The 72,089-nt window shown below is 43.3% G+C and overlaps 1 long non-coding RNA gene across 1 annotated transcript; it reads right to left on the bottom strand.

Annotated features, from left to right (window-relative positions):
* Nucleotides 1-20,672: 20,672 nt before the first annotated feature.
* LOC149335057 (uncharacterized) lies at nucleotides 20,673-30,123 on the bottom strand. The gene is made up of 3 exons (XR_016284467.1): nucleotides 30,113-30,123; nucleotides 27,877-28,061; nucleotides 20,673-20,739 (listed from the first exon to the last, which is right to left on the bottom strand). It is a non-coding gene; the product is annotated as an uncharacterized LOC149335057 (long non-coding RNA).
* Nucleotides 30,124-72,089: the final 41,966 nt, after the last annotated feature.

Raw genomic sequence — 72,089 nt, 5'->3', positions numbered from 1 at the left:
ATCTATCGAAAAGGTGAAACAGCTTATTTGCTGCGCTCAAATTTCGCATTAGGAAGTAACGTAATCGTCGGTATTTTTTGTTTGTGAACCTTTGGCTCCGACTCATTCTCTGGCTTGCGACCGGCGAAAGCTGTGCACCAAACGACCAAAAACCGCTTGTCACTTCGTAGCTGGTCCCCACTGAGCTTGCCACGCTGAGTCGAGGGCATCTCCTTTGAGTCCGAGACCACTACCCCCCACATGCTCTAAGGGTGTCTGGTGGTGGTGGTGAAAACATTTATTTCGAATGAACTGGAGGTATGTTTGGATCAGCCCGTAAGGGACCGATCCTTACAAACACTAGGTGGAGGTCCCTAGTATGGGACCCCAGTGGCGGTTGCCGCCGCCCGGGCGCGCCCGACTAAGGCTTGTTGGGCCTGTAAGTCGTGGCAGCCGAGCAGGGTCGCCTCCCAGTCCTCCCGGGTTGGGTTGGGGATGGGGGGAATAGCGGGGTTGGAGGGGCAGGCCCACACCATGTGATAGGTGTCAGAAGACACTGCACTACAGTGTCTACGCTTAAAAGTGCGGGAAGTTGGGTGACACCTACACATGGCGCGAAGAGAAGCAAGAGCTGAGTATGTACAAAGAACACTGGCAACTAGAAACGACAGTGTCCGTAGATGTACTTGAAGCTGGGCTTGTTGCTGCATATTCGTGAAAGACATGAGAGCGCAAAACGGGACACGGTCGAGTAAGGGAACAGTACGAGAGCTGCTTTTACGTACGTAGACGGCGCTACTTACACTAAGGACAGAAACCACAAGAAAAGCAAAGTGGCAACGGTAATCAACTCGCACCTAAAAGAAATCACCAGCGCATCAATCCAGAACTGTATGGTAGTCTAGGGCAAAGAGGCAGCCGTGGCTCTAGCGGCAGCGGAGGGCTACCGATAACAGGTCCTTAACCATACTCACGACCTCACAAGCTGCATGCCGCAACTACCTAAACGGCAGAATCAGCCACAGCGCGCTCCGCGTTCTCCGCTCAAGTGACAGAACCGAAAACAACCAGGTCAAACACACGACATTTTGGGTGCCGGGACATACCGACATTACGGAAAATCAGGAGGCGGATTGGATAGCTCGAGCGTACGCAACAAACCAAGCATCCAACAATGCCGACCTCGCTGAGGAACCCAAAACGGTAGCCAAAAGCTATACGGAGATGCTAAACTACTACAGAGGTATCATACAAAAATACGCGCCCCCACAAAAAACAACTAAATAGAGAAGACGCCGTAGCATGGCGACAACTAAAAACGGGAACATTCCCGTGCTTAAACATCCTAACCAAAATCTACCCCACGCAGTACGAGAGCGAGTGCCCGTGGTGTGGAGACGCGGCGGTTGAATTTCTTTGGAGAAGAAATTCTAGAGGCTCGTGTACTGTGCGACGTCAGTGCACGTTACAGAACCCCAGGTGGTCGAAATTTCCGGAGCCCTCCACTACGGCGTCTCTTATAGCCTTAGTCGCTTTGGGACGTTAAACCCCAAACGTGCTTTAAGCGGCACGTGTCTTTCAGTGTTTTCTATTCATGTTTTTTCAGGGTTTTTATCTAGAGTATAAGTGATTTTAGATGGCACATGTAGTAGGACGTTTTGACATCTTCTGAGTCACATGTGAAAAATTTTTGTATAAAAGTCGCTTATTTTTTCCAATAAAGCTCAGTTGAAAGTCAGCGCTGTGTTTCGTTCCTTTTCTGTCCGTCCGTGTTTCGTGTGCGCTGCAAACACCTAAGCACGATAGCGTAGCTATCGGTTATGGTGGCGGCCCGCTGAAGGCGGTCCTCCATTTCCCCAAGGCTCCCTTCGGTAGTCCAAATTGTTATGTCATCCGCGTAGAGTGCGTGATGAATGCCTTCCACCCGGGCCAATTGGTGGGGAAGCTGCATCATGGCAATGTTGAAAAGAAGCGGCGACAAGAGCGCCCCTTGGGGTGTACCCCGTGTGCCCATCATGTATGGCCCGTATTCGTCGTCCTCAATCATGAGGAAGGCCTGACGCTTCGAGAGAAAGTCACTTAAATATGTGAATGCCTTGCGCCCACAATCGGTGGTACTCAGGTTAGCCAAGATGCTGACATGGCAGTGGGTCGTATTATGTAGCGGTGTAACTGGAGGAGGACGTCCTGTGCAGACATATGCGGTCGGAACCCGGACATAGTGTCTGCAAAGAGGCCCTTGGTCTCTATGTGTGGATAGAGGCGATCCCTAACCATCGTCTCCATAAGCTTGCCAACACAAGAGGTTAGTGAGATGGGCCTCAGGTTGTCGGTATTCACTGGCTTGCCTGGCTTAGGGATGAAAGTGACCAAGGAGGTCTTCCATTCGGGAGGGAGTGGACGCCCGTCCGAAATCTGGTTAATGTACACTAGCAGGTGGATGTAGGCCGAATCTGGGAGGTTGGCCAACAGATTGACTGTTATGCGATCCCGACCCGGAGCCGTACCTCGCCGCATTTTAGCTAAAGCCGCCTTAAGGTTGTGTAACTCAAAAGGAGCATCAATGTCGGGATTCGGCTTTCCCGCGTACTCGTACTCGGGCCCAACTGGGTGTTCTATGCGTCAGAGATATCTGTCGCGCAGGGTGTCCGCGAGTTAAGCCGTCGTACCTTGGTACCCGTACAAAGCCCGCCTGAGCTGTATTTGCGTCTCCCCTCTCGTTTGAGCGGGGTCGATGAGACTGCGAAAGAAGCGCCATGTTCCTCTCCAGCTCATCTGACGCGCTGCCGAAATACACTTCTCTATCCAGTTTGAATCGGTGAGCTGGGCAGCATACGCCGCAGCCTGCTCCGTGAGGTCGACAATTCGAGCCTTAAGTTTGCGATTCAGCTTTTGCTTCTTCCACCGTTTGGTAAGACTCCGGCGAGCCACCCACAAGTGCAGGAGGTGATTGTCCACTGCAGGGATCTCTTCGGTGGTTAGAAGTGTCGTGACGTGTTGTCTTTGTATTGTGTCGAATTGCTTTGCCCACTCCGCATATCCGCCGGAAAAGAGCACGGGAGGTATCTCTTGTGTTCGAAACTTATGCAAATCGGCCAATTTAGCGTGGCCCCACTTTTTGCGAGCCGCCTTCGCCACAAGAGTAACCCGGAGAAGGCAGTGATCGCTACCAAGAGTCTCTCCCAGGTTCTCCCAGTTAGCGTCTCTGGTGTTCGTAACGAGAGTCAGGTTTGAAGTGTCGTGACGTGTTGTCTTTGTATTCCGTCTCATTGCTTTGCCCTCCGCATATCCGCCGGAAAAGAGCACGGGAGTTATCTCTTGTGTTCGAAACTTATGCTAATCGGTCAATTTAGCCTGGCCCCACTTTTTGCGAGCCGCCTTAGCCAGAAGAGTAACCCGGAGAAGGCAGTGATCGCTACCAAGAGTCTCTCCCAGGTTCTCCCAGGTAGCGTCTCTGGTGTTCGTAACGAGAGTCAGCGCGGCCCCTTTCCCTTCTTGAGCGGACTTAAAAAATTCCAGGGGTGCACTTAAGTCTGCTTACGTGCAGTAATGCGAAATCATTTCTCTTACTACTGCCGGTTATGATGCTGCGTGTTCGCTTGTTAATGCGTTTCTAAATCGTGTTTTCACTCTAGCTTCGGTTCTGCCAAAACCGAAGACATGGTCCCGTTGGTTGAACGTCTAGTAAGCTCAGCAAAGCATGAAATAATTAATTGGTTTATTGGGGTTTAACGTCCCAAAGCGACTCAGGCTATGAGAGACGCCGTAGTGAAGGGCTCCGGAAATTTCAACCACCTGGGCTTCTTTAACGTGCACTGACATCGCACAGTACACGGGCCTCTATAGAATTTCTCCTCCAAAGAAGTTCAACCGCCGCGGCCGGGATCGAACCCGCGTCTTTCGCGCCAGCAGCCGAGCGCCATAACCACTGAGCCACCGCGGCGGGGCATGAAATAATTAATTATGAATTAATTATTGTGCTTCAAGAATGAATGAATTCAGTAACAAAGTAACTCATCCATCCGACTATACTGTCCATGCATGTGTGCGGTAATTCACTAACTGAACTAAGAAATTACTCTCGTCAATTAATGAATTATGAAATAAATATTATGGTGACAATTCAATGTAACTAAATTTAATCGTTTATTTTATTCATTTATTAACTCATCAATTTGATTATTTGCTAATTAATTTTGCTTTTTGACTAATTCGCCTAAATAATTATTAAAATAATTAGTTCTTTCGGTGACTGATTTGTTCATGCTAATTACATATTTTAATATTCTAATTATTTCGTTAATTAATTAATTTATTAGATAAGTAATTCGTCCATTCTGGGAGTTACCGACGAACCTGCGAATTGGTCAATTGAATTGATCAATTAATTGGGCAAATGTTTAAAACCAATTAGTTTGGTGACCTAGGTAAATGTAATTCAATTTCATTGCTTATAAACGCACTCAATAATTAGCTATTTAATCTCTGATTATGTGTAAATAGTATGAATGAAGAATTAACGAAATTATCAATAGAATGGGTAAATAAAAAATTGCACAAAATATTTAAACTAGTTGAATGATTCAATTACTTTTGAAATTAATAGGTCGCTTGGTTTGGTTTCTTTTGGTTGAACGTCCCAAAGCGACTATATTCACGACTGCATATTTACATCAGGTAGATTCCTCAGCTAGAATAAGAATTCACTGCTTTTTATTTTACGTTTTTCTTGGTTTTTGTACAAATTCTAGTCTAGGGCCCAAAATCATCCAAATACTCCACATCCTGTACATGAGTGCGTTTGTATCCGCTATGCACCCTGGCTATCCCTCAAGAGAAAAGTATACAACAGCAGCATCTTACCGGTATTCACCTATGGGGCAGAAACGTGGAGGCTAACAAAGAGGGTTCAGCTTAAGTTAAGGAGAACGCAGCGAGCTATGTAAAAAAAAATGATAGGTGTAACGTTAAGAGATCGGAAGCGGGCGGAGTGGGTTGAGAGAACAAACGCGGGTTAATGGCATCCTAGTTGAAATCAAGCGGAAGAAATGGGCTTGGGCAGGGCATGTCATGCGAAGGCAAGATAACCTCTGATCCTTGAGGGTAACGGAGTGGATTCCAAGAGAAGGCAAACGTAGCAGGGGACGGCAGAAAGTTAGGTGGCCGGATGAGATTAAGAAGTTTGCGGGGATACAGTGGCCGCAACTGGCAAAGGACAGTGTTAATTGGAGAGACATGGGAGAGGCCTTTGCCCTGCAGTGGGTGTAGTCAGGCTGATGATGATGATGAATCCCCCGCCGTGGGTATTCATGAAATTTTATTCATGAAAATTTAGACAACACAGTGCCTTGGTGCAGAGGGCAAAAGGCGAAGATCAATCCGCCTGACTGGGCCCTAAGCACCACTCGAACACAACAGCAAGGGGCACATATATACACATACATAAACAATATAATGATCACAGTGCAAATGTTTGTGCAACACAACTTCCTAATAGAAACATACATTATATTCTTATTAGCAGAGACAACGTCTAAAAAAAATCACAGGAAAGGACAGTGCAAGAGCATAAATCAAAAATATGTATGGAAACTAATAGTATACCTAGAAAAACAAAATAGAGAAAAAAAACATAAAACAGAGCAGTGCAAGAGCAGATACAGATCCCACATATATATAGAAACTAACTGTGTACACAAAAAATAAAACAAAAGTGCGATCAATAGAAAGGTGTAAGCAGAAAAAAAGAATTATAGTGCATTTTCCTGAAAATAAATTTTCGCCCGCTTACGAAAAGCAAAGAGAGAGGAAGATTTCTCCATAATATCAATTAAGTCGGGATGGGAGATCAAAAGGTTTGGGATTTGCCAGTTTAAAGACTGCCTACCATAGTTTGTTCTGTTTCTTGGTTTCTGTATTTTTGTGTGCCTGAATTCATATCGTGTTTGATCGGTCATGTATTTCGAAAAAAATTGTTGACGATTGGCAATGAGTTCCAAGAATGCCACCTGGGACAGTCGCTCATAATATAATGTTTGTATAGGTAGTATTTGGTTTTTGCTGAAGTAGGAGGATGTGGAGTCATATCTTGATAAATTTTCGATAAAGCGAATAGATTTCTTTTGCAATAAAAAAAGGCTTTCAAGATTTGCTTTTCCAGTGACTCCCCAGATAAGCAAACAATAACGCAACCTTGAATGAACTGCACTGAAATAAAGCTGGCGCCTTAGCCGCAGCGGTAGAAATGGGCGAAGCCTGTTGAACATTCCAATGCATTGTGCTATGGTACGCTTAATGCGCTGAATATGTGGTGTCCAGAGGAGATTTTCGTGGAATTGTACGCCTAAGAATTTCACTTGCGTAACGCGCTCTAAAGGTCGAGACTGGAAAATTATCGGATTAGCGAGGTGAATTGGTCTGTTGCTAGAAGAGAATACAATATATTTGGTTTTATTAACATTGAGTGCTAGTCGGTTGGCTGCAAGCCACTGTGACAAATTGGTCAGCCATATATTTATAGTAGCAGCTGCAGTTGATAAGTTAGGTGTAGAAAAGAAAACGCTGGTGTCGTCTGCATAGAGAATGATTTCTGGCGTGCCTGGTATTGATACAATGTCGTTAATATAGAGAAGGAATAACATAGGACCCAGTATGGAGCCTTGCGGTACACCATATATTATGTTTCTAAGTTCAGATTTAACGTTATTGGCAACGACATATTGGGAACGATTTGAGAGATAACTTTCTAGTAGTGTAAGGGAAATGCCTCGTATTCCATAAAACGGGAGTTTTTTAATAAGTATGTCATGTTTAATGGAGTCGAACGCTTTGCTAAAGTCTAAGAATATGCCCAGGGTATAGATATGAGTTTCTATGTTCTGAATAAGTGTTTCCTTTATACTAAGTAAGGCAGATTCAGTTGACTTATGTTTCTGAAACCCATATTGACTGCTACATATCAAGTTGTGTTTCTGTAGATGGCTAGTAATCCGAGAATTAATAACCTTTTCAAAGATTTTTGAGAACAGAGGAAGTACTGAAATTGGCCTGTAATTTCCAAGATCGTTCACCGTGCCGCCTTTGTAAAGGACCGCCACCCTCGCTATCTTCATTTTCTCTGGAAAAATGCCTGTTGTTAAAGTAAGATTTGCTATATGGCAGAGCACAACACATATTAAGTCAGAAATTGCTTTTATTGGTGCTGCTTTGATACCATCATAACCAGAGGAACAGTTGTTTTTTAAGCTATATATTAGGCTGCAGATTTCTGCAGGGCTAGTTGGAGATAAAAACATCGTATCTGCTAGCCTATGCTCTAAGTATTTCTCAAAATGTCCAGAGAAAGCCCCATCAAAATTTCCAGAAGTTAAAAAGTGTTTGTTCATTGCATTGGCAAGAGCTTCACCTCTTAGGACCTGCCCCCCTATTTCCATTTCAAGCGGGATTTGTGTTTGCGATCTTTGCAGAAGTTCCTTGACAGTACGCCACGTTTTCTGCGGATCATAGTAAATTTCTGAAAACCTTCCACTGTAGTAACGAATTCGAGATTTCTTTAGGTCCGAGCCTAATTTATTCCTAACTTTTTTATACTGTTCTAGAGTTGACAAATCTTTCGTTTTTATAAATCTACCAAACAGATGGTTTCGGGCTCTAATGCGCTTTACTAAATCAGAAGTAATCCAAGGTTTTCGTGCTTTTTTGCACTTGGTTAAGATTGCTATAGGAAATGCGCAATTGTACAACTCTATTATTGTTTCTATAAACGTATTGTATGCTACATTGGGGTCGATTTCGCGAAGACAGTCGTTCCAACTTATAGAGGAAACCAAGTTTCGGAAGTGTTGAATTTTTTCCTGTGTTAATGGCTGAACCGTAATTTCCGAGGATTTAAGTGCAGTGATTTGTGCACGCGATCTTGGAATAAAGCAAAAGGTTGACAGGTGGTCACTAAAATCGCTTAACAAGACACCTGACGTCGGGTCCTGTTCGTCGTAATTAGTCAGGCATAAATCAATTAGGGTCTCACTGGAGCTAGTAACACGTGTAGGCACATTAATAATGTTAGAGAAGCCATATAAAGATATGATGTCGAGAAAGTAACTTGTTGCCGGTGATTCTTCCAACACATTTATGTTAAAATCACCCATAATTACAATTGGTTTCTTATCAGAAGACAGCATATCTAATGTATTATCAAGAAAAGAAAAAAACTCTTGCATAGACGCAGAAGGGGGTCGATACACAACACCAAACACAAAACCACTTGTTTTGATAAAAAACGTTTCATAGTGCAGAGTTGAGAAACTGTACTCGGGCATAGCTTGATACGAAAAATTATTTTTAATGTACAGTGCAACTCCACCGCCTTTCTTATTTTTTCTAGACATGGTTTCGCACCTGTATCCTTCGAAGTGGACAATGTCGGCAGCATCTACATACCATGTTTCACTGAATGCCAATACTTCAAAACTATGGTTTAAAGAAGATAAAAAAATGTTGACCTCCTCATCCTTATTTTTTAAGCTACGCACGTTTGCGTGATAAAAGTAAAATATGGACCGGGCTTTTGCGGCCGATTTTAGAACATCAAAAGAAGTAGAATCATGATAAACACAGTCGCGCGTTACGAATGGCATTTCGTGAACAGTTCGCGCCAAGAGTGATACATCAATGCTATCACTCTATTTTACTCAGGTCATTTTCATCTCGGATGCGAATGGCGTTCATGCCTGCAGCCTTTCGCACAAGGACGTGCCCGTTTTTCTGCCACACAAATTCATAGCCTTTTGCTTTACCTTTTTCACGTGCCAACCACAGTAGCCGCTTATTCATGGGTGTGAGATTATCAAGGAAGCTTATCTCTGGGGCGTCAGTTTGCAGGCGTGATCGGCAATTCATCCACGTTTCTTTCAAATGTGTTGAAACAAATCGGACAAGTACCCTAGGTTCTTTCCCTTTTTGTTGCGGAAGACGATGCAGAGCGTCAAGATCACTGTTCGCTAACTGCGGAAGCTCAAGCTTGCTGGCCAGGCCATTCATTTTGTCAAGCAGGTTTTCATTTGCCTCCACCTTGAAGCCATGAACCTCCATATTCTGCCTTCGACTGTACTGCTGTAGCTCATTGAGCTGTTGCTTAAGTTCTGTTGTATCTGGTGCATTTCCTTGCTCAATAGACTCAACTTTCTTCTGCAAAACCGCAACGTCGGAGGCCTGCTTGTCAAGCATACTTAGGATGGTATCATACTTGTCGGACATCATTTGTACTGCTTCCTCAATGCCATTGACTTTATCAACTAGCTGTGCAAGGGCGTCAACCTTAGCCACAAGAGGAAGCAATAAAGCGAACTTTTCATTCAACTCAGCAAGCCTGAGCTCAACGTTAGATCCTTGCGATTGTTCGGACACATTTCCTTGCCGCTTTTGAGCTGACTCACAGGTTGGGCAATTCCAAGTAGATATGAGCGCTTCGCTTTTGCTTTTGAAATTCCTCGCCGATATACCAGAACATTTCCCGAGGTGGTACGGGTAATCACATGAGACACAAGTTAAAAAAACAGCGTCATCAGGTACCGGGTTGTGACATGCCATACAATCTATCACAAAGCAAAATTCTGAACCGCAGCAGCAGCAGTGGGCGTAAAGACGTTACTAGCTATACAAAAGAAGTGAAACGCCACCAACCTGCGAAGGATAGTAGACCGAGTTTAAGCGTGTTGACCAGTGTCGTCCACTGCTGCTGCGTGCGAGTGCCAGCGGATCGCTGTCGTGCTCCTTTTAAATGCTGCGCTTGGGGGCCTGGCCTGCGCAGACCACTCGATGCGCAGAAATCCCTGGGAGATGATCAGGCCGGCGCACTTGTCATTCGGCTTGGAAATACTTCGGAAAGCTTCTAGGTGCAGCCTGCGAAGGATAGTAGACCGAGTTTAAGCGTGTTGACCAGTGTCGTCCACTGCTGCTGCGTGCGTGCGTATGTACCATTAAGCCTGAGGTCATCATCATCATCATGTGCCACTCCAACAGAGGACACCAAAAACATGGCCACGTAGTCCTTTTACTCAGCTGCCGCGGTGGGTCAATGGTTAGAGCGCTCGGCTACTGAGCCGGAGTCCGCGGTTCGAACCCGGCCGCGGCGGCCGCGTTTCGATGGAGGCGAAACGCAAAGGCGCCCGTGTGCAGTGCGATGCCAGTGCACGTTGAAGGTGGAGCTGTGTTCAAAGTCGCTTTAAAGAGCCAGTACCGGTTCGCTCGGCTAAAGCCTGCTTTTAGAGAAACTGAGTGCGCGATATCTTGCGAAAGGCAACGATTTGCGAAACCCTGCACTTCGCGTGAACATTGCGCAAATTTGTGCTGCTTTCACTCGCTGTGCCTAATGCTTTCACAGATTATAAAACTCTCGGTAAGCTAAAGGCGACGATTAGGGCTAACTCCACCTCCACAGCACCATCAACGGAAAAGGCTAACAAAGCCACTGTGTCGGTCTGAAATTTCTTATTCACGGGCTGTGAATGATATTTTATTCTCCTTTCTCGCTACATATACTGTTTTCGTACTCTCTTCTTCCTGAGTATTCGTTCTCACGCACAAATTCCTTGCTGCGCTGTGACCTCCCATTCCTCTTTTTTTTTTCTTTCGCTTCCCAACTAATCGTACCGAAGAGCATCAGGACTTTAAAATCTCGCAAAAAGCTAGCTAGAACAAAAATGCTTTTCAATCTGTATCACCGCTGGCTTCGCCTCAACCCTCCTTCAACTTTCAGTCATGATCGACCAGGATCACAAGAACCGCCATCCGCAATCCACACCAGCGTCTTGGCCGTGCGCCACCGTTACTACTTTGCAGTAAACCTCACCTGGTACGAACCAGGGATGCGTATTTAAAGGAGGCGAACCATTTCCGGCGAAAGAAAACAATGCAAGGCGTTTTAGATGCATTTGACTGCAGCAGTTACTTTCGCTTTGTTTGCGCGCGCGAAAAAGTACTTTAAAAAAAAAAACCAGTCAACTCGCGCTTTCTTAAACCGAGCCGCATAATATCATTCGGACATACCCTCGCACTCCACTACAAACATGTACATATATGAAAATTCAGGGGGCGCACGCACACGTCAGTAAGCGAGTAACCAGTCAGGAGATTCTTCCTTCGCCTTATTTACTGCTTGAAATAAAGCGCACGGCTTTTGGACCGGAGCCTTCATCGAGCAGGGTATATATGTATCTGCTTTAAATACACATTTCCATTTTCTTAATAACGTGCAGTTTAAGAACCCTGCGCTTGAATTCAGCAGTGGAAGACAGCGATACATTCAATGTGGTGCTAAACAAGTAAAAGGAATGAATAAAACTTGAGCAAAGAGTGAACATGCAGCTTTCTCCGGTCAACGCATGAAAATCAATGAAAATCAATCAAGAACAGAGCACGATCTGTCAGCCATGTACAGATATAATACCAATGATCAATATTTTGTCCATTTTGACAATCATATAAAAGTTTGATAAATAAAAACAACCACGCAGCAATAACACCAGCTGGCGCATAGCTAAATTTTACAATACTCGCAAAAAGCTGGTGTTCCTTAATGCTCAGATCACATTTCTAACGGCGCGCCGTGTCCGTCAGTCACACGCCTCTACTACAAACTCAAGACTCCCATCAACGAAAAAAGATCACAAAGAAGAACTCTTTCTATCAGCAACCAGAAAATTTGTACATCTAGGCTTACTGGCTGACCACATGAATCAGCGAAAATAGTTACACGTTTTGGTATAACAATGCAGCCCGGCATTTTTCAGCTGAACGAAGTGGCGGTTGCGCATTCATCCGTTCTATAACCTCCATCTTCCAAGATAGCCATCGGTCCCCTTCTACCCTCAAAATATGCTCAATCCTCCTCTTCCCTAAAGGAGGACAGAGGGATGTCCTTTTCTTCATTTTGCCGCCTTCCAGAAGTGGCAATTTGATTTAATTATATTGAAGCGATAGCTTAAATGTTAAGCAAAGCCGGGTATCGCCGTGTGTGCTAGAAGCACAGCCTGCCGACCAGATAATTAGCAAACTGGATACCGTGGCAGGTGGAAGCTAAATTAATGACTGGTCGCCCTGGAACAGCAACCTGGGTCGCACAAGGCCCACCGCTGTGCGCACCTGCAATCGTAGTGCAGTGGCGCATCGATCGCTTAACCACTCCACCACTGCGCCTGGAAGGGTATTACGACTCCCAAGGATTTATATGAATGCAAAGTAGAGAATGACCTTCAGCATGTATGGGAATTAGCCCATAACGCTATTGCGTCATACCCTTAAGTAGGAGCTTAAGTGTGCCCACTATTTTAAATGCCATTATTTCGGGTAAACTAATTTGTTTCACTACTGAAGGTGTTGCTGCTCGTGCTGTAGATTGTACGGCAGTATGGAGCGATATATGACTAAAGCAAAGTTACATAACAGCTTTCGTTGTGAAACTCTGTACTATACGGTGGGATCGAAATCTTTAACAGTTGGCTGTAATATGTCTCAGAATAACACAGCATCATGAAAGTGAATCAAATTAAAGAAAACACATCACGGAAAAATTTTGCTGCAGCGCGCGCCGAGATGTTTTATCTCGGCCACCGCGATCTCGGCTTAGGTTCCGCGCCCTGCAGCGCCCTCGCCGGTGATCGGTTGCGATCGCGGCTGCGGGCCAGCGGGACGATCAAGATAAAAGCAGTGTCATCAGTGTCGTGACGCATGCTCTCATAAAAGCTATCTCAAGCCAGGCGTTATCGGTAGGTGGCGCGAATGCAGCCAAAAGCTGGCTTTCGAGCGCTCTAGACATACGTGCTGAAGACTATGCCTTGACCGCGAGATGTTGGAAATAAACCGACGCCAGTTGCAGCTTTCACAACTCCGGTTACCTGGAACCGGAGCTGTCCCGGTACCTGGAACAGCTTAATGACAGCAGCTATTGCCCTATCATGAGTGCCAAACTACTGCCGCAGGAAGCATATCCGCCAGAATTTTGAAGCCATTTACATGCACTGACACCTTGATACAAGTGGAATATCTCGTGAAAGAAATATTCTGCAATTATTGCAGTGATCGAACGTTACTGCTTCCATACGTTCCCAATCTTTCGTCGATATCGACTCAAACACCTCAATTAGCCTCAATAACTTTCCTTTCGGTTTTCTTCTTCCAGTAATTTCAGGAAATCGCGTTTAATTAATCAAAAATCAGACAAATTGCAGTAGACTTACCTATGCTCGCTTGCTCTTCATTGCTGGCCCTCGGCACATCGGCGATTTAGCAGGTGTCGCGAACGGGAACAACGTAGGCACAGCATCCGACTTCAACCACTGCCTACTACGCGCGAAACAAAGCTCCTCTATCAGAAGCATCTTGTCTTGGCAGCAGTCCCACGTGATATGTTCCGAGTGCACACTTGTTCGCGAATTCTGGGATTGAGGAGCCGGATGGCATGATTCCATTTGTCGCGTACCTTTTTGTCATTGGGAATTTTGAGTAAATCCCTGTCCTGTTATTCGCTTACTGCTTCGTGCATCCTACAACATAGCCCGAGCTACCATCCATTGACGCAAGGACACCGATGCACTAAGCGCGAACTAAAAATACGAAGTGAACCCATGATGCCGCTCGCAAGCAGGCCGCCACCCCTCTGAGCATTGAAAGGCTGTTCCAAGCAGCGCCGCCAGCCCCCAGCCCCGTGCCAGGCAGTGCCAAGCATGAGCCCGAAGCGCTAGTCTACAGGCGAGCCCAAATCTATATCTCGGAATTGTGCTGACTTGAGTCTTACCGGTATACAAGCCATGCCGAGTAGGGCCACTGCATTGTCACCGTCGTCTGCTCCACGATACATGCCAACCTGTGACGCGCACCATGGAAGGAGAGCGGCCGTACTGAGTCACGGTAGCAGCACAGGCTGCGTGAAATTGGGCCTTCCGATCCAGAAGTCGTCGCATGGTACAAGGCCGGCCGACAGCGTGAAAACGAGGCGAGAAAGGCTAAGCGGGCTCTCGAGACGCCCGAAGAACGAGAGGAACGTCTCGCGAAGAGACACCACCAAGCGGCTGAGCAACAGCGACGGCGTGTCGCTACGGGATTATCCGTAGACGAAACTGCTTTCGCTACGTACGTACAGGCGCGGACAGAAGTAAACGGAGCACGCAACTGTTTTCGAATATTTTTCACGCGTCACCTAATTGAGATTTCCAGCAGTGGTGCGCGCATGCTGGTAGCGGAGGTTGGTGGGTTTTCTTGTAGACAGGCAACGCTTCTTCATTGCCGATGGAGAAAGCGTGATTGCACTTCGAACGCAATAGCGTGCTCCGCTTACTTGAGGCCGCGCCTGTACAGTCTTTGTCAAAAGTAACCAGGCTGCATGGTTTGCTCCTTGTTCGTATAGTAGTGCCCTCCCGGCTTCCCTAAAGATCGAAAAGTTCTTTGAAGGTGAAGACAGGGGTTCTCCTTACCATACAAAGATTTGGAGTTTGAGGGCTGGCATAATAGCTTTAATATACGACTGGGAAGCAAACCGTGCAGCCTGGCTACTTTTGGCAAAGACTGTACATCCTGTCCTAGCTTAGTGAAGCTACTGCCATTTTTTTTTTTAATCTTTCGTTCGGAGTTTACAACTTCTCGTATCCAGGCTGCCACCATGGCCGTGCACACATAAGGCGGTTGAGTCAAGTGGAGGAAAGGGCCGCCTATATCGCCAGCCACAGCTTCACGTGGCCACAAAAGAAGCTGATAACCACGCCTAAAGCGTCGCCAAAACCGATAAAGAACGGGCGAGCGCTAAGGTGTGTTCAACAACGAAATCTGCGAGGGAGCCTGAACGCTCTGCTCAGCCCGAAAATCAGAACAGGCTGAACGCGACAAACGTAGGCAAGCGGCTGTAGAGCTGAAAAAAAAAAAAAAGCAGTCGATCGGGGAGGCTTTTCAAAACACGAAAGCAGGCAGGGAGACCATGTGCTCAGCCTTTAAAGCCTGAATAACGGATGGGGAAGAAGACTGACCCCGTTCATCAGCCATTAATCTGCGCCGATAACACTTGAGGTAACATCATCTATAGGCCGTCTACAAATGCGCTAGATTTCCAGCATTGAATTCAAGGCCTACACTAACTATTGATGACAGGATACACAGTGATTTTTTATAGTTAATTAAATTATTACTGCAACTGGAGCTTTGCTTTTTGTTTAATCAGTGTTGCATGTTCTCATTTGATGGGCAGCTCTTTAAGGAATGAGGATGATGGAAAATAGCTGCAGCTCCTTTGCGGAACACAACGCCATAGGCCCCATTAAGTGTTAAACGTTTTTCCACTAAGCGTTTAGCTTATGCTATTTGCATAATAAATGTTAGCCCTCCGGCGCCCGCTGACATTCAAGGACTCTTTGTTAAAACTGTGCTAACTTCTAATCACACATTTTTCGATCTTGTGACAGGCACGACAAGAAGGTAGAAGTGAGAGAAAGCCTTCTCGCGTGAATGCGTTGCGTTGTAAATCAGAAAAGGAAAAAAAAAAGTATTTGTTCATTCCATATTTTTTTTTTTTAATTCGCTGCTAATCCATACTTTCGGAAACATTAAGCGTACATTCCGAGCTAGTAACCGCACAGCACAGGTTCTCTATCGCATAAAACACTTGCGATAAAGAAGGCTTAGGAAGACATTATAGTCACACGAACAAAATGACCCCGAATCTTCATCCAAGTAGCTGTGAACCTCGGCAATTAGCAATACTCTCAGGGATTACGCCACAGTAGAGACCTGCACAAGTGCTTACACGGGCTTAAAAAGTACACACTTCCACAGTACAAACATCTTAAACCGACGCGAGAGCAGGGTATATTATGGCAAACTAGTAATAATCAGGAGCAGGTTATGCTCGCCACCGCTAGACATAGAAAACGCCTTTTAGACGAAACTTCTGGGTGCAGCTTCTAATTTCCAGGGAACATCCACAAGATAAAATTTATCTAGTCTTGGAAAACTTTGCTGGTGTTTTTAAGAGCGGTGAAAGGGAGCACGGGGTCGCCCTATTTCGAATTGCATAAGACCGTAATTATTCGAGATTTATGTGGCGCAAAGCGAGCTAACTTGACAAGGAACTCTCGGACTTAACAATTTGTAGTAGTCCGATTTGCATCTTACTATTTGTGGTGGATGAACGCTCTACCGCGACAAGTTGGTCTGCTGGGTGAGCCTTCCAATGCACTTCCTTCGGAATCATCGGATGGATGCTAATATCTCCTTTCAGAAAGATTATCGTTATTATCACGATTATGTTTATTACTATGCTCTAAGAAGTAAAATTGTACTTGTGCAATGTCTTTGAAAAATTAGTTTTAGAAACACCTCACAGGCGAAAGAATACAAAAGGAAAATAGCTTTAAAACACGATGCTCCATTCGGAAAATTTTCCTTGCTTCAAGGGGTTTTAGGAGTGAAATTTTGGGAGAAGCTAATCTTCGTGGGTTTTAAGGGAACTTAAAAAAAAGAAAATTTTCCCATTTTGATCCAAACTGTTGACTCTTGTAAACCTCTGCAGAAAAAAAATGGCCCAAAAGAGAAATTTTTGGACCTAATTAGAGAAATTTTCTTTCAGACCTTGAAACGGCACTGTTTTCAGGGGTTGTTACTCGCACTGTAAAACAAATACTGCAAGCGTTTGCCAATTTTAGATAAGTAACGGGGTTAAAATTGATGGAGAAATCTATGTAATGTTCTTTGTCACCCTGAAATTGCATCTCTCTCATAACAGCAATCAATAATATCATATCAGGTAGCAAGTGCCTAATCGCCATAATCAAGAACTAAAATTCTATACTTTCTTGCGTAAAAAAAATAAAAATCCAGAAGTACTCTATGAACAAACACCATAGAACCAATGTGTTGTTACTCTTCCTTAAAATATCTTTAAAAGCACGATTCTCCTGTGGACACACCATTATATTTTATTTGTCTTCAGCACAACGGGGCACCTCAGATCTCTGACAACAAAAGTTCTTGTCTCCCAGCAAGGTGCCGAAGTGCCCTTGTCCGAGATTTCGGGGTACGTGTTTACAGAACTGTCATAACAATGGATTACATAAAGGAAGCGAACATTCAATGAAACGATGGAGCACTGGTTATGCTTACTTTTTTATTGCGTGTCGTTGAGCAATGGGAGAATTCAAGCGTAAGTATTTTACCACTTGAAGATATCTGAATAGAAAGCAGACAAAAAGAAACAGATATCTAGCCATTATAGATTACGAGAAAGCATTTTAAACTTCAGCAGTCATGCAGGGATTGCGGAATCAGGGTGTAGAAGAGCGTTATGTAAAAGTACTGGGAGATATATGTAGCTGGTGCACGGTTACCATAGTCCTCCACAAACATTAAGGGCAATAAAATTCCAATAAGAAAGAGTGTCAGGCAGGGAGACACGATCTCGCCAATGCTTTTCACCGCCTGTTTACAGGACGTACTCGGAGGCCTGAATTAGGAACTTTTGGGGATAAGAGTTAATGGAGAATACCTAGGCAATCAGCGATTCGCTGATGACATTGCCTTGCTAAGTCACTTAGGAGACGAACTGCAAAAAATGATCAATGAGTTCGACGGCAGAGCAATACTATGGGCCTCAGTATTAATATGAAGAAGGCCAAGTAATGCTCAGCACTCTCGGAAGGGAACAGCAGTTGCCGATTGGTAGTGAGGTAGTAGAAGTAGTAAGGGAATATATCTGCTTAGGGTAGGCAACGGCCACAGACCCGAATCAAGACAGCGAAATAAGTAGACGACGGGGGAGCGTTTTTAGCAGGTTCTTTCAGAGATCATGAATTACATGTGGGCAATATTCCTCAAGGGAAAAGCCGCGAAAAGGCCGGGATCGAACCTGCATTTCTCGGGTCAGCAGCCGAGCTGAAAGATGCCGGTTCGTTACCGGCCGGGGCGGTCGTATTTTGATGGAGGCGAAACTCTAGAGACCAGTGTACTGTGGGATATCAGTGCACGTTAAAGAACCCCAGGTGGTCTAAATCCCCGCAGCCCTTCACTACGGCATCCCTCATAGCTTGAATCACTTTAGAATGTTAAACCCACATAAACATTTTCTTTTCTTCCCTGTTTCTGCTCTTCTAAAGCGTCTAAAATTCCTCTATCAGATTCTACATAACATGTTCAAGGTTGATCCATCGATCCATCAAAGTATGTTTCACTGTCACAGAAACCAGCACGAGAATACACTAACTGAATATGTACACTACAGGGATACCATTAAAACTCTTTCTTCCCGCTAGTAACAAGAAAATGGAAAAGCCTAGATGCATCGATTACTAAAGCGGATTCGCTTTCAGTTTTTTGCACTGAACTAGATACTGTTTTTTTAAAAACACTGACGACTTGGATTAGTTTTGTCCTATCTTGCAGTACGCCGCCTGTTGTGCCAATGTTTTCTTTTGAACTTGCCTTTTGTGAAAGTGCTTGTATAAATTTGGTAACTTCGTTTTTGTTTTCTACACTGCACGATTTAGTCTTTGCTCCTTGTTTCTTGTTTTTTTAATTTCAAAAAGCTGCTTTGAGTAATCAGATTCGCTTTCTTAAATCTTATACATGTAATGCCCACCTGCAATGGTTTCAACTAGAGACTGGCAGTATTCCAAATAAATAAATAAATAAATAAATAAATAAATAAATAAATAAATAAAAGCGCCGTTGACATATTCACAGAGAAGCGAGACAGTTACTCCGCCATTTCCTTCCCCCAAACCAAGATTTTTTTCTTTGGCTTCACGTGCAAATAAAAAGCATCGATGACGATGATGACAGACTTTTATTGGTGCATAGAGGTATGACTGGGCCAAATCTTGACGGGCCGGTCCTCACAAAAACTACGTGGAATACCTAGTACAGGACCCCAGTGGCGTCGGCCGCTGCCCGCGCCCGCTCAACCAGGGTCTTTTGGCCCCGTAGGCCAGAGCAGCCGGGCAGGGTCACCTCCTAGTCATCCCGGGTAGGGTTGGGGTGAGGAGGGATAGCAGGGTCGGAGGGGAAGCTCCATACCTTGTGGCATGGAGCTTCCCCTTCGCCATGGAGCTGCTGCTTCACCAAAAGCAGCTGAGCAACTAACTGCGGAGTTGATGACGAAGCGACAGTCTGGTGAGGAATGTGATGTTCCGCTTGCATCCATTGTTGCTGTCTACTTTGGACATTTTCATCTGTCACTACACCAGCAACCAAGCCACCCATGTACAGCAAGGTGAGCTGTAGCGCGTTTGAAAAGAACAACTGTCTCCAAGTGAAATTACAGAAAGGTACATAACATTCAACCTTTTATGCGCGTTGCCAAGAACAAGGAATCCAAGCAAGGAAAGACCGTGAAAGAGCAAAAAATGCGCGAAAAACCGTCCCGTGAAATCCGCAGGACATAGCCTGTAGTACACGCGACGAAAGCACCCGCGATAGACCCGCAACATAGCTCAAACGCGGCTCACCACGGCCACTACATCATGCGACACCGCGCAGGCGTCTCTTAATCCGTGTCTTAGCAATCAGTGTGCTGTGCGGCACGTTGTGAAACCACACTCGGCATCTCTCACGATGGAAATCATATCAATGCTGAGGTCGCAAAACGGACCAGCGCGCTTCAGACTGGCCGCGCTGGAATAGAAACCAATATTAAGGCAAAAGCCTTTAATGCCTCATACTTTCGTTAGCAGACGCTGTCGGCAGCCGTGTCGACAGACGCTGTCAGCATCCGTGTCGACAGACGGGTCGGCAGACTTGTCAAAAGACAAAAAATAAAAATAAGAAAATAAACAAAAAAAAAACGAAATAAAAATAAGATATGAAAATATGAAAATAAAAATAAAAACAATAAAAATGAGAAATACAACAAAGATAAAAAACGAAATATGAAAAATAAAAAATAAATAAAAACAAACAGTGCGCCAGGAAACGCTTTCACCTTGCAGCACTTTAGAGAGCCAAAGTGCCCCCTGAATTTTTGCGTTTTTGTTCCCTAACTTGGTTCTCTTATAGTTGGATTTGGCATTCCCTTTGTACTCAAATATGGGCGTTTGTAACGTACAGTCTCTGTCAAAAGTATGCAGCCCACGGAGTCTGTTTCTGATCCCCGCAGCGCTGCTCCTCTTGCGTACTCAGACAGCCTATATCCCACGAGGGCGAGAGGAACTTAAGCCCTTAACCCTGTAAAGCTTAACATTGTAAAATGTGCTCAAGAGCCCGCTACACGGCTTGGAAGCAAACCCCTTGGGCTGTATATTTTTGTCAAAGACTGTACATCCCTGTGTTTATTGTGTTTGTTGTTTGCTCCTTGTGTTTTTATTTTTTAACAGGTAGTGCACAAGCGACTAACGAACCATGCACGATTTTTGGTTCTCCGCTTATATTGACTGAGATTTTGCTTCCATAAATAAACGTGTGGAAGACTGCGCCACAGTTGTCATTTCCGTGTCTCTGATCTCGACCCACTCTAACTTATGCAGTTTTCATTTTCCTGAGAAAAATTTACCTGCAGCCTTGCTTAAACTTAATTTTTCAGGCCTACATCGAACTTGAGGACATAGAAGAATGGACGAACTACTCTACCAGAGTCGTTTTATTCAAAACTTTTGCCACTGACACATTTAAGGGCCAATACGTGTTTCACGGCTTCGTCGCGGATGACGGCGTATATTTGCATCTTTTCAAGGACCATAGGTGTCAAATTTGGTGCCATGGCATCCGATAGCAATTTTCTTTCCTGTGGCCCTGCATAGGAAACCCGAAAAAAGCGGAAAAGTGAAAACAATAAATGGAACCTCCTTTTTCATCCTTTCGCTAATATAGTGTGCTCGGGAGGAATACTTAAAACGTAGATACCCCTCGGCAGCTCGCGAGCAGCGTTTAAAATTAAATTTTTTTCAGCCAAGAGAACAAAACTCCGCATTAGCTTATACTTTATTTCGTAGGCAAAAAGGAACCTGCTCAGGAAGGACAAAAATAGGGTGATGTGCTTTTCACCCCAGTGTAATTAAACCTCATCCTCATCTACTGCTGAAATTGCTTTTTCGCCAGGTTCATGCCATCACGCCCACGCTCGAACACAAGCGAAGAGTCTCCGGCCACAGAAAACGTCTACGGCAATGGGGAAAATAGGGCGTGAAGCATCGGAGCATTAGCGAAGTTTTGTACACCCTATCACAAAAATTCACGCGTTGTAGACGCCGCTTGTGTAAAATTAGGTCCATTAATTTTAAGGGACGACATTTTATGGAGTTGAAGTGCATAGGAAGCCAAAAAATGTATTTTGTCTTCAGAGAAAAAAGTTGTAATACTCCACGCAGCTGTGGGCCATTACGCGTCTAAAATGCGGTGATGTCGTAAGCAATTTTTCACACCTCGACATGCATAGACAGTGCTTTCAGAAAGAGAATTTGCAATACCCGGTGCGTAGGGGCGGTAAAGATCGCATGCTGCCGCCATTACGCATTATTAATGCAATATGCCATGTTCGTTTTTGTTTAGTTCCGGTATTTTCTGAGTTCCAGTTTTCTTTTTCCCTTGTGCATTTTGCATGTAAATGCATCGCTCGTCACTGCTGATGGGTGATGGGTGATTAGAGCTTAGTCAAGCCGCAGTAAAGCGGCTTTTTCTGCAGTCACCTTTTTTCGCTGTATTTTTCTTGCAAAAATAAATTTCATTGATTGACTGATTGATTGATTGATTGATTGATTGATTGATTGATTGATTGATTGATTGATTGATTGATTGATTGATTGATTGATTGATTGATTGATTTATTTATTGGCTGATTGATTGGCTGATTGATTGATTAATTGATTGATTTTATCACTACTATCTGTTTTGCCATTAAATGTAGTAACTGTTGTTACTCTTGCGTGCTATCGGCATGCAACACTTATGCCGTTCAGTATTTTAACGCTACACGCTTACATTCAATGTCCCTGCCGCATCTTTAAAAAGAAAGCACGGGACGCCTCTCTTCAACGTGTCGAAAGCATAAGAAAACTGCAATGTGATTAAAGCCTCAGTAGTGTATGAAATGACATTGTGTCTCGTTTACATGCACTGAATGTGCACAGTGAATGTGTGGAGTGCTATTGCAACAGTCCAGTAAATCGCATTGCTTAAGAAGATTGCAGATGATATGATAATAGATTAGCGCCGCTGCCACTGAGCACGCTATTTCAACATGCTAGGAAAGAAAAATAAAAATTATTTGATTTGATTTCAGTTAAAATATACGAATAAGAGTAGTGGCTGTCGAAATGTAGATTGGAATGTGGCTTTCAACGTCCCGAAGCGACACATGAGAGGGCGGGGATTGGACAGGGTGGGGCATCTTGTTTCATCCAGCGTCTTCGCTTCGGCAGATGCGGTTGTTGCGACGCGCGTCTCTTCTTTCACTCTTTCCGCTTATCTTTTAACTCTCCTCTATCTGCACGGGGCAGCGGTGGTGGCTCGGCTCGAGCCAGTCGGCGGGCCCATGCACTTTCCTTTTTATCCTTCCTTCAGTCGCAACAATAACACGCGATACATGAATCTTGGGAAAGGGCGTTTCAATGTCCTCTGGATTAATTTATGACTCCTGTGGGTTTCAAATGTACGCTGATAGCGCACAGCACACGGACGGGATTTGCCCGTCATGGTCGGGATCGAACCCGTCACTTGGGGATCAGCAGCCAAATGCTAAAGCCACTGAACCTCTATGGCGGCTGTATGTAAGATGGGAATGGGGAACCCACTGAAAAAAAAAAACGAAACAGCTTAGATGAATATACACTATTACAAAGGTTTACAAAAGCAACCAAGGCTGCACAAAGAGATGCATGAATCTGACCCAGTTGCCCAGAGGTGATGATTGTAAATCAGGAACATTTCACTGCGACATCTGAGTCACGTGGACTTTTCCCACGCCCAGAATTATTCTACAAGCGCATTTTTCAACACGAAATAGCTAATGACAGCGATTTTTTTCATATATCATAAGATTTATCTATATTGATCTTTAGATCCGCAGAACTCAAGTGGTATTAAGGCGGAAACTTGGGCTAGTTGGAAAGCGTTTGGAATCATATTTGCGTCATAAATCACAAATGCGTCATAAATGCGGAATCATAAATGCGTCAACACCCTGTCTGTTAATCTGTCAAAAAAGAAATGATGTTCCTGAGGCGTGGCGTTGCTACTGCGCATGTGTGAGTTCAGCTATTTCGAGATGTCATATATTGATTGTTTTCGAATAAACGGCAGTTGAAGACTAGCGTCTTTCCTGTGTATTTGTGTTCTTGTCCCGTGTATTCACTAAGCGCTAGCAAATATGATTCCAGTGGTATGCGTACATTTTTTTCTCTGTTAACTTTTTGCTGTTGTCAAAAGCGTTTCCCATTGCTTTCTGGAATGGACCATTACCTTCAATATGTCCGTAGCAGAACCTTAGAATATTGTAAAATTGCTTCGCAATTATTTATTTATTTATTTATTTAGAGATACTGTCAATCCACTGGGGATTTTAACAGGAAGGGCGCTGGAACAAGGCACATCAAAGTATAAACTACAACAACGTCATGAATAATGGACACAAAGAGTGAACAAGAAGTAGGATTGAAGGGCAATATAAAACAACTACAGTGTCGCACTTAATTAAGGTTCAATACATAAAAGTCACGGGTACAGCAATAGGATCGTCGGATTGTACAGTTAGTTCAAGAGAAGATAACATAATCAATACAAGGGATATATGTGACATTAGAAACGAACAATCACTGGTAAGAAAAATAGCAAGACAATAAAAAGGAAGTTGTCAACAAAGGTTCAGAATTCAAGTGTGTTTACGAGTGAAGATAATTTTCTACTGACTGAGTGAAGATATCTAGTGATGTGCTGCGGGTAATGGAGTGGTCAAGGGTGTTCCATTCTCTTATTGTAAGTGAAAAAAAAGGAGTATTTCAGGCAGTCAGTACGAAATGTGTGCTCTTTTAATGTTTCTGAATGTCTGTGACGAGTAGGTCTTGTCTCTGGGGCCATCAGGTACCTAGTCTTATCAAGGTTAAGCTGGTTATGGAGTAACTGGTAAAGTAATTTTAGTCGTGCAAGTTTTGCTCTATTTTCTAGAGTGAGAATGCCGGCTGTCTTGAGTAGTTCGGTGGGTGAGTCAGTAGGCCTGTATTTGTTAAACATAAATCTTACTGCCTTTCTTTGGATAGCTTCTAATTTTACTATGAGTTGTTTAGTATGCGGAAACCATGCAACGTTCGCTTATTCGAGTACCGATCGTACGAAAGCGTTGTATGCAATTAGTTTTGTTGGAGGAGGAGCTTGTTGAAGATGCGTTTTGAGGAACAGGAGTCTTTTAACGGCGGCTGATGCGACATAGGTGATATGTGAATCCCATCTGAGATCATGGGATGTTATTATACCGAGGTATTTATAGCTGTTAACTCGAGTGAGGGGGGCGTTGTTGACAACGTAAGTGTAGAACGACTGATGTTTTTTTCTGGTTATTGTGAGGAGAGCGGACTTATTAATGTTAAGGGCCATCTGCCAGTCTTTTACACCACCTAGATACGGCTTCTGCAGCGAGGTTTAGGGCCATGTGGTCATCTGGTGTGTTAATTTTGCGGTAAATTATACAGTCATCAGCAAAGAGTTTAATATTAACATTGACATATGAGGGCAGATCGTTGATAACGATTAAGAATAAAACTGGAGCTAGGACGCAACCCTGAGGTACTCCTGATGTTACACGTTCTAATGAGGAAGGCTGGTGGTTAATCCCAACGTATTGGGAGCGACCAGAGAGGTAGTCCCCAATCCAGTTAACAATGGGGCTGTTACCAAGCGTGCATTCCAAGTGTGCATTTCAGGATTCATGTCCAAGAACACTGGATGTACACTTAATGTTTGCTGATTCTGAGGGTGGGAGAAGGGGGGAAGAAATCTAGAAAGAACAGCCGTTCCATGATTCTCGAAAGAAACTCCTTTTGTTGGATTTCAAGCGTGTTTAATCAATTCGAATAATATAGGTTTGGTGTGCATACCGCAGAAGTAAACAGGGATGTTCTACACGTCAGCAAAAACTTCGCAAGACGGCTAGTTCACCGCAGTGTTGATGGGATAATGCCATGTTTGATGGAAACATTTCGTTCAGATCACACGAAAGGCGCGAGAAACGTTTTATTAATGCGAAAGCATTAGATGGCAATGTTGACGCCGGCAGTGTCCGCAAAATGTGTAGCCGGAAGTTGGTTCCCTGTGACGTCACTGGGATCCTCGTTCCCCACTTCTGATAGCGATAATGATAGCTAGTGATAGCGTTGATGATGATGATGATGACAGTGATGATAATTATGACAGTGATGACGATAGCAATAGCGATATTCTGTGATTGGGATGATAGTGATGGTGTGGTTGTCGGTGGTTATGATAGTAATGATGATGACAGTGATAGCAAAAAGGTCGTGGGTTCGAGTCCAGCAAAAGACGCCTGTTCGAGTCCCGTAAAGTTGTGGGAAATGACAAAGCGAGGGAGGAAGAGGGGAAAGAGAAAGGCTTTCGCATTTCTGCTTAAGCAGACAAGTGCAATCCTGTAATATTTTTTTCTTGCCAGCCAGGATGCCTCTTCGAACATTGAAAATATGATACGAATGCGTGCTGTATTTCCTCCCTTATATTACTTTTCTTTCGTCCTGAAGGCAGTGTGTGTGTGTATGTGGGGGGGGGGGGGGGGGGGGGGGGTGCTAGAGGTTCAGGCTAGTGGCCAAAAAAGAAGCGTTTGTGCTTGTGAGGATTCTGCTACTCATGTGCTTATTATACGAGCCCCCGGAGGGGTCTTCCGGAATAACTGCCACGATAGAGCCTATAATGGCAACCAAGGAAAACACCTGTTTCCTTGGAAAGCACCATCTCACTTGTTCATGCTGCTGAGGCGTCAGCAAGCATTCAGTATACCGGGCATCTGTCCAAAGTTTTTCTCTCACGCTTCCACATCACTCACGTGCCACAAGAAGCGCCTAAAAAGCTAGCTTTAGTTTGTTTGTATAATATATGCTGCAGCGAAAAATAAATACAAGGATGCTTAGGGAAACATAGGGGAAACCAAGAAAATCATGGGAATGTTTGTTTTTTTGTATCAACTTTTAATTTTTGGTGTGGATCTACTTGAAATTAAAAGCGTAATCGTTTTAAGGCTTAAAGATACTGGACTTGAAAGCAGAAGAGACAAAGATCGCATACTACAGGTTGGATCCGAACCGATGACCTCCGTGTTTTTCATCGGGAGTCTAAAATTCGGAGTTTGTGGGCTCTTGTCCCACCAGTAGCATACAGTTGTTTTTTCTTCTACTTTCTAATCAGCAATCTTTCACCCACAATATGATTACTCAATTAATTTATCATTGATCAACATCCCAAATTACTGACAATAACAAATAAAGATATTTAAACTTTCCTTCTTGTTTTCCTTGCCTTCGGTCACTGTTTGCGTCTTTCATATTTACGCGCACGTCGACTTTACTATCCCAACATTTCCCTACCCTGGTCTGCTCAGTAGTTGAACGAGGGCCTCAGTTCTGGCAGTCTTGATGCCGTACGTAACATAAGAAAGTTTTCGCAGAGCTTCCGCTCTCACTGTTTAATCCCGCTCTACTTGCCACTCTCGGTAATACAGGGCGTACTACGTCCGCCGTAAAGGACGAGGGTGATACTGGTGAACAACACTGTGATGGTTGCCTTACAAGAAGCAAAAATACCACCGAAAGTAGAAACAGCCGATGCCGTAGCTCAGTTGGTAGAGGACCGAAGGCCAAATTCGAAGCCTGTGGGTTTGGATTCCACCAGGACGTATGTGGTTGTTTTTTTTTTCTTTTACGTGGGAACAAAGTGTATTCAAGTTATAAAAAGGAAGCACTGTTAATTCAGCATTGATCAAGAACACAAATAAAATAATAACGAGCAAAAACAGAAACATTCCCCATCATTTCCTGAGTTTCTGTGACTGTTGGCACTTTTCATATGGATGATAGTTGTTGTTAGTCATTTTTTTTATTAACACCGTCCCCGCTTAGTGTTGTTGGTTCATTCGCCCTCCCCCTGTAATCTGCTAGTCGGCCTCGTTAGCTTAGTTGCCAGAGCAAATGGCCAGGACGGGTTTTCATCTCAGGTTCAATCCCCAGGACAGAGCATTTTTTTCTTTAACGGCGAAATTTTTGTCCAAGCTGTATACCTTTAATTAGCAGCCGTATGGCTTCGCTAGTTGCATGATAATGAGTAATTACTGCCTGATTACCTAAGAGGTATATTGAGATAGCCGTGTTCTAAGCTTGTGGTTATGAATGATAGCTTTTCTAGAGACATTTCGGGTGAAAAAAAAAAGAAGGAAAAATGCATTTAGCAATTTAGTACTAGTAGCCATTTATAGGGGCGGACAAAATAACAAAAAGCACTCTTCCGCGTTTGAAATTTCTGACGCGCGTCGCATAGAAGATGTAAGGGTTTCTTGAGGTCATACGTGAGTGCCCCAGCAGCATGTTCTAGCATATGCGCACAGTTCTTCCAAATTTCGCTACGTAAGGAGTGTCAAGAGTTTTATTGCCGAAGCGTTCTATGTAATGCTGTTGCCGGGACTGTACAAAGTACTGTGAGCAGCTGAACACAAACACTTGGGTATTCTAACGGTCGTCTACCTGTCAAACCCTGTCAGTTCTTCTACAGAAACCCGAACGGATTGTATGCTAGAAAGCCGGAAAGGCATCCATTCACTTGGCAAGCTTTCGCTTAGGCTCAGATTCTGAGACATTTTCACCTCTGAGTCAGTACCCTCTTCGTGTACATAGAAACGGCACAACAAGAGATGCACTGCAAATTATGGTTTTCGCTGAAACGCACCTGAGAGTTGTGAGTACCGGCAAAGGGCAATGCTTGATAGGCAGGCGACGCCTTAGGTGCTGACGCAACTCTTTCTGCGAGTTCGCTGACTCCGTCTTAAGCACATGGGCGGTTTCGTAACGTCGCTTTTACGCCCACAGGTTCGGCCGCAGGCTCCCAGTCCCGGTCTTTGGCAGCTGTCTTTCCTAGGTGCGAACAGTCAGCATGAGTGCTACGTCACAAACTCGGACAATACCCTCATCACAGAGGCAAGTTTTCCTGGGAGGATTGTGCAAACATCCAATGCTATAAATATCAGAGGAACCAGTAACATCAGCAACAAGACCTTTTAAAAAGTTTACGAAATATTGGCTCAGCAAAGTAAAAAAAAAGATATTCTAATGACACCAAAGAGCAAAACAGCGTACTAAAACCCGCTATATTTCTCCATTCCTGTTAGAAGCGAAATGACATATCCATACGCAGGCACACAGGTACAGATAGAGAGCGCAGCCTTAAAAGCACTTGTAGCTACGTATCTACTAAATCTTATTGGTAACCCAGTCCTTGCTACTTTTATGAAAATGGCACTCGTCACGTCAGAACTGATCCCATAAAGTGAATTCTTTAACCAATGCAGAGACCGTTGGGTAAGGATAGATTAAAGAGAAGCTGAGAAACACTAACGACTGCCTCTAAAGCTGTTGTTACGAAAAACTAAAGGTCCTTCGGAGTCCACAGTTAGTAGTTATAAAAAGGTCATTGCGACAACCTCGACGTAACAGTTGCGTGTCAAAATGACGATGCAGTTCGTAATGCTCGCCGGTACTGTGTCGCAATCTGGATCACTAGGGAATTAAAATCGGAGGGCCATAAATTGGGTTGCTTTAGTACAGTGCCCTAGATGCACTCTCCGTCATGTGTCGAGCACCGACACTAACACTTAAGTTGGCTCGTTAATGTGAACGAGCTCTCGCTGATGGCAAGCTTTTAAGGGTAGTGCGTTGTGCTCTCTCTAATAGTCGCGATCTCGGAGAAAACAAGGCATGAGCGAATTTAACACGAAAACAAGACGCAATCGATGACAAGTGCACTGATGATGTAGGCGCTCAACGCTGAATATACTGCCACAAAAATACTTGTAATCCATCTCTTTCTTCACAAAGAAATTTTTACGCGGTGCTAAATGTTGTAGACACGCAACGTCGAAACCCCTTGTCAATTGCACTAGGAATTCTTGTATAAGGCTCTGCGCTCTCTTAGCGATAGCACTATAATTCTTTCGTCTCAGGAACGAAATCAAAAGGTGTGAGTTCTGAGAATGAAGTGGTGCCCCTGGCTTGCCGCCTACTAAACCTTTTCGTCCAGCTTCATGAATAGCTCAGATTAACGAGTCAAGGATAACCAATGAAAGGCCACAAAACAAAGTCATGCTAGTATGGCTCAGCGACGTGAACTTTGCAAAGTAAAGCAACAGTGAAATAATTTATTTAATCCCTGAAGGACCCCATTAGAGGGTAATTAGAGAGTATTACACTTATATTGGGGGGAGTAGTATACAGTGCAAAATAGGAAGCATCAAGAACTACAAAAAGGTCAAATTAACAGGCTAGTTGCAGCATGGTGGCGTAATCTGAGCACCACGGTGCTGAACACTTAACATTAAGTGTAGAGGCAAACTAAACTGAGCGCGGTGTAATAAAAATTATACACATAGTAAAAATTGTTAGGCGCAACAAGAAAAGGAAAATATAACGAAGACATGATTAATTATAGAATCCAACTGCAGTGAGAGCAGTATAACACAAATCATACACATAGAACAAATTATTAGGTGCAACAGAAGTGAAAAACATAAAGGAGTATGTTTTTAAGCACAACAGAAAAGAAGCCACCCTAAAAGTAGCAGGAACAAAGAGGTAACAAGAAAAGAAACTCAATATCAACGACATTGCTTATGAGATCATGAAATTCTGTAGCATTGGGTTGAATGGCTATGGGCGCTGGTAAGGTCCAGTTGATAATGCGTGGTATAAAAAACCTCATACATAAACTAGGCCTGTTTTTTTCCCCTCAGGGTGAAGATAAGCAAGCAGCCTTCCGAAAATAAATATACACTCATTCTGCATCACTTGATTTCTGTGGTGTGGAAAATGTTTCCGACTCCTTCCCCTTCGTGTGGTTTACAGCGCAAGGTTACGTAGCAATGAGATGAAACTGGGTATTGTTCTTTTGTATTGTTCTGGGTATTGTTCACTTTTAACATCTTCGGTATCTTCCCAGGACAAATCTGCGAGCAAAATGTTTTTGCACCGTGTACGAATTCATGTCCGCTAGGTAAGCTAATATAAGAGATTGGTTGTATGGTTGTATGGGGTTTAACGTCCCAAAGCGACTAAGGCTATGAGAGACGCCGTAGTGAAGCGCTCCGGAAATTTCGACCACCTGGGGTTCTTTAACGTGCACTGACATCGCCCAGTACACGGGCCTCTAGAATTTCTCCTTCAAAGAAATTCAACAGCCGCGGCCGGGATCGAATCCGCGTCTTTCGGGTCAGCAGCCGAGCACCATAACCACTGAGCCACCGCGGCGGCTAATATAAGAGAAGTGACAATGTTTGTCCTGTTGACATAAAAACACGTCACGAGCCGGTCTGATGGAATGATGCTGCCATTGAGTTCCTGGGCAAGACAGGGCTAGAATGTTGAGCAGCTTGTGGCTTACGGAATGCCGGGAAGGGTAATGGGTATCACATGACCAGCGTCATTGTGTCACTCGAGCCTGTGCTCCACGTGTCCTTCGCCGGCTATGTGAGCCTGCGGCATGACGTCATGGTAAGCACACTTGAAAAAGAAGAAGACGAGTAACAGTCGCAATTCAGATAATCGCTAATCATGACCGGTAAAATCAGAGAGCAGTTTCACTAAATAAAGCAAGATTGAGTTAAAATAACTGTTAAAATATATATTGTGCTGCATAAGTTTTCCCAACTCATTTACTGATCACTAATGCTTGTGGTTTTACATTGCTGATCTAAACTGTTGCTTGGGCTGCCTGCTTTCGCCACTGTCGCTTCATCATGCTGATTTTCGCAACATTATTATCGACGGAACAGTATTCTGAGCGCTGAGAACATATAAATTCCAGAACTTGAACTGAACATTGTTTCCCACTTACTCAAAATGTTCAATTTATAAGTCAGCTGCATTACAGTTGCTACATTCTTGACTTCCTTCAGTGGAGACTATGGCCCTCATATTCCAGCTAAGAAGGCTTAGGAAATGAATGACCTGATTCCCGAGAAAAAGTACACGAATTATTACAGTTCTTCGAATAACGCGCCCGCGCATGTGCACTCATCCAGCAAGAGCGCAGAGTTTTAAAATGCACACAAACGCAGTGCTATTTCTCTTCTCTACGCTTCCGTGGTAATAATGAAAACTTGGCACACTTTTCTTTCTCTGTACGTGTCTTATTTATAGCATTTGGTAGCTGCGTTTTGCTCATGGACCATTCAATCATGTTCTTACAATCACATGGTACAGCAAGCAGTTTTTTGAATCGCCCTGATCTGCGGCTGCACTGCGCCTCTAAGGCTTGTACACGACAACTCCTCTCGCTTAACGCAATTCTATACTTTACGCGTAGCAGCTTTAGATAACGTACCTAAGCTTAAGCACGCAAGCATTCGGCGTGGTTCAGAAAATTACTGCTGGCTTTACGTAAAAAATATGAGGCATTCCAAGAGGATGCTTGCATAAAGGTCCTCTTTTCAGAGTTCCTCTTTGGTTAACCTTTTAGCATTTAAAATTACTGTGAACATTAAAGAAAAGTTGATTACTGCATCTTGCTGAATAATGTTTGCGTTCGCTTGCTATCGCTTATGGTCAAAACGGAGATAGGACGTCTTCCAGTGAGAATTAAATATTCCGATGAATGGACATTGTTATAGTGTTCTTCGAATTTTTTTAGCAGTACTTTGCAAAAGAACTTTTACCCACTTTTACGGCGAAGGTAGAGGAGCATCCAACTGAACGTTACAGTTGTGGTTTCGCTATGTGCTCAAGCATAAAGATTTGGGCCGCTGCGGTGGCTCAGTGGTTATGATGCTCGGCTGCTGACCCGAAAGACGCGGGTTCGATCCCGGCCGCGGCGGCAGAATTTCTTTGCAGGAGAAATTCTAGAGGCCCGTGTACTGTGCGATGTTAGTGCACGTTAAAGAACCCCAGGTGGTCGAAATTTCCGGAGCCCTTCACTACGGCGTCTCTCATAGCCTGAGTCGCTTTGGGACGTTAAAACCCCATAAACCAAACCAAACCAAACCATAAAGATTTGGTTTGATTTGCAGAAATATTTCTGCTACTAACATCTACCATTTTTCGTTTCCCAGCGTTAAATTTAGGAGTTTTGTGTGAGTCGGTCGTGCTGCCTTTAAGCAACGAATATACGCGTCTTAATTTTTTTGCCTCGAACCACTGCTTCTGGTAAAAAAAAAAAAAAAAAGTTGTTTAAGCCCAGCCATACAACTCACTTTGCTTTACTGGATCCCGACTTAGTCCCTGCTTGCACGCAAAGCAGGTGCCACTGGCACGTCTCGCATGCTCGAAGGTGGGCGTAGAATAAGAAAAGAACTAGTTTTAAAATAGCAGTCCATTGAGTGATGGCTTAGCATCTTTCTTTTCTTCACCGCAGCTTTATGTGTACAGCTCGCTGCTCGACAGCAATCTGTGGGAAGAATTTATTGAGCGCACGCCGAGCATAAAAGGCTTCACGGGAGAGTGATATAGGAAAGGTAACTTCGTGGCCACGACAGCCATTCATTTAGTTTGTGCCTCTTCGGGTGAGAAAACAAAGTTTCTTGTTGTAAGAGACCATTTTATCAAGGAAGCTATGCTTGATAAATTGAATAGCGCCCAGCGCAAAGACGTAGACGTGAAAAGGGGACAGTGACAGGGAGCTGCATATTGTGCTTTCTTCCAATAATGTTGAACCAACTTTGCCAAGCTTCGTGATTCCTTTGTGAACTTCGTAAACTTTGCCAAAATGTCGTGCAATTTCCATGGATGGTTATAAATAGCGGCAGTTCGCTTCATAGTCATTTTTCTCCTCTCTTTCTACACGTATATGCGAGATGTTTGTGTAGTGCAGCAAACTAAAGCGATGTGGCCTGGTGGAACACAGACTGATCTGACTTCCATCGAAAAGTAATATCAGCCAGGGCTGGCCTTTCTACACTGTGTGGCGCGACACAAGGACGAGCACATGCCAAAGAACGACACATATTGCTCGCACAGGTAGGTAGCTTAAGCGCGACCTTTCCCTCCATTTGATTCCGCTTTTCAATATCTTCGCCTTTTTATTTTTGTTTCTTTTACAGGCTTTGTATTCATTGTTCCGCTCCCAATAAACTTTCTGTTTTTAGCGGCGCTTATGTTTTCTCTTCCGTCGTCCCGTTTTCTGCGTCAACTGTAAAACTCAAAAAGTAATGAAGGTTTCCATTCGAAGTGTACAAATTTCGGATTCGCTATGTGATCTCGTCTGTCTAGACCATACCTAACAATTCTGGACAAAAGCATTTTTCGACAGCAAAGAGTTTATGAACGCAATTTTTTTCATACATTGTAGGACTTCATGATAACAATCACTATGTCCAGAGATCTCCCGTTAGCATTATTATATTTCTTGCTAATTATGTTCGTGCTATCGTCAAAAACATTCTTCCATCGTTTTATACGGCAGTCTTAAATGCTCGATGCGAGCAATGTGAAAGCTTTAAACGAAAGAACTTGCTGCGCATCCGAGGAGTGGACCATTCAATATTTCCATAACAGTAGCTTCCAGCATTCCAATAACGAAAAATTTTGTTCAAGAAGTCTAGACATGGGAAGCTTCCAGAGACGGAGGCGCCAGCATGTCTCAAAACTAGTTCACAATCTAGTGTGGAAGCCACCTGCACGCCCACTACTGGGCTGTCCGAACCCGCTCGGGATTGAGCTGCTCAAGTCGGAAACCGCCACTTCGTGCTCTCTGCTTTCATTTCACTCAACCTGTCCAAATTGGACCAATAGATGCACATCTTGCAAGCTTAGGTTAAGTGCGCGGGGCAATTCAGCGTACTTTCCCTCCTCTTTCCTTTCAAATTATAGCTTTAAATAGCACTCTTGTTTAGAAGACATTGATACGAGGAAGGAATTTGGTGCTAAGAAGTATTAACGCGAAAGCCTTTAATGCCTTATCGTTGTCGACAGAAGGTTGTGAGCAGAAGGATGTCAGCAGAGGTGTCACGCTTTTCTAGTCAGACTAGAAAAAATATCTTTGGGCACGATGGGATTCGAACCACCCTCCTTCCGTTCCGCAGCCGATCGTGCTAATGGCTACGCTACTTTCTACCAATGCATATGTAGTTCTCCTTGTATAGAACTCTGGAGAGTGTTTTCAGAAACGCGTCGAATGAGACCGATGCCTCCCAAACACCCTTCAGAGTCTCCAGAATTTAAGATTCACAAACAATTGTGTACTTAATTAACATCTTAACCACACATCAGTGACACAAGCAGCAACACCGTGCTGAAGACTTTCGCCTCATCGCACTTTAGTTCAACAAAGCGCCACCCCCCCCCCCCCCCCTGAATTTTTTTTGCGTTTGTTTCTTTGCATGATGAATATAATCTAAAAATACATTGGCTACTTCTTTGGTATTTCTAAAAGGCATTATAACGGCTTAGCATTCCAAGAGCTTCAAGTAGTTCTAGTTTCAAGAACTTAGTCAGGATCGAAGCCTCAATGGAAACTTGTTCGTACGTCTAAATAAAAGGTAGCCTTTTGTTCTACTTGGTGTTTACAAAACTTAAGTTTGAGTTGGAATTATCTGGACGCAAGAGTTAAGCGAGTTCGAAATAACGACATTGCACTGTACTCCCATTTTCATCTTACCTGCTACGGAACATGCATTGAGCAAGCGAGCTTGGACTAACATGCCGCAACCGGAAAGGGAGGGGGGGGGGGGGGGGGGGCAACAGTGAGATTTAACTCCCTCTCCTCCCTTCCTCTTTCGCAAGTCCTATGGTAAGGATTGAAAAGTGGCATATGCTACTCCTAATCAAAATCTCGCTGGTTCGATTCTTATCTCGGTGACAATTTTTCGTTTCAAGAAGCTTACCGAAGCAGCAGTGAATGTACGAGGTCTGTTAGAAAAGTATCCGACCTTTTGCCGAAGAAAAAAAACTGGCATAACTGGAACGTTGGAAACCTAATCACCTTCAAAGTAGTCTCCTTAGGACTCCACATACTTCTCCCAGTGGTGCTGCCATTGTTGGAAGTATTCCGAAAAGGCCCCTTTCGGAATGGAGTTTAGCTCAGCTGTCGTTGCAGCCATTTTGTCCTCTCTTGTCTGAAATCGCGCTCCTTTCAATGGCCTCTTGATTTTTGGAAACAGCCAGAAGTCAGAGGAGGTCATATCAGGAGAGTAAGGAGTCTTTGGAACTACAGCAGTCTGGTTTTTCGCGAAAAAAGTGTGAATTTAGTGCGAGGAATGTGCATGAGCATTGTCATGATGGATGCGCCAATTTCCTGTTGACCTCAAATTCGGCCTCTTGCGCTGCACAGCACCACGCAGGCGACGGAGGACATCCCTGTAGTATTCTTTTGGTCAATGTTTACTTTGTGTGGTGCGTACACGTGGTGTGCCACACAGAGGAAGTCAAAGAAAGCAGTCAGCATCACTCTGACATTGCTGCGCACTTGGCGGGCTTTCTTTGGTCTTGGTGACGTGGAATGCTGCCATTGTGACGACTGGGATTTGGTTTCCGGGTCGTACCTGTACACCCAAGACTCATCACCAGCGATTATGGTGTTGATGAAGTCGGGGTCACTATTTGTGGAATCGAGCATATATGCTGTGAGACTTCAACACGAAGCTGCTTTTGCTCCACCGTGAGCAGCGTCGGCGCGAATTTCGCCGCATCCTTCTCCATGGCCAAATTTTCGGTGATAATGGAATGTTCAGAAAAATTGGGGATGTCCACCTCTTCCACAATTTCTCGGATAGTCACACGATGGTCCCACGTCACCACAGCGTTCACTTCGGCAATGACCTGGTCATTTCGGCATGTTGATGGTCGACCGGAGCGTGGCTCTCTCTGCACCGATGTGCGGCCGTCTTTAAACCAATTGTACCACTGCTTAATCTGTGTGCTGCTCATAGCATTATCACCGAAAGCCGTCTCAATATTCCGAATGGTTTCCATTTGGCTGTCGCCTAGTTTCTGGCAAAATTTGATGCAGTAGCGCTGCTCCTGTCCCTCCGCTTTTTTCCTTGCAATAAAAAACCGACGAGAGCACTGCGCACTGTCTCATTCAAACACTGCGTGCCAGTGACTGACGCTATCGGCAGGCGAGAAAAAATTTGTTCATGCGCACGAAGGTTCAAGGTAGGCTGGTGCAAGCGTGCTTGTTTCAAATCCATCAGGTGTTCGTAAAAAAAAATAAAGTCGGATACTTTTCTAACAGACCTCGTATTATAATAACGAAAGGGCTTCGAGTGGCACCTGCAAATTCAGAGTTTCATTAAGAAGTGATACTTAGCCAAAGGTCCTCCTGATGGTTCTATGAATTCCCCCTGAGCCCCATTTTCTTTCAATGTCCGACATTCGCTGACAAAGTTCCGGAAACATTACTCTTGAGATCCCTGCAACATTCCGTTTTCAATGAACAGATCATTTCATTCTAAGCACACCCCTTTTACTGTCGTTCTAAGAATAGAAATATTTGCTTATTCATGAAGAATGCTTCAGAAACAAAAGAAAACACTTGCGATCCCACTTCGTTAGAAGCATTCAATAAACGATACCTACACAAAACAAACATTAAACGACAAACACTGTCCGCTTAAGCAACAACGCAGGCACTCTTATTGACTATAATGCTTTAAAACAACCATGATGGCGAGATAAAGGCACCGATTGAGCTTGTTGGAATAATGATAATTGCAGTGTCAACAAGTGCAGTTACATGCTCATTTTTCTCGCTGTGGAAGCTTTTCTACTTGAGTGGTAACTTAAAAGAACGAATTTATTTTTAGCATTTGCCGGAAGGGAGCTGTATAGTGCTTGCAAAAGCGTAAGGAAAAAAAGAAGGCATGCTACCGAAACGCCGCTCTAAAGCTCTTGACGCTGAACCTAAAAAAGGCATCAACAACTAAATTTAACGGCTGACCCTCTTTTGCAAGCAGAGTGTTTATCTAACAGCGTTAAGCGGGTAGGTAAACACCTGTTGGAGCTTCACGCACTTGAAAGAAAAGAGAAATATTAGAAAGCAGCAGACTTTCTTCTCCGAGGCTGGCCTTCGGTTTTCTAAGTGGGCATATTGCGTTCGTAAGCAAAACAGCGTTGCCTCTCTAATCAGCAAGATTTCAGTTAAGTGAGCAGGTTCTTGCATTTAATTACTTCCCTTCCTCGAAGCTATACTTTAAGTGAGAACAGGAGTTTCAAGAAACCAGGTTCGAGCTCGCATAGAGTGGACGGCGTCCAAAAAAATTATTCTCGGAAAGATGTTGTTGCGAAGCACCTTTCAGAAACCAATCTTCACCGGTTTTCGAGGCTTCTCGTGAAGCTGAAAGAAACACTATTTGTTCCTCACTGCACTGAGTTCCGCTAAATAGAAGTTATTCCATAATTAATAGGGGCTACAGGTCGCAGAAATTGACAAATCAATCGACCATAAGAATTTTTTCAGCGCAAAAAGAATGAAACTAGTCAGCCTGTTGAAACTGTCTTAAGCTAGCTCGCATTTTCTTCCCGGCTGTAGTGCCCAGTGAAAGAAAATCTACCTCTTACCATTTTCTCTGCTCGCGTTCTTATAAGCTAAGCAGTATGCACCGAAAAAGTAAGAGAAATATCAATGATTTTGTAGTTTGTTGTAAGAAAATTTCAAGTGCAATCAAAAAATGGCCCAGCGCAAAAAGCGTGTGGTCCAAAATGCTTAAAATGCTTAGCACCTGCGCACAGAGTAAACCATAAATGCTCTTCGAAGTTCTAAGAAATGAATCTTTTAATCCGATTCCGTGGCCCATTTACATTTACGTTCGTTGGTAATTTTATAAACACAGGAACAAAGAGTGGAAAGACTTTCTACTGTCTCCTTATGTTCATGTTGCATTGAAGCAATCGTGAATTCTTCATTAATGAACCTCCGTAATCGCAAATATAAGCGGATAGATCGAACACTCCTCTCACTAATTATAACAAATCTATGTTCTGTTTCTCGTCTGACTTTTCTCGTCTGATAAGTAGAAACATGCTGCACACCCAGCTGCACATTAAAAGAGACGTATTTTTTCTCACAACTATAATTTACGTGGCATATATTTATTCAACGTTAACGCTGCAGAAATTTCTCTATATGCGAACATTTTCTGCAGTGAACACCTGCGATTGGGTTTCGCATAAGAAATACATGAATTGTACATCACGTTCAAGCAAAATACGTTGCTAAAAGCATAAATAATGAGATCGTCAACGTACATTCGTCCTCAGTACAAGTGGATCATGTGAAATAAGTAGTACACTACCGAACAAAGAGCACAGACCTTGCGCATTGGGCGAGATTCGGAGAAAAGATGGTATTATTGAAAAGTTTTCGCACACGCTTGCATCAAACGCTTTCTTGAGGTATAAAGTGTATTCCTAAGAGGCATCTAGTTCACGACGTTATTGAAGACATCAAGCTTCATCCATCACTTATAGATTTACTTTAAAGAAAGCTTTACACAAATATAATATTTTCCCTCTCTACGTGAGACTCTTCCGCTCTTCGTTTGCGACATTTTCGTCTGAATATTTATTCAAGATGAACGACTGTGAGCAAGCTTTAATAATGCCCGCTCCTAACGCCTGGCAGGTGGTAAACACAAAGGCTCTGCGAAACAAAGCGGGCGAGGAAAAAGATAAAATATACTGAGCTGTCGTTCATTGTACATGCTCTTTTCCTGCGCAATGTTTTGTGCTTCCAGTCAGGAATCAGTCAGAAATATATGCGAATTCTCCACTAGCGATATCCTGTTCCGTTCTTTTATTGATTTGCGTTGAGGAAAGCTTCGTTTAGATGCGGTATTATTCGACGCCTAGACACCTTCACTGAGTTTCCTTCTAAACCGCTGTTCTAACTACCGCAGGGAATTCGTTATGAGCCAGGCGACCTTCGTTCTGAAATTGAAAGATTTAGCTGACAGTTGCGGGAAGTTTTTAGCTTAGCTCTATCAGTTAATAAGAATAGGTCTCCATATGACTGTTCTCGTCCCCGGATAAGTTAATATCGAAGGTTCAAAGCAGCACCAATCCCTGCAATGGCCCAAATCTTCCGCAGGTATCTGCAGAAGATTCTCTGATTCTCTTAAGAAATCTCTTATTTCATGATCGCAAGTGAAGCCGCCATCCTCCATACCGAGACACATTCGCAATCCTATTCGCAGCGTAACAGGCAGCACCAAACACAACGCCTCAACGATATGAAGCAATTAAAGGTCAACCAACGCTGCCCACATTCTCCCCACTTTCTTCGCAATCAAGCGAGAGTTGACTGACCTGTCGAACCGATCATCGTGCGTCATAATTATACCCTAAGGCTGGCGGGCAATATTGCGCGCAAAACCTTTCTCCAGTTTCCTTCTAAATAACGGAAGGCTAATAGTAAAGGAAGAAGGGTCCCACGACAGTATGCGCTAGAGATTGCTTTGTCTCGAGTATACCGAGTTAATAGTCAATTACGTTTGCCTACCTCTCTTGAAGGTTTCGCCACCGTCTCCTGCTAAGCTTCAGCTGCCTTCTATAACTGCGGTCACACCCCGCAATAAAAAAGGCGCCTAGAGTTCTAGGCACGCTTGTTGCTGCTTTGTGCTGATGCAGCAGCAGCTACAAGTTCAAGGGTGCACCGAACGAGGGGTCGCTGACTGATTCGACCGGCGTAATGTGATTACGGATTACACTGGAGTTAGAACCCACTGCGAACGCTCTCAGAGCTGTGTCCTAAAAGAAAAAAAAAGAAATGAAGGAATAGTTCAACGACATCTCTGCACAAGAAATGGAAGCAACTAATATCCCCAGAATGACGAACGAACATAAACCTTTCTCCAAAAGCGATCAAGTGGAACAATCATTACACGAGCGTCGGTGCTGCTCGATGAGATGCTGGTTATGACGCCGCGGAGACAGGCCACCTACTGCCTTTGTTAAAAGCAATTTCGCTGCATGTGCTAATAGGCCTGCTCTAAAAGCGAACCTATTCATCTGTTCCTATTTTTTTCTTTTCTGTGCAGCATGAAAGAGAATGCTTTACCAAACCCCGCACGCAAAGACGTTCATCTCCTTTCGGCATTGCTAACATGGTTATGCGGGAATAACTAATTTCTTTGTCATTTGACAGGGAAAGACCGACCGTTAATTAACTTAGGTCCGCGGATAATCAAGTCCTCTCAGGATCTTCGCCTCCCGCCAATTCTATCATCGCTCTTGGACGCTGCGGAGCTATAAACTCAGACCTGATATCAGCGGAGGTAGCAATACTTGGTAAATTTTTCGACACTGCACAAAAAATATTGTCTAGGACAGCTTGTTTTCACTTCACCTCTGTCCTAAAGGTGATCCGTGGTCAGCAGCTTCTATTAAATGGTGCTTGTTAGCAACTGTGCAGAAATCAAATTTCTACTTCGGCTTCAATCTTGAGTAGTATATGTAGAGATATCGTGGATGAGCTAGTAATGGCCTTATGAATCGCATATACTGAACAAATTCGTGCATACAATTCAAGAAATGTATACAATTTTAGAGCATTATAAGGCTACGTGATAAACATGCGCATGCATGAATATGCACTGGCTGTGCATAAATGTGCACTTGAAGGCATCTCGAATGAAGCTATAAAAAAACCTTATGAAAAATTTAGTACACCCGTTGATGTTGTCTTTGAAGAGTTTTTTGGGTATATTAAGTTACCTTGCAAAGTTCAGGCGGGAACATGGAGAGTATAAGCCAATACGTGGGTTTCTTGTCTATAGAAATGTTTAAACTAAAATCGCCCCGGACAAATTTATGAAGCCGGTTGCAACAGCGTGATAGGCGAGTGTAATTCTTCGTAAAGCGCATATTATTTTGCTTAGAGCCTAACTTGAAGCTTTATTACAGCCCGAACTAGCAATATGAATTGCGATCTTTTAACTCGAGCAATACATTGCATGTGCTTTTTCGCAGGTTCTCGAGGGCGTAATGAGAACATTAGTGCATTCAGGATATCTGTGCATTCGGTATGATTGAGCCGTACAGCCGTAAGTTCTCCGTTTCATATCGCAATCTCTATCAGTCGTTTGCAGTTTGGTGTGCAGGGATGGTACTGTCTTTAAAAATTGCCTTTAAAAATATGCGACTTGACACAATGAAGAGAGAGCACTGTTAAATTTATGTGAACATACGTCCGCGCTGCGCAAATTCCAGTATGCGAAATTTTCGATATGTTTAAAATTGCAATGTTTCTCCTAGTCACAATCATTTTCTCATAATCCGCAGACCTTGCTGCGAGTGGCCTACACAATTAAAGGCAGCATTTTTCTGTGGGAAGTATGAAAAAGAAGACACAGACAACCTATAGCCTTATACTTTCGCATATTATAAAATAAGAGGACGTTGTGCATGAAAAATAAAAACGTTATATTGCTGGTGAAAGAGTAAAGCTAAGCGAAATAAAAAACAAATATAAAAAACATTTCATCCATGCATCCTTATAAAATTGCAGTAAGAACAAGATCTAAATAAATGAAAAAATCTTACTAACTTCCCCGATCAGTGATACTCCTTACGCACCAAGACATGTGGGTACAGAAGAACAGAATTTTTTTAAAGCGCAACCAGGTATATTTATACAGATACTAACTTTCACAATTTCCAGCTTTTGCCCAACTTCGTTGGCAACAGTTTAAAGCGATCTTCTACTTCGTAAATTCCGCCCAGAAGAGTAGGCAAACTAGACGTTCACCCCTAAGTTAGGTTAGTTAGCACTGATAGGTTGTTGGTGCACATCACACCACCGAATAAAGTGCAGCTAAGTGGAGTATCTTAAATGAATTATTTATCAGGTCGCAATGCCTGCCATTCATTTGTCAGTGAAGTATGGAAATAATGAATGAAGAATTAGATACAATCGAATGACATTTATATAATCCACTGTAACAAAGAAATGAATAAGCAAGAACATGGACCTATACTGTTTCTACACTGTTTGAAACACGTTACCGTAAATATCCAAGATGACGTTTCGAGACCAGCCACACAAACTTTGCAAAATAAATTGTTTATTTGGCATGTACAAGGTATAAACGCATAAATAGCAAAAATTATTTAAACTGAGTTTCAAAAGTCACAAAGGGTTCAGAAAACCCGAAAAAAGCCTTGATGACTTGGCGCCAGTGACATGACTCAGACAAGTCATTTCCTACTTTTTCTTGTTGCCTTTTGTGTGTATATACTTTCAGCTCATAATCAGGTTAATTATTGTCATAATAATGAAAAAATTCGACACGGCAGGCGAGAGCTGAGAACGCTTTGCCAATAAGCACACTCCAATGCGCGTACACAGGGCAGAACAACGGTGGAAGCTAGACAACCTTTCGCCTTCTTTCGTGCTTGAAGTGCACATTTTGTCTGTGAATAGCTCCCACGGGCCAAGATCATAAGGGGACGATTATATGACAGGCTGAAGTGGCGCTTGGGAAGTTTCACTATGGGCGAAATTGATGTAATGCGGATCGATAGAATAAGGAAACAAAAATTCTGCGACATGCAAAGGACTAAAGAAGGAACTATTTTCCAGGAAGGTTGATGGAAGGAAATTGAAAATGCTGGGATGACCATTCGTTCGCTTAGTCTTGCCAGAGAATCGGATGAACGCTACCGGAAGAAGTTCATAACGTTACATTACTCAGCTATGGGCAGCTACGCAGCTAGTGGAAATATGCACAACAAGATTTTTTTATCTACGCCCGGAAGACTATGACCTATAAGGTCCCTAAAGTTGTAGCGAATCATCGGGCTCATAAGCGATGCACGTCTAAGGCCAGGAAGGACGATTGTCCAAACATTGGGTAGGTTTAACGAAATGCGTTAACGTGATTGAGTGTACATTTACGAAAGACAGGAGTGAATAAAATGCGTCCAGAAAACTTTGACCATGGACAACTGAGACGTCAGGAGACTCCTGCTGTAGCTTAAAGCGAACTATTCAGCGAAAAGCTGTCCCGACGGAGGAGTTCCCACTGCTGTTTGATTCCGAAAGCACGCTGTTCATTCGTTCGCATACATTCAGCAAGCGGCTGCTTGGTCCATGATCCCTGCATGTCGATGGGGCAGAGCAGCCGGCCGCACTTGCGTCGCAAGCCGCATTCTCCTGAGGAGCGAGTTCTGGAAACGCTATCTGCGAAGCCGACCGGCCGGAAGCTAGCGGCTGAGGTGAATCGGACGTAAATGAGCTGGTAGCAGCTCCAGAGAAACGCAGGGCATTTTATCCTGCTCACCGAAGCTGCCTTTTCCACCCGAATTCGGGCAGGGGAGGAATATGGTGTTCTCGCATTGGTAAAGTTGGGGGGGGGGGGGGGGGGGGGGGGTTACTCAAAAGACGCACCTTCGCCGCTGCCACAACTCCTACTAATTTATTTCGACAGGCTTTGCTAGTTATTGCTAATTTTATCCCCTATCTTTAACACTTGGATAACCGGCGCGTAGCCAAAGCCAAACGGCAGGGCCAGCTTTTTTGCCGCTTTCTTTTATTTTTTTTCCACCACCACCGGCAGCGCCGGCAGCGCCTATGACAGGACTCATTTTCCCTCGTAGGTGAGCTGCTTAAAACAACTTTTCGCTGTAAAAAAAAATGGCCTTTTAGGCCATGCTGCTTTTGTCTCTATGCGAGGCGACTCCTTGAAAAAATAAACGTCACACAATAAAACAGCGAAGAAAGATACTTAAAATACTAATTGATTATCCCAAACTCACTACACCTGCGAGGGTAGAAGCGTGGACAGGTAGGTTCATCACAGTAAACAAAAATGGCGCAAGCGACAAAGGTGTCTAAACAAAGGAGAAGGCCGACAAAGCAGATACTGCAGTAATGGAAATACGATGCGTAAAGCGGACCGTTGCCCTTCATCCTTTTTGCGATTCCTTCCGTTGCCGTATCATAACCATTGTCTCATGTTAACGCAAATATTGACGGGTGGGCAAAAAAAGTGTCCTGCTTAAAAACACCAAGGAAGAATACGAAAAAATATCTGATCACATTACGAAGCTACAAATCCCCGAAATGTGATCGATGAAAAAGACTTCCGCCGATGTCGCAAGATAAGAGAGCTCATGTTCGCCATCGCATTTGCATTGATCCCCGGTATAGATTGCATCTGTCTTCTTGACGCAGGCGCGCATAGCGCGAAGCAAAAAACTGCCAAATAGAGAAACAGGTTCTAAAAGCAAACACGGTAAAAAGAAAGAGAACGAAGGAAGAAAAGAAGAAAGCCGTGTTGTACTAAAGTGTAATGCCCACATTGCTCTCCTTCGAGCACGAACGACTGGAATGGACGGACAGATTCGCAACGCAAGCGACGGTGGGGGACACTATTGTCCCCATTGGAGTGACTTACATGTACAGGGACATTCCAAGACGCCTAGCACCACCACCCGATAGCAACAGTATGATGACGAAGAAGAAGAGATAGAGTGCTTTTGATGCAGTCTTCCCCATTCGGATCCACTACCCACTAGCGACGTTTTTTGCGGAAAGACCGCTGTTGCAGATAAGGAGCGTACACGCCCAGAGCGTAACACCCGTGCTCCCGAATCCCCAAAAGAGAGCTTCCGCTTTTCTTGATTAGATCGAACCACTCCTGAGCCACCTATGGAATTAAAGTAATTTATTGTTCCCCTTTGTAACTGGCCACATTATGTCTCTTTGGCTAGTGAAAAGGTGGTTTGTCACCCTGTATTAGTTCGTTCGTATGTCATGTCAACAAAGAGTCGCGGCATGTGCCCTATGTGTGGTTCCGCAGGAGTTTCCTTGTTCTGTGGGAAGGTTTACGTTGAATAAATGGGCCGACGTATCAATGTTCTTCCGAAGAAACACTCAAGGGCCTTATCATCCTACCCATTTTCATATGTAGTGGCACATTCCAGAGAGTGCAAAGAAGAGAAAAAAAAAGACAAAAGCAGGATTGCCGTCGGTGATTTTCACAAACTAATATATATTCCGCTATAAGGTTCAGGTGACGCGAGAGACCAAGGAGGCTTATTTAATCAAGAAAAGAGGTAATACGTGCATCAACCAACATTTTATGTCAATTGCGGAATATGAATTTTCTTCTCTGGGCCACAGGTAAATCGTTATTGCAGCATCACTGCTTTGATTGCTATTCACGTAGCTGCTACGTGTTCTTTGTGGTTATCTTTGGCCTTTCTACATGTATTCCTCATATCGTCTCTATAAAATCAATAGAGAGTCTGAGTGATAGTAGCAACTACATACTATTCCTCCCCTGCCATTACCGTTTTCCACTTTGGGCGCATGAGTGCCCAAACTTCCCTATATTCACGGAAGCCAAACAAGTGGTTAATATACAGCAAGTTTTTTAATTCCTTGAGAAGCATTTCGCGAAAAGTAAGAAGGCTCTATATCGCCCCCAAAAAATTGCAACTGATAATTTATTCCTTTTTTACGATTGTAAATGAAAGGCGCCCATGCTTAGTGCAAGGACTTTTAAGTACATCGAGAAGGTAAACATACCAACAGCACCGGAAAATGTCGTTCTATTTGGGCATAATGGTTCCAGTCTATCACAGACCACGACAGCAACAACCTAGAACACAAAACACACAGGGGCTAAGAGTCTATAACCGTATTCTTCAAGCCTACGTAACGCATGACTAGTATTTTTGGCATACAAAATATGCAGAGCACATGCCGCACCGAAGGCTAGCCGGTGGCAGAGAGATAGAAAGGCATCCTTCCATTCATTCGCTGGTGCTCTACTTGTTGCGGCCGGAAGAACAAACAAAATTCTCCATATATTTGGTACACTGGTTTATATGAGTGCCGAAAGACTCCATATGAACGCGACTCCAATGATTTGCCTTGCGCTGAGGGCTCCTCCAGTTGCAGGAAGTAGGACATACCCCTTCTATAAAAAATCGCTAAGGGCTACCGTTCACTGAATGTGCACAGAGGGCGCTACTAAGACAGAAGTTCTAAACTCAGGACCCTTTCTGAAAAGCGATGAAAACGGTATCAAAATGTCACAGAGTCTATAAAATCACGCTGATCTTGAGAATTCGCGATATAGAATTTTTATGGTAATGCCAAGGCTTTAAAAACTACAATTAGTACTACAACACTCAGGAATACGCTACATCTGCAGAAAGAATATTTTTTTTTTCTTTTTCTGTCGGCTGCAACCAACGCTGAGTCGATTTTTAAACGCCATTTCTATATTATATTTTTTAGACTTGTACGATTCTCTGTAAACCTGCCCCGCAGCTTTCCTTTTAACCATTTGTTGGCTTTCCCCCACCAAGTACCATTATGAGGCAGAGTACACTTTACAAAAGATGGATGCAATGCATCACGCAGTAATAGCCCTTTTTGAAAACGTAATATTTCTTACAGTACTCCAATTTTATAATTTTGTTTCATGAAATTGCCGATTCTCTCCCGAATAAGTTCCAACAAAACCTATACTCTTAATTAACACCGCTAAGGGGTTACAGCCAAAAGCTATAAACCCCTGCGCATCCTGTGAAACAAAGTTTTCTAGTCAGACAAAATCCTAATTGTTGAATTGTTAATTATTATAGTATTGTTTTTGTCTTAAATATATTGATAATGTTGCTAATTGGTCTAGCTCATTTTTCACTTTAGAGTTATTATAACTGCTTCTTGCCGTCCGTGTCTATTTTATTTGTATCTATTACCTGAAACGCTCTCAAAACTGAAGCACGATGTCTGGAACACATTGGAGTTTTTACCATCATGCCATCATTGAAGTTGAGCCTGTGTGTGTCATATCATCAATACTAACGGAGGTCCACTAAAGGTTTTAAACACTTTGGGATCACTTGCCTGACCACCTCGACCAGAAGGGTTGCCTTATCAGTGAAAAACTGCGTATCTGAAGATCTTCCTTTCGGACAACTGATTCTGTAAAAACACAAGGAAAGAGCACTTGCTGCTGGGCTAGTAGGTTTTGGTTCATATTGAAATAGGTTTTAGGCGCAAAAAACAGACGAAACACATAGGAAGGTAACAGGATGAAGCGCCACATGAACATGACATGAACAGCCGAAAACATGACATGAACAGACATGAACAGCCGAAAACGCAAAATCTAGAACAGTGTCACTAAGAAGGGGGTTATCTACTGATATGGCGGATTTTATTCACCCTGCACGTTCGTTTATGGCATCCGTAGTTATTTCTAATCTTCCTCATTTTTCTCGAAACTCGCTTTTTTTGCCATTCGTTCTTGAGCGATAAATCCTAATGAAAATTTTGTTCTGCAACTTTATGGCCTTATTTCTTAATGTTTTACTGTAAAAAGAACCACAGTAAATAAAGTCATGCAATGTGCCTTCTTACTGCTGAATTATTTCTAATGACTGCCGCCAAAAAGAAAGAAAAAAGCTGGCGTTACGTCTGGACGAGGGGTGGAAAGATATTTGCCAGAAAAACAGAAACCTCGAGGACGCTGCTAGTAAAGCATGTCGATGACTTGAAAAAGATGCAGTAGGCTTATCCTGGTCTTTTGCATAGTAAAAAAAAAATGACACACAATGGAGGGCGAATACTTTACGCCACATGATGTGGGCAAGGTATTCCATAACAGTGATAAACTTTCTTTCGTTCACATTAACGCTCAGTCAGCATGCAATAAAGAAGACCAGATTTGTGCACTTATCGCTAGCTTTGGTTATGAACCTGATGTTGTAATGATGACCGAAACTTGGTACAGAGATGACGCTCACGTGCTTCGAACGAGTGGCTACACCAGCTATTATTTGAATCGGCCTTCTAAAAGAGGAGGCGGTGTGATGATAATGGCAAAAAATTCCATACGTTGCACTTTTGTCGAATCTTATTCCTCCATAACGGATGATTTTGAGTTACTTACTGTTCAATCTGCTAACGCTATTTTCTGTGTGATGTATCGACCCCCGGCAGGATGCATCACAAATTTTTTCACATTTCTTGACAGGTTTCTCTGCTGGGTAAATGAAAATTCCTATATGTTAGTACTGGCAGGAGATTTGAATATAGATTTACTTAAGATGTCAGCACAACAAACGAAACTGTGCCAATTGCTTGAAATGAATGGTTTTACACACTTAATACACACTCCTACGCGCATTCAAAGTGATGTATCAACACTGTTAGACATTTTTGTTACTAACATTGATGATCCAGATCTGCTGTCAGGAGGCATATGGGCACATATCAGCGATCATCTTCCCATATTTATGGTTATTAAGCTGCACACCCACAAACCAAAATTTGCACCTATAGAACCGATAACTATCCGCAACATAGATACAGTCAGTTTGGAATCATTTCGCCATGAAATGAACCTTGTCGACTGGACTGAAGTCCTATCGATTACAGATCCAGAAACAGCTTACGACTGCTTCCATGCAAAGTTCAAACATGTTTATGATAAATGTTTTCCTCTCACGACACGTACGCCTACACGCAAAGGGAAAAAGCCATGGATAGCAAAGAGATGCTTAAAAGAAATTCGTAAAAAGAACAAATTATACAAAAAATTCCTCATACACAAAGACAATGATGCACTACGGCAATTTAAAACACAAAGAAACAAAGTTAATAGCCTCATGCGGTATGAAAAAAAGCGGTATCTGCAGCAATTGTTCAATGACAGTGTTATTAAGAAATCAGAATTAACTTGGAAGCGTATAAATTTCATTTTGGGTCGGGGGCCAAATGACCAGTCTCGAATAAATGAAATAACTGTGGCAGGCGAAATCATTTCCGATACAAAATTAGCAAACTGCTTCAATGAACACTTTGTGTCCCTAACAAATAGCAGTCATGATCAAAACTGCATGCGTTACTTGAAACATGAAACTACATCCAAAAGCGCGTTTTGTTCTCCCACTACGGCAAACGAAGTAATCAGCATTTTTGCATCTATAAAAAACAGCAACTGTTGCGATGCATACGGTCTGCAGATTACACCAGTAAAACACGTGTTAGATATAATTTCCTCTGTGCTAGAACATCTGTTTAATCTTATCATGAGCTGCGGGACCTTTCCAACGAAACTTAAAATTGCAAAAGTCACAGTTTTACACAAAGGTGGGGATCTAAATGATCTTTCGAATTACAGGCCGATCTCAATACTCCCGGTTTTCTCAAAGGGCTTAGAAAAACTAATACATTGCCGGATGACATCTTTCGTGACAAAACATAATATCCTTACTAGCGCTCAGTTTGGTTTTATAAAAGGCTTGTCGACAGAAACTGCTCTTTTAACACAAAAGGAAATTATTCTAGATTCATTTAAGAAACAATTGTGCACATTAGGTGTATTTATTGATTACTCTAAAGCATTTGACCATATTAATCATATCACTCTCTTGGAAAAACTAGGTCATTATGGCTTTCGTGGTACTTTTCTACAACTGTTGAAGTCTTACCTGCAGAACCGTAAGCAGATGGTGGTCATTAATAATAAAAATTCTGATTTGAAGTTAATTACTGCAGGTGTACCACAAGGAAGTATCCTGGGGCCTCTATTATTTTGCATTTACATTAATGACCTCATCACCATTAGCAGTGTAGTAAAGTTTGTCATGTATGCTGACGACACCACCATGCTTCTTACCGGATCAAACCCCGCTGACATAATTAAAGACGCCAACCAAGCACTCGTAGAATTATCATCCTGGAGTTGTTCAAATTCACTAAATATAAATACAAAAAAAAAAACTAAAGCTGTTTTCTTCAGATCAAAAAACCGTATATTGGGCAAGTTACCTGCTTTAAAGCTGAATGATTCAGTAATTGACATCGTGCCTGCAGTCAAGTGTCTAGGAGTATTCTTCGATGAACACATGTCATGGAACTTGCAAGTGGAATCAGTTGCTACAAAGGTCTCTCGCGTGTCTGGTATTCTTTTAAAATTACGATCATATTTACCAAAATGCATTAAACTTCTAATATATAATTCGTTATTTCTATCAACTCTAAACTACTGTCACCTGGTATGGGGCACTACTACTGTTTCAAATAAAAATAAACTCTACATTCCTCAAAAGAAAGCCATTCGCGCCATCATGAACACTCCATTTGACAGTCACACACAACCACTTTTTACTGAATTAAACTTACTTCCTATCCCGGACATGTACGATGCTAACTTGTTCAGGCGCTATGAAGCTGGCATAAAAAAGAATAATACCGCATTAGTTAAGATTGCAAACCTAAAGCTAAAAACTAGTATTCGTACTACACGACAAGCTGAAACCTGGGAAATTCCATACTCACGAACAAATTATGGACTTCAAATGTTGCGTCATCTCCTTCCCTCATACTTAAACAAATGTAGGTAGAAGTTTCTTTTTTTTTCGGTTTTCTTTTTGTTACGAATTTTATATTTCTTTAGTCATTGTTTAGTTTTTATTGCAGTCATTCTCTTGTTGACATTTCATGCAATATTTCTATGCTATTAAGAACTACCTTCATAGTTGATTTGTTTCATACATGCCTGTATTTATATTTATTTATATTCCTAACAACTGTACCAAGTCGCTTACCTTCTGTGAACTTCCATTTGTGTTCGTTTTCTTCCTTTTTTTTCTTTTTTCTCTTTTTTTCTGAGAGCTGTGTACAATTAACTTAGAACAATTTTCTCTTGCTGTATGCCATGATGCCATGTAGAAAAGGGCCGTGGGCCTAGTCAAGCCCATAAAGAGGCTTTTTGTCCACGACCCTCAGCATTTTTGCGGTGCTGAAATAAAGATTTGATTTGATTTGATTTGATTTGATTTGAAGTCACGTATACGAAAACCGTTGTCTTTGGTCATTCCACAATTACACAGTGACGGTTTATATGTCACAATTATTTTGTTTCATTGCACAGCTCCTATGTTTCTGCGTATACCTGAAAAAAAAAACAATTTCACTTGTTACGAACTGAGTTAAAGTTATCACTGCTCCTTTCGGAAATACATTTAGTGTATTTAAAAATAATTTTTAAAATTTAGCCTGTTTTAATATTCAAATTAGGATTAAACAACGGCCACCTTAAGAGAGGCAACTAGGTTTTTGTTTTATAAGCTACTGCAATTTTTTTACGTACAAGAGGTCTTATGCCTTAAGGGGGTCAGAATACGCAAAGCAGAAAACTAAAAAAAAGAAACGCAGGACGAGAAATGTTGCGTGATGATAAACATGCATAGAATGATTACAAAAAATGACAAAACTTGTTCAAAGTTATGAAAAAAAAACGTACGCAGAAATATTCCGCACAAAAAATGTTTTCAAGCTATCCACTCTAAGCATCTGTACTATCAGCGTCAAATGAAATGCGAACAAAACACCTGAAAGGCGAGCACAAATAATCAAGCATATTAGAGGCTGGAGGTGAAATGCAGGCGTGGCCTATTAACATTTCAGAAGAGCGGTCTTTTCGGCTTCGATGGAAAATTTCAGGGGGCACTTTGACTGTCTAAAGTGGGTAGAGGCGGAAGCGTTTTCCGCACCACCTTCGCTGTTTCTGTGGCACTGGTGGCGTCACATATATTTGAGTACTAATTACTAAGGGATGGCATTAATTGTTAATTACTGATTAATGCCTGAATGCTAATTAACTGCTAATTAATGACGCTTAAGCTTCGCCTTTAGGAGTGGAACGCGACAGCGCGTTGTAGCGCTGCCAGGGAGTCCACGGAACGCCACCACCCGTTCGGCGCGATGCCTTGCCCTTTGAACGCAACGCTTTTTGAGGAAAGGAAATGGCGCAGTAATTCTCTGTCATCTCGGTGGACACCTGAACCGCACCGTAGAGAAAGGGAGGTGGGAGTGAAAGAAGATAGATAAAGAGGAGCCGTAATGAAGAAAATGAAAATTTTATTTGAGGAAAGGAAATTACGCAGTAACTGTCTCACATATCTCGGTGGACACCCGTCAAAATTCAGGGGGCACTTTTTTGACCTAAAGTGCGGTCAGTGATGTGTGGTTAAGATGTTAAGCTTCGCCCCTAAGAGTGGAACGCGACAGCGTCTTGCAACGCTGCCAAGGAGTCCATAGAACGCCATCGCCCATTCGGTTGTACGCCTCACTCGTCGGTAAATTGGTTTTTGAGGAAAGGAAATGTATCTGTCTCTCATATCTCGGTGGACACCTAAACCTCGCCGGAAGGGAAGGGAGGAGGATGGCAGTATGTGAAGACACCGTATTCACTAGACGCGCCTTTGTTCATTCCAAACCATTGAGCTGGCATGGCGGAGTGGATAGCGTCCTCGTCTCTCACGCCGAAGACCGGTGTTCGATTCCTGAGCTCGACCAATTTCTTAATCGCTTTTATTTATTTATATGGCCTGACTAGTAAAGCTAATTAGGCTAATTGGGTAATTAAGCATCTAACTAAGCTCAGTCCCATTTACTTGAAGCATCACTATACGATCCCTTCAATTGGTTGTATGGTTACTAGCCAAAGTGCAATTGGCCCCGTTTGAAATTCGCGCACTGTGACGTCACGACCGTTTCCACCAATTGAAAAGCGTGACATTTTCTGTCGACAACTGCTGCTTACAACGATGAGACATTAAAGGCTTCCGCCTTAAAAATCAATTGCTCATGTATTTTGCCTCCCTAGTATAATATCTGCGAGTTGTGCTGTTCGCGTTTCAATTGGCTTGTTCGCGTTTTAATTGACGCTGATAGTACAAAAAAAAAACCTTGTCAATGACAGAATCGAGCTTTCTGTAAGTGAAATATAAACCCGAATAACGATTCTATAAGTGCAGCCATAAATGAAGCACAAATTTATTACCCAAAGAAAACTTTTAAATGTAAGTATAATTTAAAATGACCATGGAAAGAGACATTCCGCAGGTTCGTGTACAATGAAATTTTCACAGAGAAATGTATCCAAAATAAACTGCGAATTTCGGTAAATGACAAGCATCGCAACCGCAGGAATAGCGGAAAGGCGTTTAGAAATAAGAAGGCGTTCACTCAAAGATCTTTCCAGACAAAACACCCGAAATAAGTGGGGAATTTCTTCTATGCTAGTGCAAATAACAATGCGGAAAGATTAGTCGAAAATTATTTCTGCATTTTTTGTTTCATCTTACACTGTTCCATCCTTTTGGCCAGTTGTTTCCTTGGCTTCCAAATCATTCAAAGCCCAAATGACTTAATTCAATTTATCACGTAACTAATGCTTGAATAACAACTCCTTTTCTTTTAAAAGACGCACATTGCCTCCGGTAAAAAGGTGGCTATCCTTCGGAGTTCTGGTTACACTCTCAGCAGGCACCTTTCGAAAAAGAGCGACGTCAATGGCCTCTTTTCTGGGCTTCACTTATGCTAGAAGCATCCTAACTGCCGTGTTTTCCTTTCGGCATGCGCTCGCTATACTTCGCCGAAAAAAAGTGAGCGCCTTTATTCGTCAAGACAACACTATACGGTTTCTCTAGGAGCACTGGCAAGCCCAGTAGTTCGGTCAAAACCTTTCTCTCGCAATCCTGGGGTTACCGCACTCTGTCGTTGACGCTTAGGTCAACTGCGTGCGTCGGCAGTAGGTGCGCGCACGCAGGCATCATAAACAAATGCTGCGTTTTATTGCACAAATAAAGGCTGTGATGACGTCATTCACATGCCTAACCCGGCAGTGCAAAAAGAAGCCTGGGCAAGTTCATCGCACTCACGCTGTTTCACAGGTGGTGAGAAGCGAAAAGCCTAGCTGACTTTGTCCGAAATCAACGTCCGTTAATGCTATAGAACCTGTCATCATCAGTTGAAAAGTCCGTTGATTCCGTTTCTGTTCTTGGCTTAAGGTGCTGTTTTATGACAATTGCTCCTACGTCAGCCAGCGACAAGAAACCCTCTTAAACGTGTTAACATACGCACGAAACCCCTGTTAGCCAAAGCCTTCTCATAACTTTGACGCTTTTACGTTGGCAAAGAGCCAGCAGTAAGAGGCTGAACTGTGAAGCAAAAAACAACAAATGGGCACCAGAAGCATCGCGAAAGTTGCGGAAAAGCGTAAGCAAGGAAATATTCCTTGACGCGCAAAAAGCAGGAGATCTGGCGTGCTGATGTCCCGCTTCTGCAATTGAACGGGCGGGCATGACCTCTTCAGTAGGGTTTGCGAAACGTGCGAGTTCACTGTTTGAAGCTCAGGGAGACCCTGCCTCGGCATTAAACATTCCCCCGAATTCATTCTGAGGCGGCTGTTAAAAGACGCAAAATATGTACCAGAGCACTGAAAGAAATCATTCGATCTATGAAGAAAGTAACATAAAAAAACTAGAGAGGGTGCATTGTACGTTTGGGTTTTTGATCTCGAGCGCAGAAACCTAGCTGTTGTCATGGACCGTCTAATTTAGCGGCGTATTTGAAGGGATGACCAATTTCATGCCGTCAGAGGAAGCAGCAACGCAGTTGGGCTCTGTCTCAAACGCAAGAACATCGTACACATCTAGAGCACTGAAGCCGTACATAAATAAAGCGAATAGTGCACGGATTAACTGCTGCAAACGCAGTAAAGAAGCTCTTCGTGCCTGTCTGCCATTACTTCTGCTATTGTGTCTAATCTTTTTGCTCTTTTTCTACCTTCAGATAACTGCAATACTTGCAGATGCGAGATTGTATCACAGGTGGTATTTCACCACACCATATAAGATGCTTTTATTTATTTCTTTGGAGGAGAGATTCTAGAGGCCCGTGTACTGTGCGATGTCAGTGCACGTTGAAGAACCCCAGGTGGTCGAAATTTCCGGAGCCCTCCACTACGGCGTCCCTCATAACCTTAGTCGCTTTGGAACATTAAACCCCATAAACCAAACCAAACCATCTTTTTTTATTTATTAAACCATATAAGATGCTTCTTTTTTATTTATTAAACTTATTGTCATATAACAAGAATTAAGTCGTCAGATGAAAACATGTGGTTATTTATTAAGTAGTGATCTGCGTTATGGAAATGGAAAAGTAGAAAAGCAGAAAAGGCTAAAGGAAAGTGACCGCACTAATGAGAAAACAACAGAAGAGGTGTATTATTGAAAATATATGCTCGAGAAATATTTTTAGAGAGGTTAAACATGCGAGCTCACTCAGGCTTCTACAAGCGTCAGTCTTGGCAGTCGTAAAGGGCCACTGAATGGGACATTCGAGGCGTCATTTTCCAACCCCCTCGACCTTTCCTTTCTCTTCCGTCTACATAAACCAACTTCAGAAAGGGGAATCCCGAAAAGCCTAATCCAGGGCTTTCGCTTCAAGGAGCAAAGCTTGTGCGGAACCCATTAGCCCGAGGCACTGAAAGAAGCGGTCGGTAAAACAAGGGGCTGAGATAACTTTCTACAGCATCGCAATATAATCGAAACATAAAAACCAAGTTTACCAATTAATTATTTTCAGATAAATTAAAAGACAGGCACTCCCAAGGAATCGAACAAACTCTTCCCTTAAGTTTTTTTTTCTTTATTCGGCCTATACTTACGTCCAGTGCACCCACGCTTAACGACTGATACTTTTCTTGGAAGGCTCCGCTTTTATAAGCTCTAACCAATGGGATATCACAACAAGACCGTCTCTCAGAAGAGGCACGCCAATCTGAGTAATCAAATCCGCGGGCTCGTTAAGGCTGTCTGTAGCGTTCGGTAGAAAGTAGTCTGAGCTTTCATAATTTTCTCCTTCCAGGGATGCTATTTTCAAAACTTCGAGGAAAACTATGTTCTAGCCATTATTTCTTGTTTTTTTTTTTGCGTTTGCTATTTCCCTGGAAGCAAGGAAATGTTAAGCCGCAGTGAGTTGTGTGTTCGCCTTTTCACGCATGTGAAGCACAGAAACCCACTTAGAGATTCCTCCAATCCAGCCACTACAGCCAGCTCTCTTCTCCATTTGCAGACTGACAGTGCAGGCTCACAAGCATTTCAGATCTTCAGGATAGACGTAGGGTTATCATTAGTGTAAGCTAGCAATAGCGTGCGATAACGATACAGTGGAAAAGATATGCCACGTAGCTAGTAGGTTCGTGATGTAGGTTCGGGATGTAACTGATGTAATGGGAAAGTAGTCAGGATCAGCAGAACTTGGCGCTGGGCTAGTTGGGCATTCATTCCCTGCAGTCTTCCTAACCGCGCTACATTCAATCTTTAAATAAGGTACAGGATCATCCTTAAACCATTGTGAAGGAAATCATGTCGGTCTTGAATAAAATCTCAGTTTAAAAATGATTTAAGACAAAATTATTGATACGGAAGCCATGTTATACAGCATCTTCACATATGAGAGACATAGAATACAAATGCATAAATAAGCCGCAATGAGGTGCCCTTTCTTAACTGAAAGGTGGTCACTTAAGGGAAGTGGAAAACAACAGCGACCCCAATTTTTCTCTGAAATTCGCGGAGCATTCTCGTACGTGTTCCGTAGTGCAGAAAAATATAATCTACCGTGAAACTGTACGTGAAAACCCCTTTTCTGAGGAAAAGACCTAGTGTTACAATATCAGCATTCACCTAAGGTCAATGCTTCGGATTATAAAACAAGCCTCAAACAATCTTCAGGATAGAAAATCCTAATGTTACCCTGCTGAAAAAAAGTTCTGATACAATAACCTCATATACGCTTCATCACAGAATATCATGCAATTTGTATGATATTCTATGACATCTCAATGATGACTGTATGGTTTTACAGAACTGTATGACATTTGTATGATAATTGTCTATGATCTGTATAAGTCTATGATATTTGTATGATAAACTGTATGAGTTTATTGCATCATACAACTTTTTTCACCAGGGTATTGATGTACCAAATGTACCAAGAGCTTGATGTACCAAATGTACAAAGAGATGTACCAAGAGCTTGGAATTAGTGCCGCTGCTTCCTGTTCTTTAATGTCTATGAGCCCTTAACAGAAAATTTTGTCATTTCCGTAAAGAAAAGGAATCCTGCGATTGAGTATGCTTATATGATGGAGGTAGTGTGCTATACAAAGAAAAGATAAAGAAATAGGGGACAGAAACTGTTCCAGGATACCGTACTACGAGCCAATCGGTTCGACATAACAGAAATGAACAGAGCGACGGCGAGACGACGATGATCACATTGTTTGAGGGGTCTGCGGTCATCTGTCTATTGTCGCGCTGTTTCCTTTTGTTATATGAAAATCTGTGCAAAACTGCATTTATTAATCATAAAATGCTTTTAGTTCCACTTGTCGACCAATTCAGCTGACCTTCTTCCAGAAGCAGCTACAATCCTGAGGCCAGTCGCTCAGCCGAAATCACCCGAAAGCTCCCGGAACCTTCCGTTTGAACATTAGCCTGCAGAAAGGAATCCTGAAAAAAACCGCAGACTGGATTGTTATTCAAGCCAGCGTGGGGGGTCGGCAGCAAATATTCATTTCCCGCCACCTGAAGCCCCTCGGGTCATTACTGCAGCCATTAGATAATCGCTGGTCCTTAAGGCTAACGGAGTGGATTCCAAGAGAAGGCAAGCGTATAGCATGGCGCGGCGGAAGTTAGGTGGGCGGATGAGATTAAGAAGTTTGCGGGGACACGGTGGGAGCAGCTGGCAAAGGACAACGTTAATTGGAGAGACATGGGAGAGATCTTTGTCCTGCAGTGGGCGTAGTCGGGCTGATGATGATTACCATGCTGATTAGCACCAAGTGTCGCATCCGTCATTGTCACGTGCTGCGTGCTGTAAATCGCTGTCATTCTCATCTCTACGCGGACCGTTTGTCACTTCCTAATGGTTGGATCCAGGGGCAGCTTTATGTAGCAGCACATCAAGGTGAAAGGGCGCCAAATGCGGCCAAAAGTGTTGCAAGGCCGATACAGAGCGAGAGGGCGCTGACCCGCGTCGAGGAGCAAAAGCAGCCAAGGGCGCTGACCATGCTGCCCATCATGAAGAGCAGAAACAGATTAACACGTAGGCACACAAACCACAATAAGGGGTAAATGAAGCCGAGCACTCTCTTCAGTTAAGAGGCTGATGGCTGGGGCTGTTACAGCTACCAAAGCAGCCGAGGGCACTTTGCGCGCCGTCTAGCTCGAAAAAAATGGAAGACAGGGGGCACATTCGGCAACGAAAGACCCGTTCCTATAAGTATGCGGCACGCGCCATCTGTAACGGGTCCTAGACTGCGTTAGGCCATTCCAGCGATGCATCTCATCCTTACATCTACTCTCGATAACAGGATAGAAGAAATTTTTTTGTGTGTTGCAGTGAAATAACAAGCATGTCTAGTAACACTGACGCTTATTTTAAGGCTTCTAAAATAAACGGTTCGAAGCGATGCACGGTTCAAGGATTTCAAAAGCTGCCGAAAATCACTGTTACGTACCCCTTCCTGGAACACAGAGGAACAGGAGCGGCGATTGCAAACATTCACTTCATGTCTTTTTTTCTCCTATTCTCCACAAAGAGACGTCCTTCATGGAGTGAGTACTTGGTTCCTCACTATGTTGGAATGATTGTGTTTTTTAAGCTTTTTTGGAACTTCACAAAAGCGAGCTAAATAGAGGAGTGGAAACCACTTCTTTTAGACTGCCCTAGGAAGGATGCTTGCAGTGTCGCCACCAAGAGGGCGCAGTCGCAGTAACTTCGACAGATTTTTTGCGTAACGTCTACACTCGGTTTAGCTCATGGTCTGATAAGAAGCGCTTCGCGACAAAAAAAAATTCACCCGAAAAGGGAGGGAAAAGTAGCTCGAAAGGTTGAGAACAATGACAAAGCAACTCTCAATGGATACTTGTAGGTAACAACTGCGCCTTTCACTTTTTTGAAGAATGCATGTTTTGCTGCTGTCCTTTGCTTTCTGCACGAGCGTTCTGAAACTCTGAACCTATTACAGTTTTCGCTATAAAACGAGAACTAGCCTTCCCACACTAGCATCGCGCAACGAAATTTGCGAACTATGCCTTTTGCACAAAGTGTGCGTTTGCTCTCAGCGGCATTCACATGGCACCCCAGGTACACCGGTTTTCATTCGGCGCCAGTTATCAGAAAGAACCGTAGATCATCGCTAACCATCCACTTCTGCGCATCTTACGTGGTTCCGGTTTGGTTTGGTTTGGTTTGGTTTATGGGGTTTAACGTCCCAAAGCGACTGAGGCTATGAGAGACGCTTACGTGGTTCCTTAATTGTTTATTTCGAACGACTGTAACCGCCTGGCCATCTACTCACGTGCTGCCTGTTAAACCAAATCGCATTTACATATTGCAGTGACGATGATAAAGAGCGATAATAGCGAGACTAGGAAACAAAAGAGTCGCAGAGAAGGAGGAAATAGAGGAATATATTGTAGATTGGTTAAAAGCAAAGCTAGCCTGTAGAGCTGGCTGGTCTGAACTGTTCGTGGTAAAAAATAGTGCCTGGTTCCCTCTGGGTACGGTGTTTGTCGTGTGGATAAGCTGGCAAAGATGGTGCAGGTGCCTATAGAGCCAACTTCATGTAAATTTACTGGAACAATGAGTAAGTAGTTAATTTTGAAGGGGCGTCTTATTCTGTCCTTGAGGTTGCAGCCAAATACGACACTATTAACTGTACGGTATCAAAAAATTTTACTGCTGTTCGCTTTAGCTCTCTTCTTCATATTTACTGAGCCTAGCGCGATGCCAGGACGGAAGCAAAGAATTCGGTGCAATTTCTTTTTTTTTATGCATTTGAATATTAAGACGAAGGCGACGACATTTGCATGTTTGTATCGCGTGTTGCCCCACCCTCCCATACTTTACTACACTCATGTGGTAAAGACCCGCTCAGAGCCTTTCTACTACTGATAATCAAATCGAAGGCATTTACGGCCACCTTATTTGTTTTAATTTCTAGAAGTGGGAAACACAGGCTCGAACTTAAGGCTGGAAAGGGGCTACGGACAAGGTGCCTGTGCGAGCGCTGCACCATATAGGCGTTGGAAATGTGCATTCCCCAAGAACCAACCTTTCCTACCGAATCTGATGTATTTGTTTTCGTGGGATATAAAGGACTGGAACTGAATTAATTTCTAAACTGCTATGAATTTATTAGTGTGAAGGAGGATGGAACAGCGCTGTAGCAGGTGTTAGAGCTATTTTGGGTGTCGTGGTGCCGAACATTTCTCGGACTCCATTTAAGTGATATATTGATCATAAGTTCTTTAATTTGAATATCTTCTGTACCAAGATTGATTGACTAAATATCCGACAGACTGACTGACCGACCGACCGACCGACCGACCGACCGACCTACTGACTCACTCTCACTGACTCGCTGACTGATAGGCTGACTGATTGGCCGATTGACTAACTGACTGACAAAATTATCGATAGCTTGGTTTATTTATTTATTTATCTTGAGTACCAAGATGGCACTCTTGGCTAATAGGGGCGCCGTAGTGGAGTGCTAAAAATAATTTGTATGGTGCTTCCTAACATCCATGAAAATCTTAGCACAAAACCATTCTTGACATTGCATTATAGCTGCCACAACAAGAATCAAACCCTCGGCCTTGGGCTGAAATGGAATCCCTGGATAACATTTCCAGTTACTCTAGGCTCAACATCTCAATGCTGTACCCACTGAGCGACCACGGTGGGCCTTTCCATTCAGGGAAAGGAAAAGTGGTCGACATGACACCGAAAGAGCTAACACATCCCGCTCCTTCTCCTTTTCTGGCTACCGGCTCCGCGGCACCGAAAAAGCCAATGAAATTGGGTGATGTAAAATTTCCCCGCCTCTTGCATTGAGGTGTGGGCGGTAAGGTGTGCGCGCTTTCCGCAACGTATTCCACGGCACCAAAAAAACCAATAAAATTCCGTGATACGAAATCTCCCCGCCTCTTGCATTGAGGTGTAGGCGGTGAGTAAGGTGGGAGCGTCTGCGCACTTTCCACAACGTTTTTCCTCGAACCGCAGAAATGCCTCTGACAGTCGTAGGTTCACTCGAGCTTTCCACGCTTACAGGATTCTAACCCATCTGAGCCGTGTTTACCGATAATCGATTTCATCGGAACTGCGGTAATCCGACTCAGCCGTGACCTTTAGACAATTCCAGGGAGAGACCCTGCAAAGCCGTCGGGACGCCTCGCCTGCCTTGTTTCGAACAGGGCGTGAGAAACCAAAGCCTGCGCACAGCCTACGCCTACACTATGCAGCCAACTGCTGGCCGATGTCGGCCTGTGGGCGCATGCTTCTCCACTTTTTCCTAACTGGAATTGACTCCAATTGTTTTACGAATAATGTGACCTGTGGGATATAGTTTCTAGCTGCGTTCCAGTCACTGGTAACGCTGTGACAACCAAAAGTAAGACTATCGTTAGTCTGAAACCCAGACCGAACACAAAAGTGCACAAATATTTCCTGTTGGAAAGAAAATACATGCTGGGTCCATACACAGATTTAAAGAGAGGTCTTCGCGACTTCGAACTGAAAACTATGTGCACTGGAAATCATAATTCCTGAAAAAAAAAAAAATTCTCGCTTTTGCTGCTCGCATTTTAGTTGCCTATATCTCGTTGCATTTGAAGCTGACTACAAGTAAAAAGATGGCTGTCCTAACTATTCTTTCAAGTTATGGACCATCGAACAGTATGACGTGTGCAATAGGCAGCTAGGAGTGTAAGAGCAGAAAATGAATAAATTTTGACCCTGTAAACCAGGAAGGCTGTGAATAACTCATCTTCATAGTTGCGAGCAATCACATATTCTATTCCGCGCGTGAGATTGCGCGCACAGCTGCCAAGCGAGTTGCCAAAACCCCCAGCTTCCCTATTACAAGCCAATATTTAGCTGGGTGTCCTCGCATCGCACAATGCAAGTCCCAATTTTCTCTGAGCTCTTATTGGTAAGCGCAAGGCAGATTTCATTTCTTTTCTATAGAAGAAAGTAAATATTGATAACCTGAGCAGAGCGATATTACGGCTTCCAAAACCAGGAAACATGAGTAACCCACAATCAGCGGTATAAACTGTCAACATTTTAGTACTGACGTCCAAAACAAAAGCGAGAAATACGCGCTATTTCATACAAACAACATCGACCTCAGAATCGCAAAAAAAGAAAGAGAGATTTGCGCGGGAGGAGGTAGTTTTGTTTTCTTTCTATTCAAGTGAACAATGTCTCCTTAAATTGAGACGTAAAGACTGGAGTAGGCGCAGATATAAACACGTCCGAAGACACACGCCCAAAGAAAGAGATACCAGAGATGTAAGCATCGTGGGAGGAAAACACAAAGATAAGCTGGCACTTTAGATCCACTAATTAACGTTATTATTTCCTCATTACAACCGCCACCGCTCCGAAGGCGTGCCTAACTTGTGTTCTGGCTACGTTGCGATGGTGCACCTTCCGGCAGCTCCTGCTATGTTGTAGTCGGCTAATAAACCGATGCCTTTATTTAAAGAGGTAATTCAGGATTTTTAGAGCCGTGTAGAAATCCCCATTTGTGACCCCTTTAAAAACAAAACTTCTGAAGCTCACCCAGAGGGTGCGGGTTCGATCCCGGCCAGGCCGGTCGAATTTCTATGTTGGCGAAATTCTAGAGACCCATGTACTGTGCGATGTCAGTGCACGTTAAAGAATCCCAGGTGGTCGAAATTTCCGAAGCCCTTCACTACGGTGTCCCTCATCGCGCGCCTGTGTCACTTTGGGACGTTACACTCCCATAAAGCTAAACCTAAAAGCAAAACTACAAAAGAAGAAATGGTAATGCTCGCACGAACTGTTGTTTCCGATCGAAATGATTCCAATACTCATCTGCTGATTTTTGGCATGAAACAACTTCGAGCTATGGGCGGAGTGTAGCCACACCCGGGCTCAAAACAGTTTCATCTGTTGCATTCTTCTTAACCAACTGAGAATAGGTATACATCGCGGGCCATGCCAATTCATTCCTCAGGCATGACGTAATCGCAATAGCCTGGGTGTACTTGCTCTCTAGAACCTCAAGGAAAACCTAAACATTAATGAAGTCCATGTCATCACTGTTACTTGTATCCGTTTCGTCCCTCGCTGTTTAAAAAATTTAAAAGGTTTAAAAGGGGATATGCGTTTTTGTATGGCATAGCAGAACGTGAAGCAACGCTAAAAAAATAAAATAAGCTTCTTCTTTACCAAATTTGAATCATAGGCAAATGGACAAGAAGATTAACAGAAAATGAACCAGAGAATAAGTCGGTTCTATGCGCGCTAGAGGAACGAGAGACGTGTTGATCTGGTCAATAGCCCATGGTTCTCAACTTGGGATATAACTTAAAGAGCATGTGTTTCAAAACGCCAGGCGCTGGGTAACATCGGACAGTGTAAACCATCTAGCAAGCCGTAAAGAGCAAGAACATATACGGTCTTTCGTACAGAATTTGAAGTAGAAGGATAGAAGAAGAGAAGTGGTCAACATTAAACCAAGCAGTATAAAAACACTGTTCTGCGAAAAACATCCGCTGAGGAACTGATAACAAGGCAGAGAACTATGCATATCAGAGAGGGTATAATTAACAGTTGGTAATTCTCTTCCTTCGCCCCGTAAGGTCATCATCATCATCATCAGCCTGACTACGCCCACTGCAGGGCAAAGGCCTCTCCCATACCTCTTCAATTAACCCTGTCTTTTGCCAGCTATAACAAAAAAGGAAATATTAAAAATAACAAAAAGCGCTTTGTTTTTTAGCAAAATACACTACGGCCAACAAAACTTTCATGCACTGCAACATGATGCGACGGGTATTGCACCCTTGATCATTTCAATACTTAAGGCACGCACCTAAACTTTGTTCCCATTACGATTAGTTAAAATTGTGGTAGCTAGCGCGTTCGGCCTGAGTGTGTTCAATGCAGAGCTGATTTTTGTGCACATGCATGAAGTTTGTTCCAAGTGTAAAGTTTCCAAACCATACTACGCACGCACACGCAGTTCTCCTCGTGCGTTAATGATTACTTCAAAAACTGAGCTGCAGAGTTTCACGCATATCCCCAGACATCTTACACAAATGCACGGTCTTATTTCAGACTTTTGGTTCCGAAACGGCACGTCTTGCAGTCACAAAGAAGAGAAAAGATGTTATTGATTGCATTCACTACCGATGCACAAACGCGAAATAAGAGCAGGGCCACATTGTTTCCACTGGGTGTCTCTCGAGGGATGTTTCCGGAATAGGAATAGCCCACTCAGGACGTAAGTCCTGTGTTCCTGCTCCAGGAAGAAGCGTTGACTCCAGCCCCAAGAAACCTATCCATTAGCTGGTGCTCGAAGCTTTGTCATTAGTTACGTCCTTGTGCAATTGCATGAGGCCCGTTAGTAACAGCCCATGCTCGTCTATCTCCCTTTGCGGTGTTAAGCCACCACTGGGAGACGTGTCGCCCATGCTCGATGATACTACATATCAGCTCTCTTGCCTCCTAAATAGCGGTCATTGAGAGAAGGCCGTCATATACTTGTTTTGTATATGGCGATACATTGAGAAAAACCACTTGGACTGTGGTAGAACCTTTGAATGGAAAAAGGTCTAACTCTGACCAAGCAATGTCATTTATTACAGGCTTTTACCAGTGAAAACAGTGCAGGACGTAGCGTTCGCTGAGACGAAGTTTTCATGTGTTTCGGAGAATCGCATACAATACACGAAAAGCTCTTCCGTCGAAACATTTTGAACAAAGTGCAAAACGACAATTATAGAAAAAAAATGTCACTACACCAGCACGATACTTCTCGTCTGCGGCTATAAGATGAAACATTCGCTGGAAACACCTCGTGGATGGCTGCTCCAGAAGAGAATGTGTCGTCGTTATGAGAAACGATTCACTTTGCTTCAACATCTGACTGGTTTAGGTTTAGCGGGTGGCTGAAGACCACCTTGTGAGTTTTTGTTCGTTTCTCTTGTCTTCGAGGCACTATGCAGAGCTACTCTCCTCTTCCTCAAATGTCTAGAGCCTTAGACGCGCCGAACACAACAGCTGTGAGAGCGCTAAGTATGAGATCAATTTCTGAACAAAATCAATCACATTTGTTGCGGCTGCTGCGTTGAGCACGTGTTGAAAATGTCTACATGCACACACAGCCATTACACTAGCGCGTTGACGAAGCTTCCGGCGAGGAATCAATCACTCTAAATAACAGGTTTGCTACTTTGAGAAATGTAGAGCTCGCGAAATAATCTTGTGCTTGAACTGTGACCGAATTTGGGAAATAATGAGCTACCGAAAAGTACTTTATTCTATCAGCAATAAGTTAGTTTGGTTTATTGGGGTTTAACGTCTCAAAGCGACTCAGGCTATGAGGGACGCCGTAGTGAAGGGCTACAGAAATTTCGACCACTTGGGGTTCTTTAACTTGCACTGACACCGCACAGCACACGGCCCTCCTGAATTTCGCCTCCACCGAAATTCAGCCGCTGCAGCTGGGATCGAACCCACGTCTTTCGGGTCAGCAACCGAGCGCCGTAATCACTCAGCCACCGTGGTGGAGCTATCGGCAATAATGTATAACTGTTCCTAGCTGCTTGATTCGCAGGAAGAAATTAAGCAACCAAAGTAAAACAACTGCAAACCAATTGCTATACAACGAAAAAAAAATTGACTGCGAAGCAAAACCAAATGTGATAAATGCAACGTATGGCCTCATTTTGGGGCTGCTGTCTTATCTGAGGACCGGAGATATGTCTTAAGTTATCATCCTCTTACTGCATTCTTGTACTGTGAAGGGGAGCTAATTGGAGACGCCGCTGACACTTACCGACCACGGAGCAGTATTCGACAGTCCGACGTTGGCTGCACGGACCAAACCCTGAGCGCCTTCCTATGATATCCAGCATTCTGCCTTGAAATGCGTTTCGAGGAATTCATGCACCTGTGTGCTCACACCGATGAATATCAGAGGTTTTATTAAGCTTATCAAATGTGCTTTGTTCAAAGTGAGACTGGTTTGCCAATGCCTTCGAGCAATATTCATTTCAACAGGCTCACGAAAGTAAAAAAGAAAGAAAATTTGACAGAAATCACTTCACAGAGCTTCCTCTTTCCAAGCACCACACCAATATCTATGGTTGGCAGTACTTTCATGGCCTACTGGTTTAACCATGGCCTCCGCACCGGAGCAGATCGCGGCGGCCATGGTTTAGCATTTTTTTGCACTGTTTGTTGTTCTGTCCTTGTTGCAACAAATCGGTATCATAATGTGGTTTCTGTTCGTTATTTCTGAGGGTGAGCTGTTACTGCTTTTTTTTCTTCTGCTTTAAAGTGCACTTATGTATGCCCCTGGCAAACAGAACTCACACTGGCATTATATTGAAAACAAAGATTAAATCAAATCAATATAACTCATGGGTATTTTTTATTACTGAAAATTTTAACGCGCTGTTTCCGTCGTGTAACTTAATTTGCCGACCAAAATGCATTTTTCGCAGTGAACGCAAGCGACTATTTTTGCTCCACGATTTCTACGCGCGCATTTCTCAGCAAATAAGAAGCGAATGCAAAAGAATCTTGGCTACCGCATCCCCCTGCCGCTTTTATAAATAAGAATCGTGAAAATCAGCTTTACAGGCACACTTCTGAAATCAGGGCAAGGCTTTCTTCAAGAACGGTTTATCAAGCACAGCGTGGTTCAGATAGGGTGGCGTCTGCAAAAACGTACCTTTTGAGTCACTGTGCTAAAGAAAATGGCATTCACATTTTCGCTCGAACTCAAGCACTTGATTCCAGAACGTCCTCACAATACGGTTGCTTTTCATTTCGAGATATATGTCCACGAATAATTCACTGCTTCGAGGCCTCCTCAGAAAATGGAAAACGTCGCGTTCTGTACCGCATCGCTTATTTCTTTTTTGTTATTTTAAATTCGTTATGTTTCTTTATTTCAAGCTTGCATCAATAAAACTGAAGATTCATGTTTGTGATCAGACCGCAGAAGAGCACAAGGTTCTGTTGCTTTGTCAACATACAAATCACAGATGCTTCTAAAGAACATAAATAAGGTATGCTGATAAAATACGTTCAAATGTGAGGGAGGAGGGAGGAGGGGGCGGAGTTGTGGAGCTTTTTTAGGTTGTGTTTCTCCCCACCCCGTACTGACACTGCTAAGGCGGTTACGTCCGTGAAAACCAATTGGGATAGCATGGAATTCGAGAAACGGAACGTAAAAAATCCCGAGATTGCCAACGGAAAGCTCATTGAGGCCTATTCTCTGCATTCTTTACACAAGACTTCGCATGCCGAACATGTGAATAACGTTCACATTTTTTTCCCGCGAGTCTCAGAGCTGAACCACCCCAAATACGATCTTTCTCGGGGAAGTGCGAAACCCCCAAGGGGAACGTTAGGCAGAAAAAGTGCATCGAATATGGCCTTGCCGTGTAGAGGTCGATATTTCGGTTCGAACATCAAAATAGGATTCTTATTCTCGACACTTAGTTCGTTCTCGCGGAACCAAATGCTACTCCCTTTTCCATGTTAACCTTCCCTTTCTTTTAACCTACATCCTGGAGGGCCTGGTTGTCGTCGGAGCAGTTGGAAAGCAATCGGGTTCGTGAACAAGACGTACCACATTGACCCTTGATCTGTACTATTCATTATTATAACTGTCTCTCCTCTACATCACAGAAAACAAATTGAATTGTGAATATACGTAAGAAGGACAGAGAATAATTCTGGACTCAACATAGGCTGCCTATTTGGCTCAGCAAGGCTTAGCTTATTGTTTACAAACTTTCTTCTCTGAGCGAAATGTGAGACTATGCAATTCTAATCTAAAGTTCTAGTGACATGAAACATCTTGCCTACAAGAATGATGGTTGGTGTTCTAAAAGTAATGAAGTGGTTTCTTTGCTGGTTGGTGTGTTGGGGCTTATGGCGCATAAGCAGCTCAGGCTGATTTTATTGACGAACACAAGAAATTGAAGAGCACGGTCCAAGCACTTCTCCAACACCGGTTTTCATCCTATGTTCGTCAGTCTAGTGAGCTCTTTTTTTCCTTCCAACCGAGAGCACGTCCATGACGCACTGCACGTACGGTGTGGACCGGAATGGCGCTCTTAACAATAGCGTCCACAAATATTTAAAGGAATCGCCGCAGGTCTGTATGAATGCGAGCACAGAGAGCATTAAACGCATGCTGGGTGCAATAGAGCTTCCTAGCGAGGAAATGAAGGCCTTATTTCTCTTTTCATGCATTAGTGCTGTGAGAAGAGCATTCATATAACTCATAAGCATTCATGAGAAGAAGCCTCATAACGTAAACCCGTACCAGGAATCCCACTGGTGCGGCCAGAAGCATTGAACACATAGGCAAAAAAAAAAAAAGATTGAAAGGAGGAAACCATGGGAATAGCTTTATTCTCGCATCACCCCACGAGTGTTAGTTATCTTAGTACACGCGGAAGAAAGCTCTAATTCAGCGCAAAACTCTAATTACTTGTTAATTTTTCATCACACTGCACTCAGGTCTTTTAGGTTGGCTTCATAAGGATTCAAACTTTTCATGTGCGTCTTGTCCTAACAACGCAAACGAAATAAAGGACGTGGCCATTTTCTTTGTGGAACATCCATGACAGGATATGCACAACAGATCTGTTTGTGAGCCATATGCTCACATAAATTACCAGTCAGACAAACTCTATAGACTCACCAGCTCAAAGATAAAAAATGCATTAAATAAATATTAAATGTTTGAAAAGCATGTGAGCGCTGCTAAGTTGTCATGCAAGGGCGCACGTCCATATATGGCTTTATAATACGCTGTCGATGGGGCATTTCAAAAAGCCACAAAATTCCCTGTTTGTCATTCACCAAGTATAATTTTCGGTCCTCCTTTAAAAGTTATCTGTTTGAATCTTTTTTGCCGCTTTTTTTATTGTTCGATAAGTTGTTCGTGCTCTGCCGCAGATTTACTGTTTTTAAAGAATTTAATGTAAAGCGACGTCTAAAAGAAAGCAGCAAACGTTGAAAACCCTGATTTAAAGTCAATCATGTTCCACATTTTTCGCATGCTATGGAATAATAATCTCTACACTAAGAGAAAAGTTCACAACCTGCTCTGAGAACAGCGTTAACACAACAGAGAAAATTCTGTCAGCAAAGGAAACACATATAAGCTAATAATAAAATCCGGCCACTGTTCTCAAATACTTCCCTGCTTGAGTGAAAGCCTCGCACCTGGCATCGATGACGTCATATGAAAACGCTCATCCGTCGCCGCCCACACCTCCTGGCGGCAATCGATGAAAGCGAAAGGTTTCAGAAGAAAAGGTTGCAAGAAGCGTCCGAAAAGGGACTTTGAGGAGATAGAGTTTTCGTATGCATGCGTGCTCCAGGGACGCCGTACGCGTGATGGATTGCACAAGAGCGTGAAAACACGGTGTTAGAGTGGAGTAGAATAGAGCGATTGATTGGTGCACTTTGATGTACGGTGCTTGCGCCCTCGTGTTTTCAAAATTCAGCGCTGCCTCCAGTTTTTTTTTTGTTTTGAACCACCGAAGAAGCCTAGCAATGCAAAAACTGCATCAAAATTCCTCCTTTCTACCATCGATCAATTGTTTGCGCGGAGACTATCTTGTGAAGATCACCAAAAATTTTAAATTTCATGCGGACGGTTAAGAGTGCATACCTCTGCTTTCTCTTACGTAAACGTACAGTCTCGCCTATGCTGTGTTCCCTTAGGTTGTGCAGCAACGCTAACGCTCAGCGAATAAGAATTGGACCAAACTCAATTTTGTGTTCTTGGAGAAGTGTGAGACCCAGTTAGAAGGGTAGAGAAATGATGCGCTACAGTGAACACCCGCCGGTGCAAACTGACTCTTTTAGGCGTCCCTTCTTACGTGCCTAAGGATTTCAGGATTTAAGATTTTTTTTGTAACCTGAGAGACATCTTTACCACTCCGAATAACAGCAAAACTTTATCCCGTTTCGTCTGCTCTCTAACTTATGGCATAAAATAAAATATCAGCATACTTTTCGTTGCCATTAGGTTTTCCTTCTCGAAGCCTTTTATTTCTATTGCTCCGACTCAGAGGAAAAGGTTTTAGGAATAGTTCTCTTCCTGTAATATTGCCGCTAGTCCATAGACGTCGATTCATCGTTTTACCCTTTACTATTCCTCGGTCCTATTTTATCGCTATGTTTTGCTGGGGAAATGGCTTTCACGGAGTAATGTCCAAACCACGAGCCCCTACTAACACCGTAGTATCTGCAACAAGAAGTTATTACTGTACATTCACTCTCGTCTAGTGATATTTTTTTCCTTTGACCTTGGCACACGTGTCAAGGGTCGCGGAAGCTATAGTAACGTTTGCGATTCCTGAAACCAATCTCGGTAAGGATGGATTACGACCAGAGCCACGGATATCGGAACTGTAAATCTCCTCGTAAGAACTGTGCTGTGAGCGCCTAGCGCGGGCTTGCGCACTTGAAACCGTTTCTTCCTCAGTGCGAATGTACGTGCTGCTTGTGCGTTTTCTATAATTAAGCAGGCAGACGAAACAGGGCGTTGTGAGGTAACTATTTTGTCAGGAGCTCCGTTCTGGTAGTCAGGACGTTTCTGTTACTCTTTCTCCTGGTACTGTTACTACCACGTAATTCATCTAAGGTCCCATATGACACCTAGGAACTGAGCCTTTAAGTTATCTGAGCATAAAGTCGGTATGTGCGGAGGGCAGCGTGAAATAATACAGTCTTCCAGATAAAACGAAAGGGCGTTTCAAGACTGTCTGGCAAATTCTGGAGAACTAAGTAAAATCTGACCTTAAGTCCGCTTCGCAAAATTTCATTCACGGTTACCGGTTACGGTTACGGTTTTCACGGTTACCGGCAAATTGCGGAAAGTAATTGAAGCGCTTTTTTAAGTATACGAACGAGCAATCAGAAACAGGCTTCGAATTTACTGTTACATCTTTAATAACTCGCGTGTCCTTTTCATATTTGAACACGCCGTAAGGCGCCTGACGCGAGATGGACGTATTGATTGCTTATCGCGCACCATAAAAACACTCGATATTTACCTTTTTCATCTATGTCTGTCGAACTTTTCGTTTAACACAATTTCTGGATATATTTAGGTATGCAGTTTTTATGTCATCAGACTTTCTAGTTGCTGTTTATAAAAAAAAAGTTATTTACATACGTACACAGGCCAAGGTTACCGGATACATTGACATTCGCAAGTACATGGACATTCGCACATGAAGTGGAGCATTGAAGGTATCTGTCCAATTCTTAACTTCTAAAAGTAAGAAAAACCTTAGTGCCAGCCTTTTGAAGACCCTCTGGTCTTCAGTGGTGCCGTGAGAGCTTAATTGTGCGGCTAAACACGAGACTGTCCCGCCCGAAGAATTTCGGCCAAGTCTGTACATTGAAATGTTGTCAACAGCAGATTATGTTTCGACAAATATGCTGTCACAGAGAAAAAACTCATTTCAATGAACCCCATGAGCGTCCATGAAGTACGTATGCTGCTCAATATGACAGAAAACCCAATCGACTGGCATCAGACAGTCGTAATGCTAGTTCCATTCTTAAACATTTTCACAATGCTCCCAATCCCAGTGAGAACAGAGCGGATTAATATATTTACAGGCGGCTAAAAATTTTGATAACTAAATAAAATGCTTTTGGTTTTCGGGCTACTGTAGAGACAGGGCTAAAAAGATATTGCAGATATTGCTATAGGCTTCAAAAAATTTGTAGCTTGCATGTCTGACTGCGAGACAATGTTAAATATGTAGTTTCCATAGCACGCAACAAGAATTGTTCCTCAGAATAAAACAAGAGCAAGAAGAATTCGAAGGCAAAACATTTCGCAATATAGCAAATACTCACGCCCAGCAGGTATTGTACAACAGCTTTCCACATGCCCAAGGAGAGCTTTTCATAGGTTGTCGCTTTGTTAGTCCCCTCGATGACCCGGCATTGCCTCACTTCCTTCTCTACCGCAGCTTTTACCTCACGCAACCGACTTTCAGCTCATGATATTGGTAACTAAGCGCTTCTCAGTAACT

The sequence above is a fragment of the Amblyomma mixtum genome, chromosome 7 (assembly GCF_055824585.1).
Source record: "Amblyomma mixtum isolate Tamu chromosome 7, ASM5582458v1, whole genome shotgun sequence".
In the NCBI taxonomy this organism is placed as follows: domain Eukaryota; kingdom Metazoa; phylum Arthropoda; class Arachnida; order Ixodida; family Ixodidae; genus Amblyomma; species Amblyomma mixtum.
Note: the sequence above shows the minus strand (reverse complement) of the source record. Positions and strands in the feature narration are given on the sequence as shown.